General features: G+C 34.7%; 3 protein-coding genes across 4 annotated transcripts; 1 reads left to right on the top strand and 2 right to left on the bottom strand.

Annotated features, from left to right (window-relative positions):
* The first annotated feature begins 11,120 nt into the window (after positions 1–11,120).
* LOC132632977 (polygalacturonate 4-alpha-galacturonosyltransferase-like) lies at positions 11,121–18,996 on the top strand. The gene is made up of 8 exons (XM_060349143.1): positions 11,121–11,446; positions 11,543–11,639; positions 15,943–15,977; positions 16,060–16,146; positions 16,368–16,702; positions 16,803–17,160; positions 17,467–18,054; positions 18,318–18,996. The coding sequence occupies exons 2-8, from the start codon at positions 11,546–11,548 to the stop codon at positions 18,591–18,593; spliced, it is 1,773 nt and encodes a 590-aa protein (XP_060205126.1). The 5' UTR covers positions 11,121–11,446; positions 11,543–11,545; the 3' UTR covers positions 18,594–18,996.
* Positions 18,997–45,440: 26,444 nt separating this feature from the next.
* Positions 45,441–53,397, bottom strand: LOC132632957 (calcium-dependent lipid-binding protein-like). The gene is made up of 11 exons (XM_060349114.1): positions 52,602–53,397; positions 50,691–50,792; positions 50,369–50,419; positions 49,570–49,690; positions 49,221–49,339; positions 49,019–49,117; positions 48,357–48,437; positions 48,182–48,267; positions 46,971–47,196; positions 46,704–46,868; positions 45,441–46,169 (listed from the first exon to the last, which is right to left on the bottom strand). Exons 1-11 carry the CDS (start codon positions 52,704–52,706, stop codon positions 45,855–45,857), a joined length of 1,470 nt encoding a protein of 489 aa, XP_060205097.1. The 5' UTR covers positions 52,707–53,397; the 3' UTR covers positions 45,441–45,854.
* Positions 53,398–53,549: 152 nt separating this feature from the next.
* On the bottom strand, positions 53,550–64,594 carry LOC132632963 (digalactosyldiacylglycerol synthase 2, chloroplastic-like). 2 transcript variants are annotated; one of them, XM_060349131.1, is made up of 6 exons: positions 64,419–64,594; positions 64,017–64,092; positions 61,823–62,195; positions 60,638–60,901; positions 59,909–60,258; positions 53,550–54,275 (listed from the first exon to the last, which is right to left on the bottom strand). In XM_060349131.1, the coding sequence occupies exons 3-6, from the start codon at positions 62,102–62,104 to the stop codon at positions 53,786–53,788; spliced, it is 1,386 nt and encodes a 461-aa protein (XP_060205114.1). In that variant the 5' UTR covers positions 62,105–62,195; positions 64,017–64,092; positions 64,419–64,594; the 3' UTR covers positions 53,550–53,785. The 2 variants fall into 2 exon arrangements, with proteins under 2 accessions (XP_060205114.1, XP_060205107.1); XM_060349124.1 differs by lacking the exon at positions 64,017–64,092.
* Between the last annotated feature and the right edge of the window lie 7,495 nt (positions 64,595–72,089).

Genomic DNA, 72,089 nt, shown 5'->3' with positions numbered 1-72,089 from the left:
ACCAAACGGGTCGTTACATATTCCCCATAGCAAGATTTTGCTCAAAACAGCCTAACAATCATTGCTCAAGTACAACTCAAATAAAATCAAGTTCATGTTTGAACTTTTCCTCCAATTTCTTTCTCTCAAACCTTAACATAACTATGACATAAACTCATAAACATAGAAATAAGATGAAATCTTACCTTAAGAACTCAATAACACTTCAATTCCAATATCACTTCACCTTGAAGTATCCTCCAAACCTCCTACAAGAAGAAGAGACAAGCTTTAACAAGATTTTGAAAACCCTCGGCACTTGATTCTCACTTTGATCCTTGATTTTTTCTTGGGGAAGTCATTGAATATGATGGAAGAAGTTTTTAGAGCTTATATGAACTTGGGGTTGTGTTAAAATGACTTAAAAATGAAGGGAGGTCGTAATATATAAAATCAGCAAAGTCCACCGCCATAAAGATACGGTCCGTGCTCAAAATCTGCATTCTCTATCAAATTTTTAGATTCTTAAATACGGCCAGTATTTCAAGATACGGTCCGTATCCTAAAAATATGGTCCGTATAAAATAATTTCAGAACAAAACTTGCCAAAACGTATTCTCTTCAATTCACTTATTCTCTAATTCTTCCATAACTTACCAAACATTAACTAAACCCTTATAAACATAACATAGGCATGTCCAACCTCGAATAACCTCAGAGACAGCCCAGTGTCCAAGACTAGGGCAACTAACATATGACGGTTCTTAACATATCAAACTACGAGGTGTAATAAGCAGGATTGTTGAAAATATGATTGAAAATTGTCTCCACATGTAGTACTTCAGATATCTTTTTTTTTTTGGATAAAAATCTTCATTATCGTCAAGTTGGTTGCAGTTTGAACTGATTCACCTTGAATTTGTCTTCAACCTCGTTGAACCATTGGCGCTGATACCACTTGTTGGGATCAAAATTACAAGGCGTTATGCGGAAGCTAATAATTGCAAACCTTAAATGGTAAATCAAAAACAAAAGAGACTATGCTAAAATATGCATAATAAATTTAATATGATTTTGACCAATTGGCCTACACATGAGAATACTACTAAAAAAGCATAAAAAATATTACGAGAAAATCTCCCCCTAAACAAGACTCTTTAACTCTAAAGGACTACATTGTGGTTGCTATTGTATTGTTGAATGAGAAGAATATATCTCTATTTATAGAAGTGTAAAACTTCTCCTCCAAGAAAAGGATACATATAGAAGAGTTCCTTTTTACCAAGAAAACATGTTCGGAGCAAAATACAACTATCGAAGAATCCAAATAAGGTTGGAAATTCAGGGAAAACCTTAACATTTTCTGCTGCCAGGATATGATGTTTCTGCGTATGCTTTTCTATTTCAATATTTTACTCCATATGTTCCTAATTAAATAAAATAAAAAGTTAATTAAGATCTTCCATAAAAAGTATTTAAAATCATTTATCTGATTGAATAATAATAATTTTAAAATAAATTATAGTATGGTCTTTTTCGTAATTTGACATTCAAAAGTATTTTTAGGCATTGGCCAAACATACTTTCTTTTTAAAATACTTAAAAAAGAACTTATTAAGTGAATATAAATGAATTGCTTTTCTTCAAACATAATCCCTCCAATATTTTAATATAAATGAATTTCTGGCACTTCTTTTATGGTTTAATGAATTTTTCAAAATTCAAAGATATATTATTATTATTATTCTTTTCAAAATTAGTCTTCTCTTTCATGGGTCTTCCAAAAATACTCTCTTGTTTTGAGAAAAGTTTGAGAAGAACGAAAAAGGTTATATTGACAAAATACTCTTTAATTAATATCTTTTTAATTTTCATGAGGGGTGTGTATTTTAAAGAAAACTTTTGTGGTGTTAAACTAACGATGTATATAATATATCAAAATGTCCTATGAATTTTATTATCTTAAAAATGTCATGTAGGGTATTAGACGCAAAGAGTTAACTCCCTCCGTCCCCGTTTATGTGATTTAAAAAAGAAATTAAAATTTTTATTACATAGGGGGTAGGGGAAATGGGGGAGGGGATTACAACGTGGGGATTCGAACCCTTGCCAACAGGGTTAAAATTGAGGTAGCCAACCAACTGAGCTACTAGATCCTTACGCTATTTATGTGATATAGTTTGACTAGATATAAAATTTAGAAAAGAAAGTAAGACCTTTGAAACTTCTGGTCTAAAACAAGTCATAGATATTTGTGTGGTTGTAAATCATTTCATTAAAGGTAAAGGGAGATTTTAAGTTAAATTATTTCTAACTATATAAATGTATCATTCTTTTTAAGGAGAGTGTATCACATAAATTAGGATAAAAAAAATATTATTTTCTCTAATACATTCTACCAAACGATCCCTAGAGTTACACGGAAAAAGTTGGTTAGGATTATATGTGGACCAATCTTACATAGTTATTAAAGGATTGTTAGTACACCATGTAATACATAAAGGACTGAAATGAGTCAAAACCCAAACTTAAGGGACTATTTTAGGCTTTTTCTCGGCATTTTCCTTTCGCTCCTAGTACTTCACGTGATTATGAGCAATTACTAGTCGTCCAATAAATGACGCCGTATATCTTTCACAGTACTTCTTTACAAAAAAAAAAAAAAAAAAAAAAGAGAAAAAAGAAAATTGAAAAAAAAAACTCTATTTTCTCTCGCTCAAATTCTCAGATTTATTGTAAATATTGTATGTGTATCCTTTAGTATAACTTGGGGACCAAGTTGACTATTTAGTCTTGGCCACCAAGTTAGTACCTTGGCCAACACGTTATAAACTTAGCCAATACGTTGGCTTCTCACTATAAATATGAGGCCATATGTTTTGTAACAGATAACATAAGCAATACAATCTTATCTCTCTCTATCTATTTCTTCTGTGTATTTACTTTATAGTTTTATTTCATAACACGTTATCAACACGACACTCTGCCATCTCGAGCAAGTACTTTGAAAGCCTCGAAGGTATTGACTTTCTTTTTCTTAATTAATGGAAAATCTTTCTAAACGTGAATTTGTTGCCTTAGATATATCTGGAAAAAGCTACCTGTCTTGGGTTCTTGATGCCAAAATTCATCTTGATGCAATGGGTCTGGCAGACACCATCAAAGATAAAAATCAGGCATCGAATCAAGACCGTGCCAAGGCAATGATATTCCTCCTCCATCACCTTGATGAGAGCTTGAAAATGGAATATCTCATTGTTAAAGATCCTCTTATGCTGATAATTTGAAAGATAGATATGACCACCCGAAGATGGTTGTGCTTCCATAAGCACGCTTTAATTGGATCCATTTGAGGCTGCAAGATTTTAAATCTATCTGTGCGTATAATTCCGTCATGTTTAAAATTATTTCTCAGTTAAAATTATGTAGTGAAAATATCACTGATCATGATATATTGGAGAAAATGTTCTCCACTTTTCTTGCCTCGAGTATGCTCCTGCAGCAACAATACCGAGAGATGAGGTTTAAGAAATATTCTGAACTAATCTCTCATCTTCTAGTGACTGAACAACATAATGAATTATTAATGAAAAATCATGAAAGCCGAGCTACTGGTACTATCCCATTCCTTGAAGTGAATGAGGCAAATTTTCACCATTCTAGGTTTAGAAGAGGTCGTTGCCCCAGTCGTGGTCATGGCCATGGTCGAGGAAGAAATTTTAATCATGATTCTCGTCTTGCACCAAATAATACCCTTCACCACCAGCAGTGTAAAAAGAAGGATGAAAAGCATGAAGCTGTGCAAAAGAAAAATTCAGAAAATAAATGCTTCCGGTGTGGAGGAAAGGGGCACTGGTCACGTACCTGTCGTATGCCAAAGCACCTAGCTGAGTTGTATCAAGCCTCCCTCAAAAAGGCAGAAAAGAATGTCGAAGAAAATTTCATTTTTGAAGATAATGTTGAGCTCATACATCTAGATGTGGCAGATTTTTTTGAACTCCCTGAAGGAAAAATAGATCATCTGATCGGTGATGGATCTGTAATAGTTTAGATATTTCCATCCATGTTGTTACTATTAGCTATAATAGTTATGTTTCCATAGTTACGTAAATAAAGTTTGTGTAATGCTTGTTTAATAATAATATCTACTTTAATATTCACTTTGTCTATTCTTTCATTTTGAAGAATATATGGAAATTCCTCAAATTTTATTTGGATCAATGACCAATCATGAAGATATTTGTGTGATTGATAGTGAAACAACGCATGCCATATTCAAAGATCAGAAATGCTTTTCGCACTTGCTTAGAAAAAGGGGAAATGTTAGTACAATTTCTGGCAATTCGAAATTGATTGAAGGCTTCGGAAGAGCTAATATATTTCTGCCTAAGGGGACGAAACTTGTTATAAAAGATGCATTATTCTCTTCTAAATCCCCAAGAAACTTGTTAAGTTTCAAAGATATCCGCCATAATGGGTATCACGTTGAGACATTAAATGAAATAAATGATGAATATCTTGTCATTACAAAGAATATCTCCGGGCAGAAATGTGTTTTGGAGAAATTACCAACTTTGTCTTTTGGCCTGTATTGTGCAGAAATTAGTATAATTGAAGCACACTCGATCGTAAACCAGAAGTTTAATGACTCAAGTACTTTTGTGCTTTGGCATGACCGAATAGGTCACCCTGGATCAATAACGATGAGACGAATTATTGAAAATTCAAATGGGCATCCTCTTAAGAACCTGAAGATTCTTGAAAGTGGTGAATTTTCATGTGCCGCTTGTTATCAGGGTAAATTGATAGCTAAGCCATCACCAATGAAAGTTGACATTGAATCCCCTACCTTTCTAGAGCGTATACATGGGAATATATGTGGACCTATTTATCCATCTTGTGGGTCATTCAGATATTTTATAGTCCTAATAGACGCATCTTCAAGATGGTCTCATGTGTACCTCCTATCATCTCGCAACCTGGCGTTTGCGAAATTATTGGCACAAATAATACGCTTAAGGGCACAGTTTTTCAATTATCCCATTAAGGCTATACGCCTCGATAATGCCGGAGAATTTACGTCTTAATCTTTTGATGATTATTGTTTGTCAATTGGGATAAAAGTTGAACATCCTGTAGCTTATGTTCATACCCAAAATGGCCTTGCTGAGCCAGTTATTAAACGACTAAAATTGATAGCAAGACCACTACTTATAAAAATACGGTTGCCCACTACCGTTTGGGGTCATGCTATCTTAATGCAGCATCTTTTATTCGTCTTAGACTGACTCATTATAATAAATACTCCCCGTCACAATTTGTATTTGGTCATGAACCAAATATTGCTCATCTCCGGATCTTTGGTTGTACTGTGTATGTGCCGGTAGCACACCACAGCTGTAACACCTCGTAGCTTCGGGTGAAAGTTTGACTCATAAGATGATAATATAATGGAACCAATATGAGGGTTATAGGAAGTGTTTTGAAAACCAATTAAGTCATAAGAAATGTCTTTGGGCAAAGAAAAGTTGGAAGCCACTCTACGGGGCATGTTTGCAAGTTAGTTTATAGAAGGTCTTACTTCCAACGACCATAACCCCTTTATTAATTTGGAATTTGGGAAAACTTCCTTGATAAAAGTTGTAGCCATTTGAAATAGCTTTCCAACGGTATATTATGGGTCTTGAACAGAGATATGTACAAAACGTTATGCCCGTTTTACTAAACAGTGTTCTGTCAGTTTACGGTGGAAACATACGGACCGTAAAAATTATACGGTGGAACATACGGACCGTAAAAATTATACGGGCCGTATATTCCAGCCGTATAATTGGTCCAGAATGTCCAAATCACTGGAATGATTATACAGAATGATATACGGTCCGTACAAATTGTACGGGACGTAAAAATGGGCGTAGAATTGCCCGACGGATCAGATTTTAAGATGTTAATAAGAGACCCAAGCTCATTTTTTTTCATTCCTATTTCTCCTCCACGACTCAAGGGTTCTCTAGAGCCATCCAAACACTTCATATGCAAGAATCCAAATGAAACTAAAGATCCACTTCATCAATCCACAAAACTAAGTGTGAGAAACACATCAAATCCATTCAAGTCAAGAAATTCCATGGAAGGTGGAATTAGGGTTTTGTTCAAGTGAAGTATTTCAACTCAAGGCTTATTCCTACAATAACTAAGGTAAGTTTTATGATGTTTCATGATGATTAAAGTGTTGATAAGTTCTTGGGAGAATATTAAATGAGTTTGATAAAGAGAATTATATGAACTATGCTAGGGTTTTTGGATTGTTGACTTGGGATTGTTGTATTCATATGGGTGATGAAGAATGATGTTAATTACATCTAATTAAGATTGTAGGATCACCTAGAATTAATAGAATGGGAATTGGGTGAAGAAATCACCATTAATGGAGACTGTGGAGCTTCATGCCCACTAAGTGTTTGATAAAATGCTTAGATGACCAAAACATGAATATTATTGCTAATATAGAATCCCTTTGACTTGTATTGATATAGATCAAAGTTGAAAGGGGTGACGAACATTGTATTACACTCAAAGGCTGGAAGTAAGGTATGTGAGGCTAACTATCTACGTTAGGGAATGTTCATGATTCTCCCTACGCCTCATTCTTCATACTTGTTAGCAATTTGACTCAGAATATAGTTAGCTCTAGTTTCATGATATGATATAGAACTGTTATCTTCTAGGGTTGCAGTTACAGAATTCGTTCATGGTTGTCACTTTGAACATCATGAACTCAGCACGTAATCTTTATAGACTTATGTATTGTTACCACATGAGTCTCAGTCTAGAAATCCAGTATGCTCAGAAACAGTCAGTGTTTTCAATTCATTCCAGCATGTCTATTTCAGTTCAGCATTGTTCATTGTTGTTATGGTCTCAGTCCTTATTAATTAACCATAATTATACATATGTGATTTTGCCCGAGGGCACAACACAGTCTTGTGTATACGTATACATGGCCGAGGCCATTGACTGACGCACTACTAGGCCGAGGCCATAGCGTGCATTTATTATTGGGCCGAGGCCCCACATATATAAACACAGATAATACAGATGATTCAGATACAGTGCAGGGAGTATTCATATCTCTACTTCCTTGCTATTACAGTTACAGTTATCAGTTTCAGTATTTTATTGCTTCAGTTGCTTTACATACCAGTACAATTCAAATGTGCTGATGTCCCTTTTTATTGCTTGGGGGCCTGCATCGCAACGATATACAGGTTGACGACTCAGCTATTTAGGAGTGCACGTATCAGCTACTGGTGAGCCCCAAATTCCTTCGGGGCGTTGTCAGCTATCTAGTTAATTCAGTTTATAGACAATTTTATTATTCAGTACTCTTAGAGGCTTCATAGACACAGTTCAGACAGTCAGATATTTGTTATGTTAGCCTTGTAGACAGTTATACTCAGTCGTTAAGTTGTTTTGGTTTAGCCATGTTGGCTACTTTCAGATATATTTCAGATTGTCTAAGTATTTCCGCATTATGATTTCAGTCAGACCTTTAGTATATCAGCATGTGTTTAATTGTTTCCACATTCAGTTATGTTTTGATATCACATGTTGATTCAGTCAGCCAGTTGGTTCACTCGGTCACATGCAGTCAGGCACCGGGTGCCGTGTTACGTCCAGGCCCAGGTTCGGGGCGTGACAACAACGCACTAAGATGAGCCCCCAAAGCAAGTTAGGAATATATGTTGGGTTTGAATCACCCTCTATTATTCGCTATCTTGAGCCATTAACTGGAGATTTATTTACTGCTCGATTTGCAGATTGTCGATTTGATAAAACAAACTTCCCACAATTAGGGGGAGACAGCAAAGAAATTAAAAGAGAAATTGCGTGGAAAGTTTCATCACTATCTCATTTTGATCCACGTGCCCCTATATGTGAACAGGAGATCCAGACGATCATTCACTTGCAAAAAATAGCAAATCAAATGCCAGACGCATTTACTGATTTGAAAAGAATAACTAAGTTACATATCCCTACAGAGAATGTGCCTATCCGAATTGATGTCCCAAAGGGACAATCTACTAGTGTCATAGCCTCTGAATCTCCTACACGCCTGAAGTGTGGTAGGCCATTGGGTTCTAAGGATAAAAATCCTAGAAAAAGTAACACGAAAAATGATCAGAATGACACTATGAAAAAATATCATGAAGATATTCAAGATCTGGTTAATTCTGATACTCCTGAAGATATTAGGGAGCCCGAGACTCAAGTGAGTAAAGAACTATTATTGAGTTCTTCTAGGGATAGGATAGATTTGAATCGATCGAAGATTATGGTGGATAATGTTTTTGCATATAATGTTGCACTGAATATTATGAAAGACATTGAGGATCAGAAACCTCAATCTGTTGAAGAATGTCGACGAAGATATGATTGGACAAAATGGCAAGAGGCAGTTCAATCAGAATTGAATTCACTTGCCAAACATGAGGTTTTTGGACCGGTAGTCCAAACGCCTAATGGTGTAAAATCAGTGGGCCACAAATGGGTCTTTGTGCGGAAAAGCAATGAGAGAAATGAAATTGTGAGATACAAGGTCGTGCCTTGTTGCACAAGGATTCTCTCAAAGACTCGATATCAATTATGAAGAAGCATATTCACCCGTTATGGATGGCATAACATTTCGATATCTCATCAGTTTAGCTGTACATGAAAACCTTGAAATACATCTGATGGATGTGGTTATAGCTTACCTTTATGGCTCACTTGATAATGAAATCTATATGAAAATTCCTGAAGGATTTAAAATGCCTGAAGAAATTAGTTCAAAGTTTCGGGAGATATATTCAATCAGATTACAAAGATCATTATATGGTTTAAAAGAATCAGGGCACATGTGGTATAATCGCCTAAGTGAGTACTTGATAAATGAAGGATATATAAATGATGCCATTTGTCCATGTGTTTTTATTAAGAAAACAAAATCAGGGTTCGTTATACTTGTTGTTTATATTGATGACATAAACCTAATTGGAACTCCAGAAGAGCTCCAAAAGACAATTGAGTATTTAAAGAACGAATTTGAGATGAAAAATCTCGGAAAAACAAAACTTTGTCTTGGTTTGCAAGTTGAACATTTAGCAGACGGGATCTTTATCCATCAATTTACTTATATCGAAAAAGTTTTAAAACGATTTTACATGGACAATGTGCATCCGTTAAGTACTCCAATGGTTGTTCGCTCACTTGAAGTGAGTAAAGATCTGTTCCGACCTTAGGAAGAAAATAAAAAGCTTCTTGGTCCTGAAGTACCATATCTTAGTGCAATTGGTGAACTTATGTATCTTGCTAACGCTACAAGACCTGACATAGCGTTCTCTGTTAATTTGCTAGCAAGATATAACTCTTCTCCTACACAAAGACATTGGAATAAAGTTAAGCATATATTGCGATATCTGAAGGGAACTAGCGATATGGGTCTGATTTATACTAACAAAGGTAGTACAGATCTTGTTGCTAATGCAGATGCAGGTTATTTATCTGATCCACATAAAGCTCGATCTCAAACAGGCTATTTGTTTACATGCGGAGGTATTGCTATATCATGGCGATCTACAAAGCAGTCCATTGTTGCTACTTCTTCGAATCATGCTGAGATAATAGCTATTCATGAAGCAAGTAGAGAATGTGTGTGGTTGAGATCAACGATATATTTCATCAGAGAAAGATGTGGCTTGAAGTGTGATACAAAAATACCCACAGTATTATATGAAGATAATGCTGCATGCATAGCTCAATTAAAATGAGGCTTCATAAAAGGAGATAGAACGAAACACATTTCACCAAAGTTATTCTCCACACATGATCTCCAGAAGAATGGTGATATTGATGTGCAACAAATCCGTTCAAGTGACAATCCTGCAGATTTGTTCACCGAATCTTTGCCAACTTCAACTCTTGAGAAGATGATATTCAAGATTGGAATGCGAAGACTCCGACATTTGAATTTTGGTCTTCGTCCGGGGGAGTGAAATACGTGTTGTACTCTTTTTTCCTTAACCAAGGTTTTGTCCCATTGGGTTTTCTTGGTAATGTTTTTAATGAGGCAGCTTTCAAAGCGTATTACTAGATATGTGTACTCTTTTTCCTTCATTAGGGCTTTTTCCCACAGGGATTTTTTCTAATAAGGTTTTAACGAGGCACATCATCTATTAATATCTAAGGGAGAGTATTATAAATATTAAATGTATATCCTTTAGTATAACTTGGGGACCAAGTTGACTATTTAGTTTGGCCACCAAGTTAGTACCTTGGCCAACACGTTCTAAACTTAGCCAATGTTGGCTTCTCACTATAAATATGAGGCCATATGTTTTGTAACAGATAACATAAGCAATACTCAAGCTTATTTCTCTCTAAATATTTCTTCCGTGTACTTACTTTATAGTCTTTATTTTATAACAAGATTCACTTTAATCTCCATTTTCTCCTTTTTCCCTTGTTGTTCAATCCCTTCATCCCTAGGCCACTATTTTATATTGCTAATGCTGTAGTTTGCAATGTATAAAAATAGTACTGAATAAGGTGTATGACTAGGTTGAAAAATACTACCAAACAAATGATTAATAATATCAAAGTTAATACATGTATTATTTTCTCTAACACATCCTACCATACGACTCCTAGAGTTACACGGAAAAAGTTGGTTAGGATTACATGTGTACCAAGTTTACACAATTATTAAGCGTCTGTTTGGATGGTCGTTACCCATGGTTTCATAATGATGTACTAGCCTATTTGGTCAAGCTTTTGGGAAAAAATAAGTACTTTTAGGGAGTAGCATAAGTAGTTTTTCAGAAGCTAAAAAAAATAGTTTATCCCCAGAAGCACTTTTTTGAAAAGCACTTTTGAGAAAAATACACTTAAAGCACTTTTTAAAAGTTTGGCCAAACGCTAATTGCTGCTAAAAAGTAATTTTTAAATTAATTAGTCAAACACAAACTATTTCTCACAAAAAATACTTTCCAGAATAAACTGAAGCTTGGCCAAACAAGCTAGTAATATGATATTGTTTTGTATTAATGAATACAATACAACATCTGGATGAATTGTGTCATTTCGATCCTAATATTTCACGTGATTATGAGCAATTCCTAGTCGTCGTACAATACTTCTATAACCAGAAAAAAAAAAAAAAGAGAGAATTTTTTTTTATAAAAAATAATAATCTATTTTCTCTTACCCAAATTCTCATTTCTCAGATTCACTTTCCATTTTCATTTCTCCTTTTTCCCTTAACTTCCTTTTTCTGGTTCTTCAAATCACTATTTATAGTATTACATTCTCATTTAACACACACAATTTCGATTTTCATTTCAAATTCCTTTCATTTTTCTATTTTTTTTGGGCAAATGAAATTCTCGTAGCAGGAGAACTAACTCTCTGGAACATTCCTAATTCCTATGTATAATATTTCTCCAAAAATTCACTTTATTTGTGTATAATCTAATCTAGGTCATGTTTTGTGAGTGAGATTTGTTGTTGATTTTTTGCTGAACAGGAAATGGCATTGAAAAGGGGATTATTAGTGTTGTGTTCATTCTTTGCTTCGTTGATTTTCTTTGTGGGCCATGGCTTGTACAGCTCTACTTCAATTGGTTAGTGTTTTATTTTCTGCATTGTTGGGTTTGTGGTTTAAATTAGTGAATCTAAATTTGAGGATGGTTTATCTTCAATTTTGTTAGTGATCTTAGTACTTACTCAACATTTTGTTTGATTCAAATTTGAATTTGGTGCGATTAACTAAAAGGTCGTTTTGTAGGGTGTAGAAGAATAGTACTGAATAGGGTGTATTTTATTAATGCTGGGATTAGTTATGCAGACATTTTTGTTGACTGTTTGGTTGTATTAAATAACACGCACGGCATAATTTCTAAATAGTGTTGAATAGGGTGTATAAGTATTAGAATAGTACTGGTATTGTTAATGTCATGGTTTACAATAGTATTGAATAGGGTGTATTAGTAATGCCGGAATTAGTTATGCTGGCATTAGTTTTTTGTCGACTGTTTGGTTTGTTGTATTAAAGAACATGCATTGCATAATTTCTAAATAGTACTGAATAGTGTGTATAAGTATTAGAATAGTACTGGTGTTGTTAATGCCATGGTTTATTATGTATAACAATAGTATTAAATAGGATGTATAAGTAATACTGATATTAGTTGTACCAGACTTAAATTTGCAACCAAACATTGTACTACTAAAATTTTGTACAAGCATTATTTTTTTTTGAAATTGGTATACCAGCATTATTCTGGTACACCCTTCCAAACGACCCCTAATTTCTTTACTTTTAGTTGGATAATGTATGGAGTAGAGCTAAAGGCGGAGAACGAGTCTATATAGTTCTTCGGAGTGACACTCCTTGATTCGTTAATTGAAGAATGTTAGTATATACCAAAAACGCACTGTTGCTCAAGTATGCAAATTATTTGTACATTTTCCTAACTATTATGTCTAAGATGTTAAAACTGTGGAAGTGACTATGTCACATTAAGATTTTGTCTTCGCACCTTTTCTTTTACAGCTGATGGATGTTCTGGGAGAATTTGATTTCACTAATTTTACTGCCTCTCTGATTTCTTGACTTCATAGAGTTGGGTAGTACTAATACATACTTGCTTATGCTGAGGTTTAGGGAAAAAAAGAAAAGAAAAATTACATCTGTATATCAAAAGCTTTCTTTAGCTCTCCATATGGATTAGCTGATATGTCCTTTTTTGGGATAAGTGAACATTTATTGAAATAAAGTAGCACAGAGACTATACTGTTAGAATTTAGCTGATATGCGATCTTGAGCAGTGCATGACTTATGGTTTTCAGTTTGGTTTTAGATTCATAGGAAAAGCCTGTATAATGCTTTGAGTTCTCGGATAAGTTGAAGTAGACATACACATACTGTTAACATTACAAGTTTAACCCCTATAAGAAGAGTGATATTGAAGTGAGATTAGATGGGGTTGTGGTATATGTAAATGTAGACAATTTTAATCTCTTAGAAGAATAGCATAATATATAAAGATGTAAGACATCGAATTAAAATAGGATAGCGTAAGCGATACCTGAGTGGTAGGTGATAGGAAGATAATTTGCAAAAGAAAGATAAGTTCTATGGAATGATTGTGAGATCAACAAATATCATATAAGATTAAATGTTGGGACAAAGTCCTTTTCACAAGACAAGTGTTGTAGAAACATGAATGTGGGATGGATGTGCAATCATATAAGATTAGAGTATATTAGGAATTACCACATGTGGTAGAGAGTGCAAGTAACACACGATCGATTACTCAATCAAGTCTCAATTCCAAACTAGTTGGGGTCAGTTATTGAATTATATAGTATTATATTGGAAAAACATTGAACAATGTTGGGAAATGCTATCCTCTTAGAAATGCTGAAATAAGTTTTGGACAAATCCCATTTTTCTTATTGTTTTAAAAGAAAAAACTACTTTAGGATAGAGAGTCTGAATGCTTTAGTTTGATAATAATTAATAAGTGGAACACACTAGAGAATCGGATAGGATTTCTTTTTAGCTCTTTATGAATAGAGGCATCATCTCCTTGTCTCCAAATCTAAATACATATCGCTGATGATTTGAACAATATAGAAAGATGGGAAATGCTCTTTTAACTGTCTGTCACAACAACAACATACCCAGTGAAATCCCACAATGTGGGGTCTGGGGAGAGTAAAGTGTACGCAGACCTTACCCCTACCTCGGAAGGTAGGGAGGCTGTTTCCGAAAGACCCTCAGCTCAAGAGAAAGCATGGAAAAGGTCTAAAAAGGACAAACAATTCAAAAGCAGTATGGAAATGAAATAACGAAAGCGAAAAATCATGATAAGCAGTCTGAAATAATGAGTAGTAGCTACCACATATGAATAAAATAATCGAAGTACAAGAAACAATAGATTGTAGCATAAACCAAAGGACAAGAAACTATAGGGCAAAACTGCGACTACTAGTACAAAAGGGTAAGCGGGACTACCTACTAACCTTCTACCCTAATCTGCGTCCTCCATAACCTCCTATCTAAGTTGACTTTTAACTGTCTGTCACAGTTGCTAAAAAATCAAATAAAAGGCCTATTTTTTATGTTTCCAGTACAATGAATTAGAAGCACACTCATCTCTTCTTCTACATACCTCAAACTCTGAGAAAAACCAAAATAATCAGTTATATCTTAATCTCAAATTGGTTGGGATTTCTTTAAAATGAACTCTGTATCCATTTCACGTTATTAAAATCCATATCAATAGTCCTTCACACTTGGGTTGTGATATTATGGAACTAGCTCATTTAACAAGCACCTGGGTGTTGATATAGTGGGTCTACATAGGCACGTCCCGACAATCAATACTTGGTAGATTCCTGAAAGTTAGACTACGACTATCACCTTACCGCAACACTCCTTTGTCGTAGTTCAGGACTGGCTTGTACGATTACCATATGAGAAAATGATTTCAAAGATAAATTATTTTCAAGGGATTCTAATGTTTGTGGAATAACATTCTCCTCTATGTCAAATGCACTCAAAATACTAATAATATATAAAATTAATTCTTTGGGTAGCAGAGATTAGGTAACTTGTAGTTTCGGAATGGAACCGGTGGCTAGGTTGGATGTTTGATCAGTATTATTAAAAGCCATCGCTGCATCGCTTGAAGCGATGTGCTTTGAGAAATATGTGCTTCTAAGTTCAAAGAATGACGCGCAAGGTGATTCCAACAAGAAGCAGTTGGTTCTCTGAATCTCAACTTTTGAGCGGTCATTTGGTTTGAAGACAACTTATACAGGGATTATTATACAGAGATCAGTAATGTAGGAACAATTAATACATGGATTATTTCTTGTTGGGTGTTTGGTTGATCACTTGATTGTACTAAAATTGGATATACATATTATGTAAAATATTTGTTTATTTTTTAAACTTACAGACAATTTACAATTATATCCTTGGATGCTTGAATTTTATTGGCTTCTTGGAAAAAGATAAGGGTAGTTTTGTCCTTTTGGTGTTTTATCCATGGATAAATTATACAATGGATAAGTTATTCGTTCCATGTTGTTAGTGGTATAAGATAATTAACCAATTGGCGTATTAAGTTATTCCAGGATCAGTTATACATGATTCAAAATACAAATTAAACCTTGAATTTTTTTATTCCAGGATTGTTTCATCCATCCTTCAAACCAAATGATCCCTGAGGAGTCGATTAATTCGGCGTTATTGTATATAGGATGCTGGAATTAGTTATTTTTTAATAATAGTTTGATTATTATAGTACTAAACTCATATATGTTTGGGCACTTTTAATTTTTCGTAAATTGTGCACTTCAAAGAAGCGTATGCTTCATTTAGTGCTTTTTGCTTTAAGCTTAGGGACCTTGTCAATAATTTGCACTTTTAGCTTTTAAAAAACATTGTTTTTGAGGTAATTGGCACCACTTTGATTGTTGTCAGAGCTCATCTCATAGTGAGAAAGGTAGTGGCTCCTTTGGTGGTGGTTCAAGGTGGGTATTGAATAGAATCTTTGCCAAGACACTTAATGATGTACTCCCTCCGTTTCAATTTATGTGAGCTCATTTGACTGGACACGGAGTTTAAGAAAGTAGAGAAGACTTCTAAACTTGTGGTGTTAAATGAATCACATATATTTGTGTGGCCATAAATCATTGCATAAAGGTAAATTGTTTCCAAATATGGGTCATTCTTTTGGCACGGACTAATAAGGAAATAGGTTCACATAAATTGAAACAGACGGAGTATTTGTTTTGTTTTTTTTTTTTTTTTTTTTGAGAATGCATAAATTGTATTTAACTGTCTCACTTGTACTGTCCTCCCTAAGCTTGCATAATTTGTTGTAACCCAACTTTATGTTCCTTGTACAGATTATAATGATTTTTCAACTACTCCAAGTAAACAGGTATCTAGATTTGTAATGTATCAACTATGTATTAGAATTCCAATATGCTGATTTTATGACGAAGAAAATTATCCTGGTGCAGGATTTGGATTGGAGCGAGAGGCTTACTTTGTTCCAAGCAGATGATCATTCCCAGTTTTTGGATACACCTGCTATTTTGGCCAGAAGGGTACTATAATTATCAGCCACTTTGTGCTTGCATTTACTTTTGTTGCACTTCTGATATCAACAAAGAGAAGGAGAGAGAGAGAGAGAGAGAGAGATTTGTTGATTTGAAGCGCTCAGATTCACTCACTCACTCTCTCTCTCTCTCTCTCTCTTTCCTACCCTCCCCCTACCTTTGTCTACCTTAGCTGTTTGTGTTATTATAGCTTTTGAAGTGCTATGCAGCAATTGAGAGAGAGGAAACGTGAAAAGCGTGCTGCTACTTTAGTGAAACAGGATGATGATGTGACTGTGAACCTTGAAAATGCTGCCCTTGAGCGCTCCAATTCAGTTGACTCTGCTGTGCTGGGGAAATATAGCATATGGAGGAAAGAGAATGAAAATGAGAATACTGATTCAAAGGTACGCTTGATGCGAGACCAAATGATTATGGCAAGGGTGTATATAAGCATTGCAACAATGAAGGAAAAGCGTAGCTTGGCTCACGAGTTACAGAAACAGCTTAAAGAAAGTCGGCGTGCTCTAGGTGAAGCAATATCTGATGCTGATCTATCTCGCAGGTACCAGATTCTTTTTGACCTTTGGATACTTGATCGTTGTTTATTTGTCCCTGTTTCGCATCGGAAAGATTAAATTATTCATGTTCCTATGTTCAAATAGTGCACATGAGAAGATTAAATCAATGGGCCAAGTGCTTTCCAAAGCCAAAGAGCAACTCTATGACTGCAAGCTTGTCACGGAAAAGCTTAGAGCAATACTGCAGACTGCAGATGAGCAAGTTAGAAGTTTAAAGAGGCAGAGCACATTTTTGAGCCAATTAGCTGCAAAGACCATTCCAAATGGCATCCACTGCTTATCCATGCGTCTGGCTATTGATTATTACCTCCTCCCTCCTGAAAAAAGAAAGTTCCCTAGAAGTGAGAATCTGGAAAATCCTAGCCTTTTCCATTATGCCCTGTTCTCTGACAATGTTTTGGCTGCTTCAGTTGTTGTCAACTCAACTATCTTGAATGCTAAGGTGAGGAATTCTTTCTGTCATTGTCCAGACCATTATCCACATCTGTCTTTTATCTTTACTATGGAATTATGGATGCGTGATAGACTTTCTATATTCTTCTGTATCACTTGATGATGTCCCTAATCCTTGATAACAATCACAAACCTTATATTAATGCATGATAAATTGGTGATAAAATGGTATACGCTTTGATATATCTAAATGTCTTGCATGGCTCTGATAGTTACTTCACCAGAAAGATGTTGTCTACATTTTAGAAGCTAATTTCGGATGGGCTATTTTAAAATTCCACCTATTGATTTGCAGGAACCAGAAAAACATGTATTTCATCTTGTCACTGATAAGTTGAACTTTGGAGCTATGAATATGTGGTTCTTATTGAACCCTCCTGGAAAAGCTACAATCCATGTTGAAAATGTCGACGAGTTCAAGTGGCTTAATTCTTCATACTGTCCTGTCCTGCGGCAGCTAGAGTCTGCTGCTATGAAGGAGTACTATTTCAAGGGTTCACATTTCACCTCAGTATCAGCTGGTTCTTCTAATTTGAAGTACCGGAACCCCAAATATCTTTCAATGCTAAATCACCTTAGATTTTATCTCCCTCAGATTTATCCCAAATTGGATAAAATCCTTTTTCTTGATGATGATATTGTTGTTCAGAAAGACTTGACAGGTCTGTGGTCGGTAAATCTTCACGAAAAAGTGAATGGTGCTGTTGAAACATGTGGTCAGAGTTTTCACCGTTTTGACAAGTATCTAAATTTCTCAAATCCTCATATTGCCAAAAACTTCGATGCAAATGCTTGTGGGTGGGCATATGGGATGAACATTTTTGATCTTAAGGAGTGGAAGAAGCGAGACATAACTGGTATATATCACAAGTGGCAAAACATGGTGAGAAATCTTTTGCCTTTTCTTTACTGTTTTCGTCCCTCTACGCGGAGCTCCATTATGTGAACTTTACTTCTAGAAGTTTACTTTGACTGAGAATATTTGGAATATATCATATGTTACTTTACACCAAATAGTGATTTATTACATGTACTGAAACTTGGCATTCTGCTTTTCTCCTTATACCATACCAAATATATAGGAAAAATCTTAATTTCCCGGGGACCTTACTAACTGATTTGCTTCTTTTCTGCCTTTGCCATTAGAATGAAGACAGGGTCCTGTGGAAGCTAGGGACACTACCTCCAGGGCTAATGACATTCTATGGGCTTACACATCCATTGGATAAGTCGTGGCATGTTCTAGGTTTGGGTTACAGCCCAAGCATTGATAGGTCAGAAATAGAGAATGCCGCTGTGATACACTACAACGGGAACATGAAACCATGGCTAGAGTTGGCAATGGCAAAATACCAGTCATACTGGACCAAATATATTAAGTTTGATCATCCATACATTCGCAGCTGCAAACTAGGTGAATGAAGGAGTGATGAATTCTAAAGGTGCAGTTTGGTCTGCTCTGCATGTGCATAGTCACATTTTCGTCATCGGCTAATGACAAAAGAGCTTCCATATACAACTATTCTCTTGTCTCCGCTATGCAACATCCCGTGATTCGTTATTCTTCACTGTGTTCACTTGTATTCATCGTTCTGTTCTGATGACTGCTGCCTTTTTCCCCAGTAACCAACCTTTTCCGCATGAAGATGTATGACTAGGGTGAAGGAAAGTTTGTAATGTTCTGAATCACAGTATATTCTTTGAATAATAACTATCCTCTATTGTTTGAACTAAATTCAAGTGGTTCTTGCAAGACTAACCACTAAGATCTTGTATTTCGCCTTTCTGCAGTTGAAGGAATATAGTTTCTCCTTATGTTTCATGATCTTTAGGTGACATCCTCCATTATATTTGAGGTCCAACTTCTCAAACTATGCTAAATATATTGTCATGTTTGTTCTCAGTCTTACTGCCAGACAAATCATGTAATTTCTTTTAACATCTACGATAATATATCTGAGCATTTTATATTTGATAATTTCATACGCCATCTCGACTTATATGATTGGAAGTCCGTGTTATCTTTCAGCTTTGTCTAGGAAGAGTAAATGGTGCACAACTTCCTCAACTCAATTGCACTATCTTTTTGGAGGTGAATAAAATTTCAGTTAACTGAATTATTTGTTTGATAGTTTCACGTTATAAGTGCAAAAGTCTAGTTGATATTTATGAACAGTTGAGTGAAGATTGAAAACTGTATGTATATTGAATATCAAGCTGAGTTTAAATACATGTTTTCCTGAGAGTACTCCATGTATTAGGATACTTGCTCTAATCAGAACACTATCAAACTAAGAGATGACTAAAGTTAAAAGATAACAGTGCTGTCTGTACATGTATATCCAAAAAAACTAGTTAATACACCCTTGTTTTGCGCGATCGGACAAATCTTTTTATAAATTTACTCCCTTCATCCAGAAAAGATTGCCTTAATTATTATTTGGATAGTCAAAGGATATTTTGGTTGACCATAATTTTTTTAAATATTTTCTAAATATTTTGAATTGTTAGCTATTGTGACTTATAATACTTTTATGTAGGTTCTAAATATATAATTTTTATTTCAAAAAAATTAAAAATTATATGTCCTAATTCACACCGAACATTAGTACTCGTTTGATCCTCGTAATCCGAAACATGAATCTTTTTTGGACGGAGGGAGTAATTAATATAATAGATTAAAATGATTATTAAAAATAGAAATATAAATGTGTAAGATATACATATGGAAAAATTGAAGCTACTATTAAAAAAATACATATTAGAATAATCTATATTATTAGAAAAGCATGAATATAAAGTTGATTGACCAAAATATCCTTTAAATATTGAACGACTTTTATACCCTTTTACCGAGGGTCTTTCGGAAACAGCCGTCCTACCTTGGTAGGAGTCAGGTCTGCGTACACTCTACCCTCCCCAGACCCCACGATGTGGGATTTCACTGAGTTATTATTGTTGTTGTTGTTGTTGTTTTATACCCTTTTAGTCTAGTTTTATGAGATTTCTATGACTATTTTGGTAAATATAAAAAATGTCATAGTTAAAAATAGAGTTTAAAGCAAATACGACTTCTAATTTTCGGTTTCAAATCAAATTAGTTAAAGAGTTGCTATCACATTTAGATTAGGAAGCATCAAATTAGTTAAAGAGTTGCTATCACATTCAGCTTAGGAAGCATCAAACCAATGTCCTAATTTCCTGGGAAGTGCAAGTTGAAATGTTTAGTCTAACAAAGAAAATGATTAGGTAATTATTTGACCATAATTTGATAGGCTTAGGTATTTTTAGATTACTTTATATGTTTGGTCTTAAAAGATAGAATAAGAGTCATTAAACTAAAGTAAAGTATTAATTTCAAGACAATGGACTTTTATAACCTTTTCGTCTAATTCTACTAGATTTCTATGACTATTTTTGTAAACATAAAAAATGTCAAAGTTAAAAATACGGTGTTTAAAGCAGATACTACTTCTTCGGTTTCGAATCAAATTAGTTAAAGAGTTGCTATCACATTCAGATTAGGAAGCATCAAACGAATGTCCTTATTTTCCTTGGAGGTGCACGTTGTAATTTTAAGTCTAACAAAGAAAATGATTAGGTAATTATTAGACCGTAATTTGATAGGCTTAGGTATTTTTACATTACTTTATATGTTTGGTCTCAAAAGATAGAATAAGAGTCATTAAACTAAATTAAAATATTAATTTCAAGACAATGACTAGAGTAATGTTGTATAAAATTATAATCTTAAAGATATGCAATATCTAGGACTTTGAATTCCTTATTAACTAATAATAAAATATCACAAATAATAAAATTTCATGTTGAAAGAAAAATAAATAGTTGAAATTATTTCTTCGTATAAATATTTCATCATGAAAACTAATATGGCGACGGGAGGATTTGCATTTTTCTTTTTTTGGTTAAATAGTGTATCTTACTTTTGTGATCAACTTAAATTTGTTTGAAATAAATAATTAAATATTCTTAAAACTGAAATATGTTCTTATACTTTAATTTTGTTTAGTAACGAATTTCAACACTTTTATATTTATAAATGATAATCAATAGATATATGGTCACTTAATCCCTAATATTGAATTATCTTAGTCGTAGCATATTTCTTGCGTGGGGAAAAGAAGAAAAGTATATATACCAATAACATCATTTTCAAAGAAATATTAAGTGGATATAATCTTATACTATAATAATATTTTTGTACTTCATAAATAAATGTGTGAAATTATAAATAATAACCGAATATTTTTTTTTGATGATTGGAATTTCCATGAAATAACGTGCAAAGCGTATTATTAAATAATAAAAGCACCAATATTAAATCAATTTTCATAAATGATAAGTTTTACAATTGTTAAGGACAATGTATTTGAGTTGGAGTAGATATTGCACCTCCGACCCGATATTGTGCTTGAAGTTCCAGTACGTGAATAAGAGTCTTCAACTTGAAGATCCACCTAAAGACTTGGAGTTAGAGTTGAATATCTAGGAATCCGCGTCCGAGTCATATTTTATGCTAATTAATTCTTCAGTTTTCTAACTATAGGATTTTATACTACAAAAACCACTCTTTTCTTTTCTCTACTAATAAGAAACTTAGAAGAAAAAAAATATCTTACAAATTAATGATTGGCTAGCAGATTAGTTTTTGTTTGTTTAGTTATTTTACAAATTTGATAATTTGCATTGTGTAGGATGAGGTATGAGTTTCTTTTTCCTATATCTATTTCTTGTGATTTATTAATTACGTTAACTTATTTTTCATGAGGTGCTGATATATATATATATATATATATATATATATATATATATATATATATATATATATATATATATATATATATATATTTATGATTGTTTGGATGTATTTTTCATGTATTATTTAATTTTTAATAGAAATATTATTATATTTTATTTTTGTGATCAACTTAATTTTTTAAATAAATATCTAAATATTTTTAAAATTGATTGATATTCTTATAATGTAATTTGTTTAGTAACGATTTTTAGCACTTTTGTATTTGTAAATGACAACAAATAAATATATGGTCACTTAATCTCTAATATTGGATTATCTTAGTCGTGACATGTTTTCTATATGGGGAAAAAGAAGAAAAAAATAATTACCGAGGACATCAATTTCAAAGAAGTAAAAGTAGATACAATCCTATACTATAGTAACATTTTTGTAACTCATAAAATAAATTTATATAATTACAAATAATGTTATCTAATATTTGTTTTACTATGATTGAGATTGTTTGGGAGTAATGTGCAACTGCACGCTTATAGAGATTAGTAACATCAAAATGAAAGCATCACATACTTCTTGTATATTTACAATGGCAAAGTTCTCCTAAAAATTTATGTCTAACCTAATCAGTTCCTTTGTTTCTTCTTCATATTCGTAGAGTTTCCCATCATATATGCTCTATCTTTCCAATGCGATCATCCTTATTACTATATCCAATCACCTATTTGGCTAACATGCATGAATCAATGGCGAATTACAGGAACATTGGCTAACATAAATTACAATACGAAATGTTAGAATATAATACGATGTTGACATATTTCCTCCTTGTGCCATGCAGCTTTTGCGAGAAAGTTAACTTGGCACACAGGGTATATTGGACCCACCAATAACCTGTTTCAATTTGCACTCATATATACAATTCATATAGCAAGTTTAAATAATCTGAAATTGTAAGAGTCTTGCTCTAATGCTTTTATAAACTCTAGTACTCCTGCCTCTTATTAGACTCCTTAACATCAATTGTCTGCACTATTTCTCCAACAAAAGGCAAGTTAATTATAGGAAGTTCAAGATACATTTCAAGCTCTGTACTGCATATGAACATATTTAAGACAATGAATAACCATAGACATTAATATGCACTAATTAGCAGAGGCGGATTCAGGATTTGGAGGCTTCGAGTGCCATTTTTTTTAAATCCAAATAGAAAAATTTTTAGTCGATTACGTTGGTGTTCGGTTCGGGTTATAAGTTTTTTCCATTCATATTAGACAAAACGATAGAACAAAAATACATGATAATTACAACAACTTGGCCTAAAGAGTAGACCTTTGGATTAGAAAATTTATGATAATTTAACTTTTTATATTTAAACAAATAGCAAATAAGAAAGGGAAAAAGTCAAGAATTAATAAATATTAATTACTAAAAGCAAGTCACGAGGAATTAAGAAAATGAAAAAAGGAAAACAAAAAGGAAAGAGGCAACTGATATAAATGGATGGGTTCCTAAATTTGTGGAGTCAATTTGTAGAATTTACTGCATTTTGATGTGCTGTCTATAATGCAACAAGCCAAAAATGCAACTAAATGTGGTAAACAAGGCTCGAACCCTCATCACCAAGGGGCAATTATCGCCCTTTGCCACTGGCACCATGAGGCCACTTGTTACTCCGGGTGACAATCTATTTATTTATACGATTTCATATATATATATATACATATATACATAGCGTTTTCACCCAAGCTTGCGGGTGGCGTAGCATCCCCTCGGGCCTTAGTAGATCCGCCCCTGCTAATTATCCTATTTAACTACGGAATAAAAACAAATTGTTAGGCATATGAATAGAACCAAGAGAATATTATGAACTAAAAACACCGAATGATAATAATCTTAACATAAAGGTAATAAATATTAAGCATCTAGAAAAAATTGAAGGCATCTAAATGATATTTACCATTCGCCTATTCCTAATACCAAACTAATTTGTTGAAGTCAAAATGGGAAAAAAAGTTTGCAACTGAAGACCTAAAAGAATGCGAGTTATAGCCAACTAATTTAATGCAGGAAACTTGATCAACTAACATCTTTGCATCACAGAAAAAAAAAAAGGAAAAAGAAATACACGAAACAACAAATAATGAGAAGATTTCAAAACTTTAACTTTAGAGACAGACCATGTAAATTTGCAACTTTTCATCAAACGCACGCAAGGAGTCCCCAGTGAACAAAAGCTATCATAAATGTTCAACCCAGAGACTGTAAAAAATATACGGATAGTACGTGGCACTTGTAGGGGAGCAAGAATAGATTGACGAACAAATTGCACAATGGTATTGAAATGGATAGATATAGATCACATAAAAATCTTAATAGTAAGAATTTTCATATAAAGCTTACAATAGAGCTAGTCGTTACGTCTTTGCTATACCATTGTGGTCGTACTGCTACTATCAGGAACAGAGCACTGCACTCAAAACTGATACCAAAATAAGCATGTAAGAACATATAAAAAATTTACCATACACAGAGATAAATATTATGCTCCCAGTGAATATGACCAGAAACAGAGTTTACCTTCATGCTAGTGAAGAAACACAGAAACAACGAAAAAGATAATATCTGAAAGTAAGAGTGTTTAACCCGTGCACCTTAAGGGGTCGTTTGTTACGCGTACTAAATTATCCCGGGATTATAATCAGGAAACTAATTTATCCCATCTGGGAGATGGGTTGAAATAATCCCATGGTTAGTGGGATAAGATGGGATATCCCATCCTTAAGATTGTGCTTCATTTTATACTCTGTTTGGTAGAAGGTATAAATTTTTATCCCAGGATAAATTTATACCTTCTGCCAAACATGGTACAAAAAATTAATGCTAGGATATCCTAGCTTATACCATGCACCAAATGACCCCTTAAACATCATTAGTCAAAGAACAATATAATTAGCATAAAAAAAAAAAAAAAAAAACAAAGGCCTCGCTTCTTTCGCATGGTGCATTCACCGAATAGATATGAATCGTAAAAATTCCACTGAAGCATACGATTCAAAGTTTATTCTAACGAATTCAAAACCTTCTTAGTCCTAAAAAATGCATACAGTGAAGAAAAGTAAACACAACATATAAAATTGAAAGAGGAGAATTACTTAGTTATGTATAGAATTTCTTTTATCAGTTATAAACTAAAAAATGAAAAAGTTCTCTGAAAAAGATAAATACCAATGTTTATCTAGGAGAGTGACACATCACCGGAGGAGATTCGATATCGTCATATATCTCAAGAGCTCTAATGAATATTTCAATTGTCATACTTATTGATCTATGTAAAATAATCAAGCATCACTTTTTCTCTATTTTTGTGTGCACAAAAAGTATGTAATATTCAATTTCTGGCATACACTATATTTAATGTCAATGACTAAAGATATGTGGAGATCAAAGTTTTGTCGAGCCTGGCGGCTATGAGAACGTCTCCGCTTTTGAGCCTAGTGTATTGTCCTCCATGCAAAAGTAAATGTAAATTACTAAGAGATATATAATTTCATCTTATTTTTGCCCCCATTAACCACTTGTGATCCATTTCTCTGCACTTTGCTGGTAACACTGAAGGCGTAATTCAAACATGGGCTGGACTAAACAAATCAGAGTGTAAGTAATGTTAAAGCTAGTTAACGATTGAAGCTAGCTAAGTTGGTGTGAATGAGAAATGGAGGGAAAAGACAACAGAAGGAAAATAAATTTTAAAGCAAAGTTCCTTTGGAAAGGAGCTTTGTACCACATCGGTGGTAGAAAGGGAAAGTAATGTGCTTATATTAGAAAGCAATTCTTCTAGCTCTTAAAGGGTTGAGAAGAGAGACTCCCCTTGTGTCGTCATCGCTCGGCTTTGGCTTTGGATTTGGATATTTGGATTTGGTCAAATGATCTGATTGATTGATAATCTTTTTAGACCAAATTTATTTAAATTCAATTTTCATTTTTTGATATTAATTTTTTTTCTTTTCCACCGAAAATATTAATTGATAATTAATTTTCGCGGAATAAAAATAAATTCCCAACGTTCTTATTTTTTCGAAAAAGGCAAGGCCTTTCCAAATAGTCACTAACCTGTTCTGAACAGGTATTTTCGCGGCTATATAAACTGATTTCGCATTCTGCATTCTTTTCTAAATAAAAAAACTACTCAGTCTGTGTGTGATTTGTTGCCTAATTTGAGTTCGACGAAATCGTAGACGTTTGAGGTACCGCTACATCTGCGACAGGTATATCCATTTTATCCTGGGAGGAAGTAATCCATAACCTCGGGTACAGTGAGGGGATTAAATTCCTTAAGGACACACAATGAATTCTGTGGTCTCGAATATTTTTTTGTTTCTGTATTTTTTTGACTTTTCACAGTTTTTGGTTTTTCTATTTCTAAGTTTCTGAACACAAAATACTAACAAGATTAAGGAGTTTAATATTATTTCTGTGTTCATCTTTTTTGTTCAACGATTACAGAAGGTTAAAAGAAGAAGGAAAAAAAAAGTGTTTTTTAAGAAATAAAAGTGCTTTCCCGAAATAAAAAGGAACTTGTATGTTGTTTGGAGACTAAAATCTTCGGACTTTCTACTCCGGTTAAGATTAAAGTTTTCACAACTTTCTACACATTTGCTTACTTGATTTGAAAATATAAAAACTTCATCAAGTATACAATATACAATTTCCTGCATTCGGTTTGGAGTGTTTTTAATTTTGTTTGTGTAAAATTTATTCGGTTTGAAGAAATAAAATCTTCATCGTTGTGTATTAAATCTGTTTCTATCAAAGCTGATTCGGCTCGAAGATTTAAATGCTTCACCATTTATTAAATTTTTCAGTTTTTTTCATTTTGCTACAGAAATGGGAGACCTAACTCCAACTTTGAATGCTACGACTACTGTCACACCAACCCCTGCGGTTGGCTCTAGGAGCAATGTTGCTTCCTCCAGTCGTGCTGCACCAGCACCGGCTCCGACAGAGAAGCCTGAAAAATTCACCGGGATTAATTTCAAACAATGGCAACAAAAGATGTTCTTCTATTTAACTACTTTAAGCCTTCAAAAGTTTATCAAGGAGGGCGTTCTGGTTCAGCCAGAATCATCACCTGAGAATGAACGTTTTGTTGTAACTGAGGCTTGGAAGCACTCAGATTTTGTGTGCAAGAATTATATTCTTAGCGGACTAGAGGATGATCTTTACAACGTCTATAGTAATGTGGGAACTTCAAAAGAACTATGGGATGCGTTGGAAAAGAAATATAAAATTGAGGATGTCGGATTGAAGAATTTTATCGCTGCCAAATTCTTGGACTACAAAATGGTAGATGGAAAGTCTGTTGTTACTCATGTTCAAGAATTGCAGGTTATCATCCACGATCTCTTCGCTGAAGGTTTGGTGATTAGTGGCGCGTTTCAAGTTGCGGCAGAAATAGAGAAGTTGCCTCATTTATGGAAGGATTTCAAAAATTACTTGAAACACAAATGAAAGGAGATGACGCTGGAAGATCTCATCGTTCGGTTGAGAATCGAGGAAGATAACAAGGCAGCAGAGAAGAAGGCTAATGGGAGATCAGCCATAGGGGGAGCACATATTGTTGAAACTGCTCCAACGAATCTGAAAAAGAGAAAAAAAAGGCACCGGGACCAAGGAATTATCCCAACAGAATAAATTCAAGGGAAACTGCCACAATGGTGGGAAAATCAGACACAAAGCTGCAGATTGCCGTGCTAAGAAAAAGGAAAAGAAAAAGGGTCAGGCTAATATGATTGAAACAAATGAGAAAGTTGATGACTTGTGCGCTATGTTGTCTGAGTGCAACCTAGTGCGAAATCCTAAAGAGTGGTGGATTGACTCTGGCGCCACTCGCCACATTTGTGCTGTAGAGAAGCCCTTGCTTCATATGCTCCCGTCGGGCCCGACGAGACCATATTTATGGGAAATTTTGCAACAGCCAAGATTGAAGGTTATGGAAAGATATCGCTGAAGATGACTTCTGGCAAGTGGTGACTCTCAACAATGTCTGCCATGTTCCTGAAATTAGGAAAACTTTAGTGTCTACCGTACTTCTAGTGAAGAACGGTTTTAAGTGTGTTTATGTTTCAAACAAAGTTGTAATAAGTAAGAACGAGATGTACATTGAAAAAGGTTACCTTACAGAGGGCCTTTTCAAACTAAATGTAATGGTCGTTGACAATAATAAAATATCTGCTCGTCGTACTTGCTTGAGTCAAATGATTTATGGCATTCACATTTAGGACATGTCAATTATAGGACCTTGCGTAAAATGATTAGTTTGGAAGTATTGCCTAACTTTGAATGCAATCAATCAAAATGTCAAATCTGTGTTGAATCTAAGTATGTTAAATATCCTTATAAGTCAGCTGAAGGGAATTCAAGTCCTTTAGACTTAATCCATACAGATATTTGTGACATGAAGTCAATCCCATCTCACGGTGGAAAGATGTATTTCATAACTTTTATTGACGATAGTACGCGATATTGCTACGTTTATTTACTTAATAGTAAAGATGAAGCAATTTAAGCATTCAGACAATACAAAAGTGAAGTTGAGACTCAACTTAACAAAAAGATTAAAATGATAAGGAGTGATAGGGGTGGAGAATATAAGTCTCCTTTTGAACAAATATGTTTGGAATATGGCATTATTCATCAAACAACTGCCCCTTACTCGCCACAATCCAACGGAATTGCTGAAAGGAAAAATAGAACACTAAAAGAGATGATGAATGCCTTGTTAATAAGTTCTGGTTTATCCCAGAACTTGTGGGGGGAAGCTATTCTAACGGCTAGCCGAATACTCAATCGAGTGCCCCATAGTAAAACACAATTTATTCTATACGAAAAGTGGAAATGAAAAAAGCCCAATGTGAATTACTTCAAAGTGGGGGGGTGTTTGGCCAAGGTGCAAGTTCCTAAACCCAAAAAGGTAAAAATAACACCTAAAACCGTTGATTGTGTTTTCATAGGATATGCCACAAATAGTAAGGCATATCGATTTCTGGTTCACAAATCAAAAAATTCCGACATTCAGGTGAATAAGGCAATTGAATCAGATAATGCTGACTTCTTTGAAAACATATATCCTTATAAAAGGGAAAATGAGTCATTGTAACACCCCGTAAACTTGAACTAGGTGTGAATTTGTAAAAATCTAGTGTTAAGATGATATTATATCTATATGAAACCATTCATAATAAATTCGGGTGGAAGATGGTCGTTTTGAAGTCAAACCAACTAGTGAAGTTCTTAAGGCCTCTTAAATTCGCCTAAGTTTTGGTAGGTCTGTCTTCTGAGCGATTTTCATAAAACTGTGTTGGGAATTTGGAAACACTTCCTTGATTCAAGTTCTATATCTTTGAAATAGCTTTCCAACGGTAGGTCTCCCTGCCCAAGCAAAGCTACGTACAAGAAGTTATGTCCATGTTACCGAACACTGTGCAGAACCGACACCCGTCGCTTTTTCAGGCGCGTGGGGTCGCGTGCGATGGCCTCGCATCGAGGGCCAATCGCGCAAGTCTGATTATTGAGCTGCAGAACATTGCGCGATGTCCCCGCATCGCGGACCCATCGCGAATCAGGTCAGATTCGGGTCAAAAGTCGGGTTACGCGTTTTTAGTTATATCTAAGGTTTGGGGTTTAGTTCCCCAGCACCCCATTCACGAAAAATTACCCTAAAGTCAATAAGAACAAGTCCCAAGCCTCACGAACCATACAAGGTAAGTGTTATCATGATTCTAGGTTGAATTCAAGTTCCTAATCCCTTTCTAACATGATTTTATGACCAAAACCTAGGGTTTACAACATAATTCTTCCCAAAGTGATTCAAGCTAGGGTTTGGGTGTTCTTCATTAGAAAAATGATTTGTTAAACCTTGTTTAACAAATTAAGGTATGTCTCCCTTTTAAAAACCTTATTTTGAATGTATGTCTCTTTAAAAATAAAATCCTTTTTAACTATAAATGTGATTTGTATGTCTCTTTTGAACATACTGTTTCTATCGGTTTTTACGAACTCTTTGGTTGTGATTTGTATGTCTCTTTTAAAATCACTTTTGAAACCATTGTTGGAAGTATTAATTTTATTGAAGATTCTTTAATGAATGAAAGGAAAAGTAATTCTTCTCATGGTTCTTGAACTCCAATTCATGTCTAAATGGTGGTTAATGTGTGTGAGGGGACAAACCCACATTAAAACTAGATTGTAACAAACCCTATATATGTATATGATATTATGAATGCTTTCCTCTATAAGAGATTCTTAATAATGAAGGATAACGATTGGTAATGATATTGGAATTCTCTTGATGGATGATTGAACTAGTTACTTGAAAGGTTGTTGACCTATAAAAGTATGTTATTACGAATTGTGGAAATTGAAACTTGTTTAAAGAAGTGAAACGTTTTCAAGACATTCTTTGAAATGATTTATCTTTACGATATGGCATAACGAACCTTAATGATAAATGGTGATGTGACTACCTTGAGATGAATTGTAATTCGGCTTTTATGCTATGAACTCTGTTGATGTGATTTTACCTAGCCATTCGGGAGGATGAGTGGTCACCGAGGGTCTCATATTCCGGTGTGCTTATGCCTAGCCATTCGGGAGGATGAGTGGTCACCGAGGGTTTCATATTCCGGTGTGTTTATGCCTAGCCATTCGGGAGGATGAGTGGTCATCGAGGATTTCATATTCCGGTGTGTTTATGCCTAGCCATTCGGGAGGATGCTCGGTCACCGAGGATTTCATATTCCGGTGTGTTTATGCCTAGCCATTTGGGAGGATGAGTGGTCACCGAGGATTTTATAATCCGGTGTGGTGCGCTGTGACAAGGGAACCCTACGGTCATCCCCTCGATGTGATTGATTCTTGGGCCTGTATCGGCATGTGTGATATTCGTAATCTCTCATGGAACTGTTGTTGACAATCATGATCAATTTGAAAGGCATAATTGAAAGTTGTAACTTAACAAAAGACTTTATAATCGGTTTTGATAATTCTTATTGAGATACACATGCTGAATACTTGTTTTATATTGATTAATGGCTTTGTAAACTGCTTAACAAATGATATTGAGAATCACAAAGTGGAATGACTGTTTTTATGCCATCTTTTCAGAACTAATTTCTTTATGTATTATTATATTTTATTTTTATAATATTTGTTGTCCCCGAGACACTCACTGAGTACCCAGTACTCAGGCATACCATTGTTGTTTTTTATGGTATGTTAGGTATCATTGAGGAGCAGGTTTGTGATACGCCGACGACTTAAGAGAACTTTCTGCTTCGAGACTATTCGGTGAGCCCACATGATTGTTCGTGGGGCACCATTCTATCTTTACTCTTCGTCTTTTAGTTTCGGGTTGCGTCCCGATGATTTAGACATTGCTCATTATCTTAGAAGCTCCATAGTATACGTTCTTGTGGGTAGTTGTTGAGTTATTGATTAACTCTCGGGCACGTTATTACGTTTGACTAAGTATTTGGCGAATAAAGACTTCCGCTGATTTAATTCATATATTCATGATTTGTTACATTTAATTTATAAACTGTTTGAGGCGAATGTTGAACCTGGCGAGTTCAAGTGTTATTATTGTGTCGTTTAGGTTCTTCCGATGTTATTCATGACGTCGGATGCCGGTCACGTCTAGGGTGGATTTTGGGGCGTGACAGTCATCTAGCAAAGAATCTAAATGACCTCGAGAAGAAACAAAGGAAAATGTTCTTGATAAGGACAATCCAAGACATAGCAAACATCAAAGGACGTCTACTTCCTTTGGACCAGATTTTCTAACATTTTTGTTGGAAAATGAGCCTCAAACTTTCAACGAAGTCATGTCTTCATCAGAAGCTCAATTTTGGAAAGAGGTAATCAATAGTGAGATAGAATCCATATTGAACAACCATACTTGGGAATTGGTTGATCTTTCTCCAGGGAACAAACCTTTAGGTTCCAAATGGATTCTCAAACGAAAAATGAGAGCTGATGGAACTATTGATAAATATAAGGCAAGACTAGTTGTTAATGGGTTTAGACAACGAGAAGATCTTGATTACTTTGATACATACTCGCCAGTAATGAGGATTACATCTATTCGGGTGTTAGTAGCGTTAGCCACGGTGCACGGTCTTGAAATCCATCAAATAGATGTGAAAACAACCTTTTTAAATGGAGATTTGGAGGAAGAAATTTACATGGAACAACTCGAAGGGTTTCTAATTCCCGAGAAAGATAAGAAGGTGTGTTGACTTGTTAAGTCTCTTTACGGACTAAAATAAGCACCCAAACAGTGGCATGCAAAATTTGACTATACGATGCTGTCAAATGGATTCAAGATAAATGAGTGTGATAAATGTGTCTACATTAAGAACACTCCGAACCACGTCGTCATTGTTTGTTTGTACGTGGATGATATGTTGATAATGAGTAATGACGTTGTTAACATAAATGGTACTAAGCGTATGCTTGCTAGTAAGTTTGATATGAAAAACTTAGGAGTTGTCAATCTAATTTTGGGAATTAAAATCCATAAGAATCCTCAAGTCCTAGCATTGTCTCAATCTCATTATATTGAAAAGGTACTTGAAAAGTTCAAGTATTTGGACTTTAAAGTTGCAAAGACACCAATTGATGTGAACCTTGCTATTGCTAAGAATAAAGGTGAAAGTCATTCTCAATTGGATTATGCCAGAGTGTTGGGAAGCTTGATGTATATCATGAACTGTATGTGACCTAATATTGCATGTGCTATAAGTAAACTAAGTCGCTACACTAGTAATCCCGACCAAAATCATTGGCTGGCAATGAAACGAGTTTTGGGGCCGTGAAACATACTCAAAACTTTGCTTTGCATTGGAACAGGTACCCTGCAGTTGTTGAAGGATACAATGATACAAATTGGATCACCAGATCAATTGAAGCGAAATCCACAAGTGGATACGTTTTTACCATTGGTGGAGGAGCAATGTCTTAGAAGTCATCCAAACAGACATGCATCGCCCACTCTACAATGTAGTCTGAGTTCATAGCTTTAGACAAAGCTGGTGAAGTAGCTGAATGGCTCCGAAATTTCTTAGAAGACATTCCATTTTGGCCCAAACTGTTGGCTCCTATATGCATACACTGCGATAGCCAAGAGGCAATAGGAAGGTCCTGGAGCGTTATGTCTAACGAAAAGTCTCGTCACATACGACGAAGACATAATACCGTTAGACAACAACTCTCTAGTAGAATTATCACAATTGACTATGTTAAGTCAAGAGATAATGGTCGGATCCACTAACTAAAGGCCTAACTAGAGAGGTGGTTGAAAGATCATCGAGGGGAATGAGACTATGGCCGAGGATCGTGGCAGTAACTCTACTTAGAAGACTGGAAATCCCAAGATCTAGGTTCAAAGATATCAAACAAAGTCATTGATGACGGTTCAATATTGTCTAAATAACTTTTTTGGTCCATTCTCATGATGAGACAATGTTCAGTACCACGATAAAGCATTAATGCTTTTAATGGTTTCTAAGTTTGATACGGGGTATATCAAATAGTGTATCTGCGGGATATCACATTTAGGAATCGCCTATGTAAGTGTGAAGTATAAGACGCTTCAAGGAGAATTTTGTAAGGCCAATTGTCTACGCACTTATGAACCAGGCAGTGTTCATGGCTGAAACGAACAAAACAATGAGACCCAAATACGGTTAAAGGGTTAATTGTGTGACGTGTGGTTGTCTAGGTATATACCAAAACTCAATGGTTCAAACATATCAAATCTACCGATTGAATGAGTATATCCGACATATGTTCACTATGGAAAGTTCAAAGAGAAATCTACTTATCCAAATGCGATTAATCCTTGCTTACGAATCACATAGTTTTTTTCATGCATGCATGTTTTTCATCATATAGAGATTCCCCATTCATGTGGGGGATTGTTAAAGCTAGCTAATGGTTGAAGCTAGCTAAGTTGGTGTGAATGAGAAATGGAGGGAAAAGACAACAGAAGGAAAATGAAATTTAAAGCTAAGTTCCTTTGGAAAGGAGCTTTGTACCACATCGGTGGTAGAAAGGGAAAGTAATGTGCTTATATTAGAAAACAATTCTTCTAGCTCTTAAAGGGTTGAAAAGAGGGACTCCCCTCGCGCCGTCGTCGCTCGGCTCGGCTTCGGCTTTGGATTTGGATATTTAGATTTGGTCAAATGATCTGATTGATTGATAATCTTTTTAGACCAAATTTATTTAAATTCAATTTTCATTTTCTGATATTAATTTTTTTTTCTATTCCACCTAAAATATTAATTGATAATTAATTTTCGCGGAATAAAAATAAATTCCCAACGTTCTTATTTTTTCGGAAAAGGCAAGGCCTTTCCAAACAGTCACCCACCTGTTCTGAACAGGTATTTTCGCGGCTATATAAACTGATTTCGCATTCTGCATTCTTTTCTAAATAAAAAAACTACCGAGTTTGTGTGTGATTTGTTGCCTAATTTGAGTTCGACGAAGTCGTAGACGTTTGAGGTACCACTACATCTGCGACAGGTATATCCGTTTTATCCTGGGAGAAAGTAATCCATAACCTCAGGTACAGTGAGGGGATTAAATTCCTTAAGGACACACAATGAATTTTGTGGTCTCGAATATTTTTTTGTTTCTGTATTTTTTTTGACTTTTCACAGTTTTTGGTTTTACTGTTTCTAAGTTTCTGAACATAGAATACTAACAAGTAACTGGAAGACGCTAAATAAAAATGACAATAAGGAGAAAATATAGATTAGCAAAGGATCAAGAAACTGAACAAAGGTAATTAAGCAAAAAGACTGTAGATACAAGAAGATAGAGGAGGAAGAATACATTGAGAGAAGCGGTATTGCTTCGTATGCGGTGTTTTCTTCGTCTTTGAAGAGTTTTGGTTTTTGTATTCACCGTGAAAATTAGAGACCTAATATAAGGTGGCTTTTCACAATGTTTGGGAAGAGTGGCATTTGTTTATTGTGTCCAGATGGGAAGCGATGTTCTTATCTTTCAAAAATTAGAAAAAGGCAAATCTAAGAAAAAAGATAAATACTAATGCTGGCTTCAGAGAGCGCCACGTCACTGGGCTTATGTCCTACAATATATATATATATATACATATATAGATTGTTTGACTCTCGAAATACGAATACTGCCACTTTAAATTGGGATAGAGGGAGTGCAATAAAAATAGAAAAAAGGAAAAGATAAATATATATCAGTTATTTGATTTTCACCATAGTAGACTTGCACAGTATGCGGTTACTAGTGAATAAAGTCAAGATTAAACACCGCATAGCCGTGAGGCCCATGACCTTGTCCCTCATGTTTTAAATCTTTTGCTTACATTGAGAAAACATTTAAGACCATGATATGTTAACATTTGTATCTTAAACTGTCACATCTTATTTCTCGTGACGAATAGAAAAATATATTCGCCTCATACAAGTTGTGATATTGTGCTTATATGAATGAGACGGAATAACAAATAAAATTTAAATAAAAATGTAGCGCCAAATGTACTAGATTGGATTTTTTGCACGCACATACAGGTATATTCCTAAGCTTACAAGTGAGCGTATTGGTAAAAATATGTCGGAAGCGAAGACTATTTGACCAAACACGTGGCAAGTATAGAGAACTGGTTAATGCTGGACGAACCAAAGATTATTCCATACGGGAATCATCACCACGACATGCATCATTAGCATCATATAGTAAAAGCTCCAAACGATCAAAATGGGCCAATTCACAGTGTCCGGGCAAGGGATAACCCAGATAATGGCCAGGCCCAAGACACTTGAGATTCCATTTAATCTGTTTTAACACGCATAATACTAATCATGTAACGGTTGAAACAGGAGAGCATCACGGAAGCAGTTACCATTAACTATCCTATAAATTTTCCCACGTTCCCATGATTGTAATCATCTAATTTTCACTGGATTATACACGACTTTATGCTTACTTTCTGTCAATTTCACCATTCATCTGTAACAACTCGCTAGGTCGTTATGAGGGGGTGATTTAGACAACTAGATCCCTGTTGGGAATTTCGAGGCCTCGGGTGAGCCCGTAGCGCGTTTTTATATATACGTGCATGTTTTGTTTGTGTATGTAGGGCCTGGGATTGGTGTTGGGATTTTTGGGTGAAAAACTTATGGAAAAAACTGAGCTACAGGTCAAAATGGACCGCTGCAGCGGGTAGGGGACCGCTGGAGCAGGTCCGTCATAGCGGTGATAGGCTCACTGCCGCGGGGAGTTGGGGATTAATGAGGTCCGCCATAGCGAGAGGCTTCCCACTGCAGCAAGATAGCTGCAGCGAGACATCGACCGCTGCAGCGGTCGACGCGAGGCCGAATTCGTGTTTTATATCTTTATTCCGGACCCATTCACCACACAGCTCCAAAACTGTTTCCAAGAACTCCTGTGGCGAAATTCTAAGGCTAGGGATAAAACACTCTTGAGAGGTAAGTCTCAACCCTTCATCTTGTTCATTCCATCACAATGTTAGATTCCATGATCAATTAAAGGGTCTCTAATGGTGAATGAAAGGATAGAACCCTAGAAACTGCAAACCCTCGAAGAAATGAATGGGTCACTGATTTTATTGCCGTGTAATCATCTAGGAGCGTAGACTATCACTTCCTAGGATGAGAATTTGATTATTGCATGACGGGAATGATGTATTGAGACTTAGGGTTTTATAAAGATAGTAACTTTAGCATAAAAACGGCTTGTACAAGGGTTGAAACGATTAGAAAACCCATGAACGGATAGAATATGATTATTGGGATCAATACTAGTATGACTTCACGCTTGGTGATAGTTCACCCATTTAAAAAGGGTAGAATTAGTTGGGTTCTTTCCCCCAATTGTTGAATTGTTTGAGTAGATGATTCGAATACTCAGGTAGCGCTATATTTCTAGACTTTGAACGTTCGGAAGCTTTGCGAAAGGGGAAAGCTATCGCGGAGTGATTGCATTATCCCAGTTTTGCTTTGAGATAGGTTACGGTCTACTTGAGTTAGACTTTTATTAATTAATTGTATGTGTTATGAAATACATAGGAGAAGCATGATTAAGGCTTCAGACATAAAGTGTGGTTGGAAATTCCCTTATTTGATAATTGGTTGATCGATTATGTGATTAACTATTTTGATACGGTAAAGAAGGAGTTAATGAATACTCTTCTTGTTGACTTGAAGTAATCCCTTATTCATGGTATTGATGAATTGATTCTTGAGTCTTGATATGACTTGTGACATGGTGACTTGTGTTCCTTGATATTGACTTATTGATTGTTCATATTCCTTAATTGATTGTGGAACGGAAATACATTGTGATAAGAAAGATAATATAAATATGAAAAAGGCACATTTGACAGGAGGTGATGATGTGGCCTAGTTATAGGCTCGTGATCCGAGGTCAGTACCAGAGCGAGTGGTACATGGACACCATGGGTCCCCTGCAGGTCATGACTAATTGGAGAAAACAATACCATTTAGCATGTGTGTACACGGTTGAGATACTTCTATTATTTATTGCAATTGCATCGGCCCATGACTATCTGGGAAAACATTACCATTTAGCATGTGTGTACAGATACGTGACATAATTGAGATAATTCGTGAGATATAGCTGTGTTGGTGATTACATGATTTGAGTTACTCTTATTGATTTGGTTGTGTGGGCTTATCTTAATTCAGTGGGATGATTCTTGTTGATAATTTTTTGTGGTTATGTGTGTAACGGTTCGCTTTTTACACGGGTTAAGGCATAAAAGCTACTACGAACTCGTTGGTGCTCTTTCGGACTTTGTTTTGAAAAGAGTCGCCACCTAATTTTTAGGAAATTAGGAAAACTCAGGATGAAGGGTTTATTCAAATACCGTGAAAAATCTTTCGTAATCCAGAGTTCTAGGTAAGGGTTCTGATGATCCCCAGGGGAAGGTGTTAGGCACCCTAGTATTAATGATCCGTACTGTACGGTTGACCTTTGAATTCCAATGTATGAGTATTTTGCATGAACTGTTTATTTAGTATTTATTCTCGCAAAAAAATTGTCATTTGCATATCATTTTGAGAAAAGAATTTTGAATACGTTCCCTTTATATATAGGGTACATAGATTCAGATTTATAATATCCGGATAAAATAATTTCCCCCCTTTGTATATAGGGATGATGTATTTTGTTTGGGAAATGAGTATAAAGTAGTCATCTTTATACATATTATTTGAAAATATAAATTTGTTATGTTTTGAATGTATAATCTTGTCCATGCTTAACTCATAATTTATTTGGTTCGATCCGTTTAATACGTTTGGAAAGCTTTATCCAAGAACTTGTATATACGAATGTTTTGTTTTTAAAAAAACATACGTCATTTTATTATAAGTTATGAAATTGGTCCCGGATTGGGTTTTGTAGCCAACACTGTAATTCTCTCATTTTTTCGAAGAGGTCTGTCCGTTTTTGGCCCAAATGAGCTTTGTGTTTAAAGACTTGAGATGTCTATATCATCCCCATTTTTATCCGTGAATGGGCTTTGTGGCCCAAAAATCCCCTTTTTGTTTTGTGTCGAATTTGGCCAGTTCTGGCCTTATTATTTTTGCTAAAATCAGTGGGACTTTTGGCCCAATATTTACCAGATTTCGTCATTTAATTTCATCCAAAACACTTATCTTTAGCCTTAGTTTGAAAACCAAAAACCAAACTTGGTTTATTCTTTACAAAGAAAATATGCTTCAGCTTTGAAAACCAGTCCGTTTTTCTTTAACAATAATGCAACATTTGTGGTTTTGAAATGTTCTTTTTGTTCTTGTTTAAAATTAAACCGTGTCAAATAGTTTGGCTAATCATCTAGTTAAGTTTGTCAAAATCGTTACGCTAAATCCGGGTTTTGAAGAAATAGTTTTTGGGACTTAGAGTGAATCTAAACGGCATAAGTACTGTTAGCCTAAGACTACTAGTTCATACGATAAGGACTCCACTATGACATGAGTTTTTACAAGTTTTTTGTACAAATACACAAAAGCTCAAATTGAAGGAAAAACAAGAAACAAATAAAGGAAACGGAAAGACTAGGGGCGTACCAAGCCCCTAGCTGGCCATTTTCACCCATGGCTGGGCTTTCTTCGCAGACTCGATATCTTCGGAGAAAACAATTTTTCTTATTGGGCCTGAGGCCCAATAGCCAAGCTGATCCTGACCCGAGTGATCATGTGGTGAAGGAGAAAAGGAAAAGGGAACCAGTTAGTTTATAATTTTCTGAACTTATCACAATTATATTCACAAAAGAAGACATATATTAAATATGCATGTATGTATCAAGTAAATTTATAAGTCAATGAAGTAAAGCAATTATGCAGGTGTGTATATATATATATGTATACCACAAGGCACATTGGCAGGTATTTGGTAACAAAGGAGAAGGGAGAGTCGTTGCCCCCGTATTCTCGATGCCGCACAAGTTCCAAGGGGTTCCATGAACCCCTTGCACGGATGGTCACTGGGGGAAGGCTAAGACTAGACCCTACCCCAAATTACCTCATCCCGTACCAATGTACCCACAAGAACATAGGCAGATTCTAGAATAAGACATCACGTAACTGGCCAGGTTCACAACATAATGCAAATCCAGAACCAGAGGCAATCAAGTAAAATTTATGGACTTGAAGTAGCAAAAGTATGGCCAAACACACACTCATGAATAGAGGCCCAAAGCAAATTGAAAGGAATCAAAGAAGCAAAGACTAAAACACACAGTCATGGGGGACAACACAGTTGCAGCCTACCATTGTAACATAAATGAAACAAGGAACAAAGCAACATGATCATGAAGAGACAGCATAAGCTGTAATATGCAGATATGGGATGGCCAAGGATAGGAGGTCAAAACACATAACCATGGTAGAGCACACACAAACTGTGACACGTAGAGGAGGCAAGCCAATATTAAAATACACCACCATGAAATGAACTAAAACAGTTGACGTCTTATCAATGAGAATGCATAGAGAGTCAATCAAGGTGTGTGGACATGGCAGGAAAGAGGCAAGACTAAGGCCCTCCAATGTCTGAGTTTCGATGTACATTATCTGGTGTCACCTGGAGGCAATTTGTACATTCTAGGAATAGGTAAACAAAACAATGGTCAAGGCAGATTGGCATCCAGTTTCAACCTTACACTAATCCCTTCCCCTTGTATCTAACTTAAACACATGTGCACACTTATTATTCATTTGGTCAAGTCAACAAACACCCCTGTCAGTACACCTAACCCTAACCTGGGGGGTCTCATTAAGTCTAGGAGCAGAATATATGTCATTCCAAGGTTCTTGGCAATGAACACCCAATCCCACAGGCCATAGAAGTGCCATGGGGCCTCTTATCTAAAGGAAAAATGTCATGAGCCAGGCTGGGCCTGGTCTTCCTTTGCTCCTTTCCCCAAGGCCCCTTTAAAAGACTTTTCTTAGGTCATGTGGCCTTAGTTCACCTCCAGCCCCCTTGTGATCACATGGACGTTTGCATTCTTCAGTTACTCACAGCCCATAATTCAATCCAAAAGGGGTTTTAAAACATACATATTCAACTAAGCATACACAATCACCTTAGACTAAGGTCATGAAAATTCCTTAAACTTCCCAAAGCATAACTAAACTAATTCAAGTCATAGCATGGATCAGGTTCAACCACTACAAGTTATTCAGGTTCCCTTGGCTTCCTAGTCTCACCCCATGTGGGTTTATACTCCTCACAGGTCAAGACATGCCATAAGCCTCATTCAAACCAAACCCAAGGATACATACAACCAAATCAGCAAACAAATGATAGTTCAGGAAGCAGACAGAGCATTCTCACAAAGACCTGATGCCCAAGACAAGCAAGGAATGACACTAACTATGTAAGCAAGTCACTAGAACTCCAGATCAGAGATACAAAAGGGCCTAGGGAAGACACAGCAGGCAATTAAGACCTTAGACAGTAGATTAACCTACTTCAGATAAAGAAAACCTTGGTAGGGCATGTGACTTAGAGCACACATTTAAGCTTAGTAGTTTTAAACTCAACTCCCCTTTTACAAGCCTAAACATGTAACAAACATGTTAGCTAATTAGGATTATTGTTATTTCACACCTAGAAGTACAATTAAGACCTTTAATAAAGGAAAGTGATCTTACGGAGCATGTTATGTGAGCAGTTAGTCAAAACAGTCCTAAAACAATTTTAGTCCTTAATAATAGCCCTCCAACTACTTAATCCAATCAGAATTTTTTTCACAGGAAACAAGAAGAAAGAAAGAAAGAAAGAGGAATAGGCTTATAGCATGATCACGTTCTGGTAAGCAAAACAAGATTCAACCATCACCACAAGCGAGACAGGTTACAACAACAAACAACAAACAAAAGGGGACAGATCCCCAGGTGCAAGCCATGGATGAACCAGTTAAGGAAAATTAGAAAGTACATGATCACAAATAGAAGCGAATGGCAAACAACAAGGTTGGTATTCAGTTTCCTGTGATATGGGCTTAGACGACTACCAATACAATTACCAGTCCCACCTCCTTACAAACATCTAGTTCTAACAGCAAAACTCAGACAGACAAATTCCCTAGATTTAAAAACCTTTTAAGAGACATAGTGAAAGCAAACAGGACTTAGATTTTACAAATACTAACAACAGATCATTTAACTCTAGGTGTACCCCCTTTCCCCCTTAAATATAGTTAGGTCCTCCTAATCCACCTGAGACCTTTGTGTGTCCCAGGACCATGAGGAGAAGGTCACAAGAATGAGAAAACACTCTCAGGGTCATGAAAGGGAAACAAGACAGGGTGGGGTCATCACCTCCCCATCTCTTTTTTCCTGAGTCTCCTTTCAGTAAAAAAGGATCCTGGGTTCCACTGGTCACTACCTCCAATTCATTCCCAGGCTCACCTTTTACTCTCCCAAGACCCTTCACCCATCCCATGGCCTCATCCTTATACCCAAGTGACAATACTAAGGAGCATAGGAAGGTTTAGCACCACATAACACTATCACAAAACTATCACAGTTGACTCACTAAACTCTATCCAAACTTTAAAGATTTTTGTGGTCAAGTTACAAGCAGGATCATCAAGACAGACCCATCATAAATATTTCAATGGCAATGACACGGATTAATATTCACAGGCAATCTCAACCCAAAATCTAACTATGGAATGACTTTATCCTTTTATACCGCACAGCATCTCAGAGCATATATGTCCTTCTTTGAGGACCAAATCACATATGATAGACAAGACAGACTCAAATACCAAAATCATTTTTAACTTTACAGACCCTAAAGATCACCATCAATCCTCTTCTTGACCCTGCACTACTTGTTCATTTAAAGGAATTCAATCCACAACATCCCAAAAAGACAGTACCAAGCAACTTCACAAAGACAACCTAAACAGACTCCTCCCAGGTTTTCCCACTATTCCCCTTTTCTGCTTATCTTTTCTTAACTGTCAAATGTTATGTGATTCAGTCTTGGAAAGATGATTAAACCAAGCACATTACCAAATAGAATAACCAGAATCAGACTAAGCACAATACTTAATAAACCTTCAACCTTTGAACCAACCTTTAAACCAAGCACATTACCAAATAGAATAAGCAGAATCAGACTAAGCATAACACTTAATAAACCTTCAACCTTTGAACCAACCTTTAAGTCAAGCACATTACCAAGTAGAATAATCATGGCCTCACTTAATAGACCTTTAACACTTGAACTAACCTTTAAGCTAAGCATACTACTAAATAGCACAGACAAGAATTTAAGCCAAGCACATTACTTTAATAAACCTGTAACCTTTAGACCAACCTATAAACCAAGCATACTATTAAGTGGAATAAACAGAATTAAACCAAGCATAATACCTAATGGACCCTTAATCATAATTCAAAACACAGAAATCATTGTTCACACATGAAATAAGCATACCAGTACTAAGCTACATTCTAAACTACACATAGAACACTTAATCAAACAAACAATCATTAACATAGATAGGAATTTAGATGAAAGCAGCCAAACTAATAAGTGGTTACCTTTTTTGAGTGCAATGGGGACAAGAATGGACTTGGATGCCTTCTTGTGATTCCAACACTAAACTCAGCCACCAAATACCAAGCGACAAAATAAAAATAGAAAATTTTAGAACTACGAAAAGCTTAAACTTTTCAATTAAAGTTTAATAACAACTAATGAAACTCAAATATTGAACAAAACTCAAAGTTCGACCTTTTTTAAAAGTGTTGCATGCCTTCTTTTTCAGTGAGAATGGGGTTCTATTTATAGAAGCCCCAGAACTTATCTCAAAACCAACAACAACGATGTGGGACTTGTGGATTTTCCTTAGGTCTTCACTTGATATCAACATAAATGGTCCAGATTTAAAGAAAATTAAAAATCAACGGTTCTTTTCACTCTTATACCACTGTAATCGATGGAAAACATAAAAAAAAATGCAAGTTTGTACCTTAAGGGGTCGTTTGGCCGGATTTCATGGAGAAAGGGAATGCTTGGTCCTCTCCTCTGATTATCCCACGTTATACGCTTCAAATAGTGATGGGACACGACGAGAACAGGCGAGGGTGGGGTGTAGTGGTGGAGGCGGCTAGGGGCATTTTTTCCTCTTTTGCACACAAGACCCCTAGGGTCTGAATAAATGAAATGGGGGAGGGGAATATATTTCCCTCTTCAAACAGTTGATGGATCGGGTCTGGTCCATTAAGGACTGGGCCTGGTCCTTTTTTGAAAAAAAAAATGTATGAGCCTTTAGACATATACATATATATATATGCAAAATGTATATTTGTATATATATATATGTATGGGGGGTTGAGGATAAATGTCCTAAACTAACAAAAAGCCAATTATTAACCAATTAGGACTTAGTTAATTTAAAACACGATTTGTTAAAACCAGTTTGCAGATATGGCCCCAGTAATTAACCAAATTAATTATCAAGATAATTTATTAATTAAACAACTATGCAAACACACAGAATCGGAGTTTGAGGGGTAAAATGGCCAATTCTTTTAATTACTTAAATTACCTTGGACAATAAATAGAATAAATTACTCATTAATCTGATTTTCCTAATTAATCAAGTAAATAATTATTCAAATTTTTTTTGCTTTTGATTAATTCCAATACAATATTCCCTAAATGTCATAAAACCTCAATTGATTTTCGCATAATTTATAATGTCCTGAAAATCTCTTCATCAATTAAAAGTGGTGGAATATTGTCTTGAATAATTTTATAAAAAAAATTATTTAGACCCTTTAGGGTGCACAACTTATTTTATTTATTGTCCAAGGACTCCCTGTACTTAAAATAAATTACGGGAGGTCAAAAATTAGGTGTCAACAATGTGCTATTGTGCCTATCTGTCTATTTTATTGATTTCGTGATTTTATGCATGATACTAACTATCTTAGTCGGCCTATGATATCTACCGATACATAGTGTTTGTACTGATACTACCTTGTTGCATTCTTTTGAGTGCAGATTGTGATCCAAAGACGTCTACCACACCTCATATTTAGCGTGATGCCAGTTACCGACAAATTCGAGGGTGAGCTCCTCTTCATGCCAGGCCGCCTGAAGATCTTTCTCATTTTGGATGTCTATTTCATGTCAGACATTTATGTTTAGTTCAGACAGTTGTTCATTCTTTAGACATTTATGTTTTAGAGTCCTTGATGACTTTCGGATTTTGGGGTTGTAATAGTTAGACCTCCACATTTGTTAATCATTTATGGCATGACTAGATGTTTGGATGATTATTACTTTGTTTATATTCTTGATATGTCCAAAAAATGGCTAGGTAATTGGTAATCGTTGGATGGTTGGTTAAGGGGATTGGTTCGCCCACTAGGTGAATTAGTGTGGGTGCCACTCACGGCTATTTGAGTCGTGACAACATCACTGATCTTCAGAGATTGTTCATCATCTGAGCTAGGAGAGAATTATAAAAATCTCTCTTCATTTTACTTTGGCAACTATTTCCCTTTAGTTATCTAAGTGGTTATTCATATTATATAACTCTTGCTACATTCACATTGTCATAGGATTTACACAGTTTGGATTATACGTTGTTTGTGGCCTCATTATAAATAAACTGACTGATTTACCTAATAAACGAATTTGAGGCTAAACAATCGGTGTTTTGGGAATTTAGCAATATTAAATGGGTATACAAAATGAGATGAAACACAAATATGTTTAGAAGTAAGGATTCATGTTAGCCAGTCTCAACTAGCTTGGGTTGAGAAGTTGTCGTTTGCATGGTTTTTCACTGCATGAACGCAGCTTAATTTCCATCTTTAGAAATAAGCATCATTGTCACACTGAATCAACATATGGTATCACATTGTAAACCTCGGTTCAAACCACTACGATCTAACTCAAAACTACAAATCATTACAGAAAATCCATACTGCAAAAAGAGAGTACTGCTGTATATACAAAATATTAGTAGTATTAATGTTGAACAACATTTCCTGTATACAGCAGTCTCTTTTGATATGGATCGAATCCCCTTCTAAGCAGGAGAAAGGTCCAAACCATAGCCGGGAGCTACAGGATCTAGAAATGAAAGTGAAATTGGGATTTTTACACTGTATTTGCATGAATAGCTTAATTTCCATCTTTAGAAATAAGCTTCATTGTCACATTGAATCAACATACGGTACGAGATTTTGTAAACCTCAGTCCAATCACTAAGATCTAACTCAAAATCACTAATCATTACAAAAAATCCATACTGCAAAAAGAGAGTACTGCTGTACAGAATATTATTAATCTTGAACAACATTTCCTGTCGGAGAGGAACCAGAACCACTTTTCTTGTGATTATTTGATTGTGCAGTGAAGGTTCTTCCCATGAACTTTTTGGTTTTGTTTAGTCCACTTTTTACTACCTTTACACCAGCACCTAGCTTACTGCCCGCCGCACCGGCACCTGATGCAGCTAATGCTGCTGCACCATCAAGTGCTTCCATTGAGCTTCCAATTACACCTTCTGCTTTTAGTTGCTTCCTTTCTTCTATGATCCTCTTCTCTTCCTCCAGTGCTGCTAATTGCTCTTCCTTGCTGAACTCATGGTACAGTATCTGCATTTTTTGGCACCATAATGTGTGATAACAAATTGATTCGTTTAATCTTTAAAGTTCCTAACACTGAACTTATTGTATTTTCGAAATTTGGGCTATATATGTAAGGTAGGGCGCTATTCGATGAAGAAAATAGACTGTAGGAAAGTGGTTCAGGTAGCTCCGCTCTTTCGAGCATAGGACTGAAAATCCTTGTGTTAGTGGTTCGAATCCACCTCTAAGTAGGCGAGCAGGATTTATAAATGAAAGTGAAATATGTGTGTGTGTGTGTGTGTGTGTGTATGTGTATTTGATCCATGTCGAATATACTAGGGTTCAATTGAACCCATTATTCAAAAGCTTTATTCTATGCTTTGGGGTGGAAACCAAGTATAGATAGAGCTAGATATACATTGCAAAACTACTTTCGTAACTCAGACTCATAGCATCTACATTCTAGATCAGTAATTGTCTTAAAGGCGGAGAAAACCAAAGTAAACAAATAGGACAGTTAAAACGGAGGATCATGACAAAAACTATGATTTTGTTGTGTACCTTGATGGTAATAGTTCCTCTATCCTTCTTATCTTTGACTTTGAGCATATCAAATTTTGGCAGCAACCTTAATTCTATTTCTTTTGGAGTTTCGGCTTCAAGTTCATTCAGAGGCAACTTCGTGACACCCATTCGATCATCTTCTCCAATGTCTTCATCAAAGACCTGTTCAAAGTCACGAATGTAACAAGAAAAACAGAATGAGAAGGCTAAATTTATCACACTTCAGGAACAAAATAAAAAGAGAGATGGATGTTGTAATTAAACCTCTAGGAAGAGAGACTGAGTCTCCTTGTCTTCTGCAATCAACTCAAATGTCTCATCCCAAACAGGATTTAGGTTGTTATCAATGGTTTTTGTCTTAAACTTAAACAGTGGACGAATATACACGACCACATATGGGTCAGATTTTCCAATCATTTCTTGGTTCTTTAAGTTTGTAGCCCTCATTACAGTTACTGTTAGTTTCCCCTGTGGCTTAAGCTCCAAATCGCTGCATGGACACAGAAACAACAATTAAAATCAGTTTGATGACCTAGCATTTACGTTCCATATTCAGAAGAACATGACAGATTTGGGAAGGCCTTGAAATACAGGCAATGGACTCCAGCCCCAGGGAAATGCAGTACACAAAAGACAGAACAATAGTTCAGCAGGCCTGGATACGGGTTCGCCAAACCAATAGTTTTTGTTCAAATAGTATTTGTATTATGAAATTCATTAAATAAGTACAAATATTCAGTGACGGAGCTAAAAATTTCATTAAGGGGATTCAACTTTTATAAAAATCGATTATATCAAGCTTCTATTTCAAGTCAATGGAATTCAACCCTTGTATTTATCAAGCATTTTATTATTTTTGGATTGTAATATACATGTATAATAAGTAAAAAAATTGAGCAATGTGGCTCCGCAACTGCAAATATTAAGTTTACAACACATTTATTAACACTTGAAATCATCGTTCTTAAATTCAAAACTCATAAAGTTGAAATCCCGCTCAGCCTTTGCGCACCTTGTCAATAGATTGGCAAAAGACAACTTACTTACAGCACCATGTCAAACAAATTGATGAAAATAAACCAAATTAAATAAGAAGAGTTGGGAAAATAAATAAATATTGTGGATGTGCACACACAGAGAAGAAAGCAAAAGGAAGCACCCAACTTCTGCCTATTATTTCAGTATTATGAAGATTGAAAAAATAAAGAGATCATTACAGTCCAATGCGTTTGGCGATCTAATTTACAAAATAACAAGCAAATGTATAGGTTTCCTATTTAAGTATAAATATATATATTGTATACATATAATATACATATATATACATATAGTATACATAATCAGTGTATATCTTTCGTATAATTTGGCTAGCGCATGTAATTAATTTTAGCCAACGGGAAAAAAATTTAAAAAGCCCAAAGATAAACCGCATGATAATTAGCCTGTGGACAAGAAAATTGGGAAATTGAAGATACCTGATATCCACAGGTAAGCCTCCAATTGGTACAACAATTCTGTGAGGCCATTCTAGCATATCTGTTACAATTGAATCTACAGTGTCCTTTCAGTGAGAAACAACACCAGTGTTAGGCTGAGGGGGAAGATTTGAAATATGAAATGTATTGCTAGAGGCACATTGTTAACACTTACTTCTATCATGTCAGAAAGTCCAGGAAGAGCTGTTAAACTTCCACCAACAGCTTTTAAAGTATAATCAATTCTTGGCTTTGGCTGGTTGGATAAACAAGGTATCAATCATTCAAATGTCTATCAGGAATAAGTTTCTCATAAATCCAGCTGAAAGGGGCTATACTTTTGCCACTTAAAACAGAACCGTAAACCAATCAAGATAATTTAACAAGATGAAGCATCCAGAGTCATGCGACAAAGTGCTAGTTGGCACTTCTATACTTGTTCTAGAAGAATTTTGAGTTTAGTCTATCTTGGCACAAGTCCAATATACATGATTTGCCAACTAACCAGAAAGGACGAATTGAAATTTGTGTCCATGGTTAAAGTTCATGACTTAATATTCATTTTCTTGTAATGATCTGATTTTTTATTCTTGAATCAAGTTCAGTTAACATGTCGTACTATCAAATTATAAAAAACATTAAGGCTTCATACATCGACAGACCCTTAAACTTGTCTGTAAATTGCATTGTCTCTCGAACTACTGCTTAGTCTCTCGACAGACACTTCAGATCAAATTTTGAATAAACTTCGGCGCATGTTCTCATGGAGTCTATATTAGAAACAACACAAATTGAAGAATAAAAGAAGCAAATTTGCTCATATAATCTATGTTATACCTCAGAAAGTAAAGCAACAACAACTGCAGAAATGCAGGGAATTTCCTCAGCTAGTTGGAATATGACACGAATAACAGTGAAGACTTGAAGATCTTTCAACTGAAACCAATTTGGTTAAGGTCAGTACAACTGCTTGCTAGAAAACTCAGTAATCAGTAAAATTGTCCTCAGCAAATTAGACAGAAGAGTTGAGGCACCAAACCTGAATAGGTATAGAAGCAACCACTGCATCAACTTCTATAACAATATTGGGATCACCACCCCATCGGAGGTCAATATCCATAATAATTTGACCTTTTTTAAGGCTTTGAACTCGAATACCTGTATTAATTAGGTATTACACATGAATAACATTTAATGGTGGAGGTAAACTTAAACAACTAAACATCATCTTTACCAAAGAAACGTTCGGTATAGATAAATTAATTTAATTGCACTGGAGTATGAATTAATAAACAATGGAGAAATCACTAAGTATGTGGTTATAGATTCTTCAGTAGAATGTCTAATAAGACAGAACATAACAATAGAGGATAGGTTTATGTTGCTACCTTCAATTTTAGGAGCCACAGTTCCCAAGGACAGTTTGCTGAACTTCATTGAAGAAATTCCAGGAGGTCGATAATCTTCTAAAATAGGTTCAACAGAGTCTTTTATGATAGCTTCTCCTGCCTGCACAGTGACATATTTCAGAGATTATTAGATTTATGGTGTCACAAAATCGAGGTTGAATAGTACAAAACAAATATTTCTAGAAAAGTTTTAACATTTAAATTATCCATCCAGAGTGCTAACCATCATAATGGATGAGGTACATAAAGCAAATTTCCAGTCTCAGTGCACACAGGAGTCAACTAAGATACTGTACACAAAACAAAAGTTCCATCTGCTCAAGTTTATGAAAAAGAGATTCTATGCCTACTGCATCTCAACCTATCTCCCAAACTTAAATTCAACTTCGATACCGTTTCTTCCACATAAAACATTAATAGGGCTCTGCCAAGTCTGTAAACAACTTCGATATGTCGTACCAGAAGCATTAGCATCAAATACCAACACATGAAAACTTAAAATTCTTATAGATTATGTTAAGGATCAGCATCATAAATGTCTTGTGGAAGTTCCCTAATCCTCAAGAGAAGTAGAATACTAAGACATGGTGACATTATTGAAAGATATATTCTCTAGAGAGGAGAAAAGACTTGGGGATCATCAGAAGAGACATTTTATATGCTGATAATCAAAGAGAATCTCCAACGTAATCACAATTAATATTACTATTGAAGTTACAAAACCTGACTTACAAAGAAAAAATTGCACAGGATACCAAAGATAGGTGTAAAAGCTTACATCAGCAACAAATGGCCACAGTTTGCTCAATTGTTTGTTCAACCATTTGACCTGCCAGCGTGAAACAAATATGAGAAAATTAATTTTAATAATGCCACCATAAGGCTCTTCTATCAAGGTGTTAAAAACATCTATTCACAATGAAATAGATTTCTAGTCTTAAATATGGCATCAAACTGTTAATGAGACATTATAGTGTTAAATTAGTCAGTATGGTGGTTAAAAGTTATATTAAAAGATGGCAGAATAAAAGATTCTCAGAGCTATGAACTTCAAAGATCATATGCAGGAGAAACCGGAAAAAGTAAAGCCAATATCCAACCTGTTCAAAAACTGGGAATGATATCCATTCAGGGAACTTATCGCCACATATTTTCTTTAGATCATCCCTGTTTAGGGAGCCCATTAGTTTTACATCCACTGCCTGTTAAAGCATTAAAACAAAATGAAGAGATCAAATACCAGTCTTTCAGAAAGGAAAGCAACATGCATATCTGTAATTTAAATTCTATGTTCAACAAGCATGATGAGGAGCACCAAATAAATTTTGCAATCACAGTGGCTAGTTCTTACTCTTGTAGGAAAAGCACATGGGGAGAAACTGAACTATCAATACATATGGAGCAAATAAGAGAATCAAGCATCAAAACTATCAATAAATTAAGCCCAAGCAACAGCAGAGTGAATAACAATTCAATTAAAGAAATTTTCACTACAGCCTAGCTACATTATAATAAAACGGATCGATGGCATTTTTTGGCGGTCAATACTTTGCTTTTCTTTGATATTTTCATCATATCTTTTTTTATAATCTTGTATTCTTCAAACCTGTTTTGAAAAAAGTTTTTCTTGAGCCGAGGGTCTATGGAAACAACCTCTCTACCTCACAAAGGTAGGGGTAAGGTCTGCGTACACCCCACCCTCCCCAGACCCCACTTGTGGAATCACACTGGATATGTTGTTGTTGTTGTAAAACGGATCGATGCCATGGGCAAAGTCTGAGAAATTTATCCATTTTATGTTTAATTTTGACCAGCAACTTTAGATAGTACATGGCTTCTTAAAGGCCCTCAATATACTCATTGCTGACAATCCTAACTTCAAGCCAGAAATTTCATCTCCATTAATCCATGTTTTATTAGGTACCAAAGGCTTCATATTTGTATCCTTTTATGATAGCAGTGTGTATTTTCTTTTAGCAATGCACTAGTCCATCATGGGAGTAACGGTAAAGTTATCTCTGTGTGACCTATAGGTCACAGATTCGAGCCGTGGAAGCAGCCACTAATGCTTGCGTTAGCGTAGATTGTTTACATAACAACCCTAGAGCCGCACCCCGAACCCTGCTAACGCAGGATGCTTTGTGCACCAAGCTGCCAATGCAACTTGAACTTAATTAATTCCAAATCACTCTCAAAATTATTACTCCCTCCGTCCCAATTTGTTTGACACTTTTCGCTTTTCGAGAGTCAAACGAGTTGTTCTTTGACCATTATTTTTTCATACTCCCTCCGTCCCAAAAAGATTGTCCTCTTTTGACTTTGCACAAAGTTTAAGAAATAAAAGAAGACTTTTGAAATGTGTGGTCCAAAACAAGCCATAGATATTTGTGTGGCTGTAAATCATCTAATAAAGTTAAATTGTTTCTAAATATAGAAAGGGAACAGTCTTTTTGGGACAGACTAAAATGAAAAGGAGGACAATCTTTTTGGGACAGAGGGAGTATGTCTTTTAAATTATTAATTATGGTGACTTATAATACTATTTACGTAGTTTCCAAATATGAAAATTTTATTTTGAAAATTGTAGAGATTCTGTGTTCAAACACACAATCAAAATTAAGAAGTTTGATTCTCGGAAAGCGAAAAGTGTCAAACAAATTGGGACAGAGGGAGTACCTATTTCAGTAAAAAAAATTAAAAAAAATTAGGCTTCCCAACTCCAAAGTTAGACAAATTATTTTGAGCTATGTCTTACTATCAATGCACTATCCCATCAGAAGCACCAACTTGAACTTAATTCAAAAACACTCCCCCAAAATCATTACCTATTTCAGACACAAAAAAAAAAAAAAAAAAAAAAAAAAAAAGAACCTTCAGAGCTCTTAAGTTTGACAAATTCCAGAGATGAAAATTACTCCTCATAATATTTTTGACGAGAAAATTAAAACATAACTCGACATTACAACATGCCAATCGAAACACAATATAACAGAAATTGTTGACAAAGTTACCTTGGCGATTCGCTTGCGGCTACGATACCTCATCATATATTGCCAACCGAACATTATACCGATCCCGCATATCATCCCCATTAATATCCCCGATATCAATCCCATTTTTATATTTTACTATAAAAACGAAAAATCTTCAAAGATTGGTGAAATGCAGAATCAGATATGATTCCAAATTGACGCGTGGAAAACTAACAGACTTTGTAATTCAACCGTACGAGCTGACAAAAGAATATTTGGTTTGATTTCTTGGAAATAAAATATTATTGTCTTTGGATTAGGAGGAGCTGAGAAAATGGATTAGGAAGCCACGAGCCAAAAATTTGAAAGGTGGTTGAAGGAGTTAGTTATGTCAGGGGTAAATTTGTCTGTTTGCATGGGGAGTCCCCTTAGTTTTATATTTTGTTACGTAATAGTAACTGACTTTGAGATTTTTTTTTTTTTTAATTACTCTGAGAATTTGGGTTAGCTGGAAATTCTGCTACAATAAAAGCATATATGTGTCTGCCTCTTGTTTCATTTTTTTTTTTTCCTCTTTGGAACTGCATTTGCATAGGAGTTGTTCTTTCTCAATGCCTTATGACTTATGTGATATTCTTGCAGTAATATATTTCAGAAAGAATAGTAGTAATACGGTATTTGAAAACTTTTTGACTCGATAAAAACTTTTCATTTCACCTTTAGTGGTCATTCAGTTGTTGGTTATGGAGAGAATTATTCATGTATTAAAATTGCCATAGCTAATATGATATTTGGTAGCTTTTTAGTAGTGGACTTTGTATAAATTTCAAACATACCAAGTACGGTATTTGATTCCGTTTTACAATCCTACCTAAATAAATCAGGTATAAGTTATGTGTCAATGAGTTTTGTTTTTATGTAGGGTAGAAGATGAAATAATGTATACGTGGATTCCTGAACTTTATATAACTAATCCCTGCATAACTCTAACCAACAATCAAACGAGCCATTAATGTCATGTTTTTATAACAACCAAAGAATCTTATTCAACAACAAATTGAATGATTGTTAATTCTAAACAGCAAATCCTTCACTTCAACAGAAAAGACTACATTGTTGGCTGTCCAAAAAAAAAAAAAAAAAAAAAAGAAAGAGAAATATTAACACTAATGACAAACAATTTGCATCATGCTTTCAAGATACCAGCCTGCAGACTATGCCTCTCATATCCATCTTCCAGAAGAAAATCCCTTTTTCTTTGAAGGAATGGCTAATCCCAGCTCTTTACATTGCTCTTCATCCGGTTGTGAACTCAGAAATCCAGTCCCCATGAAATGTACCGACGCTGATGCATCCTCGAGTTTTTTCTTCAAACTTAACGATGTGGAGAGGAAAGATTTCGAACCAGTCTTTGCTATTTTCTTTATTGGCACGACGTCCAGCTGTGCTGAATTCATAAATCGATCAGTTGCTGCTTCCCAGGAAAGTTCATGCCTCTGTTTATCAGCCAGAGGAGCAGGCTCATCAGCCAATGCCTCGAGTGTAGCTTTAACAAAACCTTCACCATTATCATAAGTTCTGCAATTTGGAAACTGCATGAAGAATTCATTCGATGGATGATTGGCGCATACAACTATTTTGCCCGTAGCTAGTGCTTCAGCTGTAGTTGTACAAACAACATCCGTCGTGCTTGGATTAAGAAGCACTTTATAGCTGAAACCAAACAAAAGAACCCAAAAAAAAAAAATCCATTGTTAATGATATGAGGAAGAAAAACCAACACCTGTAAAGTGAAATGTTAAAACTAACACATATTGTCAATGTAGCTAGTACATGTAAAGAAAGAACAAGATAAAATAATCTGTTGTCACAGCATTGATTGTCCCATGAACATGTTGTTTTAAAAGAGAATCCCTTAGAAAGTCATAAAATATGCCATTTTCCTCAGAAAGAAAAAAAAAAGATATCCTGGATGTCTTTCATTTAAATATTGAAATATTCAATGAGACATAAAGCCATTCAAGACAAATTATATTCTTCATTATACCAAAGAGTAACCATGGATTCATTTCTCGTTTGTTTGTTTGGAACTGTCACAGAAATTGGGATCCGCTGAATCTCTTAACATATATTCATTTCAAATGTGCATCTCTCTCCATAAAAGTGGACTTTAGCACCTACAAGTGAATCAATATAAAAAGAGCTAATAACATCGACAAAAGCCAAATCAAGAACTGTTACACCTAGTAAATTTCCACGTCATCGTAAGCAAACTAACGTGAGTCCAGAGAGGCTATGATACCCCTATAAGGTTAAGGAAGACTTTTAACAAGTGTTACACAAGTATTTAAAGGTTTCGGGATCAAGCGAAGCGAAGAAAATAAGTTTGTTGAAAATTTGGGAAAACTTGGCAGAATTTTGGACAGGATTTTTGGTCCAACTTGAGAGAGACATATATCCTAGAATATGAGGAGCTACGGAATCCATAACCTATGTAAATTGAAGTTCGGCGAGTTTTCTTTCCAATGCAACTAACAGATCGCAATTCTGAGAAGTATAGGATGAAGTACGACCCATACAAAAATGTACGTCCCGTACATTTTGGACGTACCTTACCTGAAATTTCCAAAAAGTTAAAAAAAAATAAAAAATTACCTCCAATGTACGGGATGAACAGTAACCCGTACTTCAAAGTACGGGATGAACGGTAACCCATACTTTTCCCGAAATTTCCAGAAATTGGAAGTCGGTAGAATTTTTTTCCTAAGCCTATAAATAGATATTTCCACGACCTAGGCTTCATTTTTCACCCAAAATAAATCCCTAATGTCTCTCTAAGCTTCCCTTAACATCCATAAACACTCCAAATCATTCCAAATCAAATCAAGAGAAGATCAACCTTGAAAACCAAAGTTAATTTATGAAAGTTGGAGGTTCTTGCTTTCACTTGGAGTTGTGGGGATTAAGTCTTGGAGCAAATTGTGTGAGTTAAAATTCTTCAAATAGAAGGTATGTTCTTCATCTTATCTCTTATGTTAAGTTGATTTGAAGGTTTAGCAAGCCTTAGAAAGTGAAAAGAGTTATGGGGAAAAGTTCAAATATGAATTGATGATATTTTGAGTTGTAAATTAATTTGAACTATAATTGTTAGCATGTTATGAGTATAATCTTGTTACGAGGGATAATAATGATGTTAAGCAATTGCAGTATACAATTATGAGTATAATCTTGTATTGAAGTTGATGTTATGGATTGTTCATGAAAAGAAGTTTGGGATTGGATTGAGTATGATGGGAATGTAATCTTTTGTTTATGGAATTGTTGGTGTTTTTATTGTGGTTTTGGGAGTTGTTTTTGAGTTGGAGGAAATAGAAGATATAAGGGGAAATGCTGCCCAATTTTCGTTAGCTCATTTATTAATTTAGTTTGACCACAACTTACCCGAAGTGTGAATCATCTTGAATGTAGATTTACGAGCTCGGGAGGATAGGCTTTGAGTAGTTAAAGAGACGACGAGGTATGTTAAGGTTAACCCTTTCTTTCTAAAGGCATGATTCCCTTATTGTGAACCCATACATGATATCCATAATGTCCTATTTCCATGAATTGCTAGAAACTCATAATTCTCAAAGTTCCTATGGTATTGTTGACAAAAGTTCCCTATGATGATAATGATTCCATTTCTAAAAATATCAAAGCTTATAGTTCGTAATGTTTTCATGATATTATTGAGCTTGTTCTATGATTATTGATTTTATTCATTATTGTTAATCTCACCTTATGGTAATTGTTCTTTCAAGGTGAGATATAGCATTGGTGATGATTCCATAATGATAATCGGAGGTTACCGACCTTACATCACTCCGATAGACTTATAGCTTTTATTGGGATCTCATGCATGCTTTATATATATGTATGTATTTTCTCACACCGCGCCGCGCTATAGTCGGTCGGGCATGCACGTAGATGTGCACACCACTGCAGTGGGCAGGTTATGATGTTAACCCGGACGCGGGATGCCACAGACGTGGGATGATATGATATTTTGGATCGGCTGCATGTTCCGCAACAATATATATATATATGAAAAATGTTTTTTTAAAAAAGCTAAGCATGCATGACATCCGCCTCAAGAAGCAATCAGATGTACAGTTTATCTCTCTTACCTTATGTTTCTACATATTTTTATTGTGTTGTTATTCATGCCTTACATACTCAGTACATTTTTCGTACTGACGTCCTTTTCCTTGGGGACGCTGCGTTCATGCTCGCAGGTAGGCAGGGAGACGGATCAGATCCATAGGTGCTTCATCAGCGATTTCTCAGGAGCGCTCCACTTGCTTCGGAGCTGCAGTCTAGTGGTATTATTCTTTTGTGTACATATTTAGGCACAGTGCGGTCCTGTCCCGTCTTTATGATTTCATGCACTCTATGTAGAGGCTCATAGACAGATGTATATAGTTAGATGTTCTATAACCTCATCGGTTCATATTTTTGTGTATCATTTTTGGCAGTCTTATTGGCTTGTGCATATGGGCTTAGTTGAGGATGATTATGTAGATGTGCATTTATCTTTTAGACTCATGCCCTTACAGATTATGATAGTTATGAGTTATCTTTGTGGTCCACCTAGATATGATTATGAGATGTATGAGAAGAGGTGTTCGGGAGGTTAGCTCCTGTTGCCCGTCATGGCCCTCTGGCTGGGTCGTGACAAGATCAGAAAAAATTCAAAACCAGTTAGGTTCATGAAACAACCTCTTGAGACCCATCGAATCTCTTAAAATATATTCATTTCAAATGTGCATAGAACAGCAACACATCTCTCATTCTCTATCTCTCTCTCCCCATAAAGTGCACTTAACACCTAAATAGAATCAATACCAATAATGGCAAAAGTCAAATCCAGAACAGTAAAAGTTCAGAACCCCCTTGGGTTCGTGAAAAGACCTCTTGGATCCATAAACTATGCACACCAACTACTTTGTTAGGTTCCTACTTGCTACCGTGCTACTTTATGCACACTGAGGATGGTTGGGGCACTTTGGTAATCCTTAAAAGTGGAAGTGATTTAAATTGGGAACTTTCATGGGTCTACTTGTGGTGTTAAATATTCTGCAGCTTTCAGCATTTATAGCTCTGTGTAGCGTAAGACCTAGTGCGTTCTAGAACCGATCCCCAGTTCCCCACAAGTTATCTCTTTTGGTTAAATTGCTACGTTTTCAAGTCAATAAATGTTGCATCTTCTGTTATGCGTTTGCTAATTTATGAATGCAACCGATTTGTTCCATCAACACTATGGCACAAAAGAAGCCAAAAAGGACAAAATTCAAACTGATCAACTAACCAGAATAAATGCCCCAGACCCCACTTTGTGGGATTACTCTGGGTATGTTGTTGTTGTTGTTATCTGTCCTAAATGATTTTGACTTGTTTTTCAAACCCCCAATTCACTCTCACTCGCCTCTAGTATCTGTGTCTTGGTTTCCTTTGGTTACTAAGATGTTTCAATTTGCTAAGTTTCACCGGTCCAAGGAGCACGAACTAGCCTTGGAGCTTGGATACAGTTTCAATCCGATTTATGCACACCCTTGAGCTTTGTTTTCCTTTCCTTCAACAATTCTCCATTCTTGTCCTTTCTTGCTTTTTCATTTTGTATGTGCAGGGTGGGGGTAATGGCAGAGGCTGGGTACTTAGGAACGTCGCACTTGGAAAGCGGATTACAGACTCCAGGGAAGAAGTAAATTTCCCATTCTATCAATGCAAGTTTCTAATTACTTAACTGGCATTGAGCTGAGAACACTTTTACAGTAACACGCTACCTTAAGAGGCAACTCAGACACCTGAAATTGATTAAACCAGTCAAAGCGTGTTTCTTGCAGAATGTAAAACCAGCTGCCGCATTTTTCGAATACAGTGTCCATCCCATATTTGAATGTCCATCTCAGTCTGGAGTTGACACCATTATTAAGATGAGAATCCAAAATGCATTCCTTACAGATAACTGATGGGACACCAGGAGGACAATTTGAGTTTTTTTTTTTTTTTTTTTTTTGAGACTCTAAAGGAAATCTCTATCTCCCACCAACACAGGTACCAGGTAATTCTAAAGACAATTTGAGTTTCTAGAATCGAACAAGAAAATTGTTCTAATAAAAAGTAAAACTGGACGCCCTGCAACTATTTTGTTTTATAGTACATGGATAACCTTACTTTGGTGAAATATCACGGAATAAAATCGAACAGAGATGCGCCAACTGTGCAACAAAAGAGATGTCTTTATAGAACATAAGGAAAACAACTTTAAGGAAACTCAAGTTTTTAAAAACTTGTTCTACTTCACTTGCCTTCTGAAATTGAGTTATTTTGACCTATTCCAGAGTGTTAGCACTGTCTGATACCACAACTAAGAGTTGGATAAGGCGGGCCAAGAGTGGACCACAGTAACTGCCATTTTTACAATTGCTATAGTGAAGCCAAAGCATAAGAAAGTACTAAGATAAATTTACATCTCATAAATATCTTAAAAATCATGTAGATAAATTCTATTATTCTATTGAGTGTTGAAAACGTAGGGAAGAGACATTAAAGGATGATAGGATACTGGGAAAGCATAACCACAAACAAGCCTAAAGCCCTTAACCTGTGTACATAATTTTTTTTTAATATATTATATTTATTCATTATTACCACATAAAATGGCATCAAAAGTATTTACAAAGTGAATGAGTGGTTCAACAAAATCTTTTATCCAAGTCGTCCCGATCTTCCATTCATAATGGTATCCTCCCTTTACACCAAAAAGACTAAGGGTGTTTACACCAAAAAGACTAAGGGTGTGTTTTGGGATTTCCAAGTTTCCCATGTTTGGTTGATCAAAATTTTTGAAAAACATTTTCTCCAGGAAAACAAGTTCTTTAAAAATGAGGAAAATGACTTTCCTAATGGAAGTAGGGCAAACAGGTTCCATAAGTGACATTCCAAGTTCATTGTCTCCTCCCCGCCCACCCAACGCCCCCCACTCCCACCATCCCACCCCACTCCCACCCCACCCCACTCTCAAAGTGTTTTGCTAGATTTCATATAAATGCTCTTGGAATAATATTTTTTTCTTACTTACCAAATACTAGAAAACTAGTAAGAAACCCACTTATTTTCCAACAAAACATTTTCTAGGAGAAGATTTTCCTTCATACCAAACAAACCCTAAGTGAAACACAAAAGACGTTTGAATAGATACAGTAGATGCACACCCAGTCACCCACAATGGGAGAAATACCTCACAGATATATAACAGGAGTGAAGGAGAAGTTTGATAGTAGTAGTTAGCATTTGGAGGAACTTACTTGTGAAATATAGGATCAGCATGATCACGCGCTGGATGGACCTTAACTGTAAATTCCAACTTCTTAAAAGCCACCTCAATTTGAGCAGAATCCTCACCGCTACCGTATAAATCTATTTCTAATCCAGCAAGTTCCTTTTGATGATCACGTAAGAGTCTAAGTAGTTCCTTGTATCCTTTACTCCACAACATCTTACCAATGTAGTAGGCACCTTTGCTGAAAGCTTGCTTATCATTTTGCTGCTTCTCTATGGTTTTCATCCCAATCTGAAGGAACTTTGGATTGACTCCGTGCACGTTACAGACCAGGGATCTTGGGAGATCCTGGGTGGCAGCAGATAACCTGATGACCTGTCAGAACAAGAAATTGTAACTATTTGAGTCATTTCATATCAAGTACGAGAAAACCACAATCGAAGTTATAACCACAAGTAAGGCCGTTAAGTCTCACGGAGTAATTTCAGAATCGTAAAGAAGTCTAAAATTTATATATCAAGGTAAAACCATTATCTTTGCCACTGTGCTATACCATTTACTGGTGGAAGAGCATTCGTTTCTCAAGTCCATCAGAAAGAGAATTAAACAGTCCCACATTAAAGTGATCTCAAATACTTACATTTCACCTAATTAGCTTAAAACATGTACCAGTTCGTGCCCTCCCCCTTCCCACACAGAATCTAGATCATCATAACCAACAAATTACATAAACTAAAATGAACTAGCATCATACCTTGTGGCAATAAAGATCGACAACCCAAGTATTTATCTGTTTCAAGAAAAAAGCCTCCACAGCATTCCTTTCTCTTCTAACATATTCCAAGTAATTGGTGTGAACAATTCCTAAAACCAAACGAAATTTCTTTTTCCATCTCTTTCCGTGATGAAACCACGTAAGATGCTCAGGCTCCTCAAGGACTGCAACATCTGCTTCATCATCTGGGATAATTACAGTTATATCCCCTAAAGCAAGAATGCTCCTTTTCTCCAGAGAGAACTTCAGTGCCAGAAATTATCATTGCAAAATTACAAATACTGATAAATGAAAACAAATTGAATAGAATAATTTGCAATATGAAATGATCTTCCAGAACTTCATATCAAAATGTTATCATTGATTAAATAGAACTAATTCTAGAAAAAAATGAAAATAGGAGGTTGGAAGAAGATAACAAAATTATCACGGTGCATACTTTCAAGAACCAAATGATTTTAAAGCTAAAAAACCTATATTCCCGCATGGAACTCCCACCTTTTTTCGCAAGTTTAAGGACCCTAAATTTCTAGCAGCAGTCTAGATTTAGTTGTGTTCATACTGTAGAGACATCATTAAATTCCAAGAAATAAACAGAAGAGAAAAAGATGAAATAAATACTAAACAAAATTAAAAAAAGAAAAGACTTCCTTAAGTTACAAGTTTCAATTTCTCCGTTCCCCTAAGTACAGGAAAGAAAAACAATCAAAGATCATAAGCTGAGAGCTTGAAGCACTAGGATGTTTTCTAAGAACTAACTTGCGGCAAATTGTCACTCTGACAGGCTTAAAATTTCTGAAGGGGAAAATATAACATATTGAACGCTTTTAGAGCAGCTTCCCTTGCTCCCAATCTAAATCTTCTGCATATGAGGAGAAGAAAAAGAAAAGCCAATAAAACAGAAGAAAGAAAAAGGGGCATGTAAAACAATTTTGGTTGACATCTACAAATATGTCGAATTGAACATCAGTGCGATCATCATTGAATAAATCCAAGCTGTAATTCCTAGTGCTAGATAGTAAGATATAGACACACATATACCTAGGAGCTCGGTGTTTTTGGTATTATAAGCTACATTCTTACTCAATCGTATTTAAGAATTTAGAAAAGAAATGAGATGAATTCTTTTTTTTTTTCGATAAGTTGAAATAATTCTGGATTTACCTTTCCAGGGTAAAAACGTATGCTAAAATTTGATGCAAATCCAGTCCTCTCTTCCACCCACTGGCGGACACACTTTTCCTGCTCCAAATGTGAATTAAATTTGACACCACTGGGAAAAACATGTTCCTGATCTTTCAATGGCAGCCAAGGAACAACCAAGGCGACCTTTTGCTCGCCATCTTTTGCAAGATAGGCAGCACGAAAGAGAGGATTGACGGAAGTCCCAGTTAGCCAAGGAATACTTGCAGTAGTATATATGGCGATGTGATGTTTTTTGTCCATTTATGGAGGTAGATCGAGTCAGATTATTTCTGGCTTCTTCACATGCCACTTAGAGTCAGGAAAGGGCAGTTTCACAGACTGACCTGTACAGCTGAATTTGAAGCTATTAATCAGTACTTTATCAAATACATAAAGACTCATAACATGTTTTAAATGAAGGACAAGTGGAAGATATTGAAGAAAAACAGGGAAGTTTAGGAAAAGTTTGATTGAAATGAAGAAATACACTACAAAATTTATATCAAATGCCAAAGGGTTAAAAACATTATGAATAATGATTGTTTAAGAATAAAAAGAAGATGATGCTAAAGAAACTTGGGTACAGAGGAGATTCAAGTCAAATATATTTGGTACCAAGCAGAGTTGTTCTATCACCACTGACTTACAAACAGAAATTGTGGTCGAGTTTTAAGAAAAACACGTAGTCTCACCTCAGGTACATCATTCAATACTGCATGCTTTAGGTGAAAAGAACTAAGAGCAAAGGCGGATCCAAGATTTAATTTTGATCAGTTCAACCTTTAAATTAGCACTGAACTCATTGTACTTTTGAATATGATTTTTAACCCGAGAAATCCCCGAGGCCCAGTGGCGTACGGTTTGAAACTCGGTGTATAGCGGGCCGCCCTTTACCCTTTTCCCTTCTTAAATACCAGGCTTTTATCTGCAACAGGGTTTGAACCCATGATTTGCCACTAACCCCACATCAAGTGTTACACCCTTACCACTAACCCATGGCGTACTCTCGAAATTATGGGTTTCGAATTTAATATTTGCTGAAATTTCAGTCATTTTTCACATGTATATCTATATTCCATGTCAAAATTAATGCGTCAGTTTAAACCATTGCATAAGCCTTCCATCCACCTCTCACTAAGAGAACGAAAAATACAAGCTCTAAACTTCCATTTCCATTTCCTCCTTCCTTGTAAGTACTTTTTTTTTTCTAACATACTAAGCAATTTCAAATACGTGGCTGTAAAGATGGTCTGCGCCTAAGTTGCTCGAACTCTCCAAAAATGTTGCCACACCCGTGTCGGATCCTACAAAAATACACTACTTTTGGAGGATCTGACACGAACCCGTCGATATTTTTGAAGAGTCCGAGCAACATCGTGCCCTTTCATAAGCTTCAATAAGAAACATCTTGAATGCTAACACTAATTTTTTGTACTTGCCATATTGAAGAAAAGTAAGATTCATAGTTTAATAGAATTGAAGAAAGTTCAGAACTCCCCATAGAAATTTGTCATATTATGCGCAAGATAAAGCATGATATGCACGAACACCCATTTAAATAAAGAAGGGACAATCACAGCCCAATACCTTTGGGTGATCTAGTTTACAAAATAGCCAGAAAAAATATAGGATTTGTATATTTATCCGTAAATATGCATATAATATACATAAATATACTATAATATACTATAATATACATACACTATACATATAATATACGTTTCAGTGTATAAGTAAGTTTTGTATATTTGGGCTATTGCCGGTAATTAAGTTTGGCTGAAGGGATATAAACGAAAGAATCCCTTTAAAGAAACTGAACACTCTCTTTCCGCTAAGACAAAATACAAAGCTATTACTTCCCATATTGAAGAAAAGCAAGCACAAAAGAATTGATGAAACCTCAAAAACTTCAGTCAGAAAATGCATATTAATACCAAAAACAAAACCAATATATGCAAAAAACCCATTACAGAAGAAAACAAAAGGTTTGACTCATTTCTGCAAAGTCAGAATTCTTGAACCAATATAAAAGAAAGGGACAGGAAATAAAACATAAGAAAACAAACGTAGCCAACATAGGATTATTGATTATTGCATTAAAGGTTGATGTTACCTGAAACAAACAACACAAACAAAGATTTCAGAGAAAGAATAATCTAAAACATGTTTTTACCTGAATTGTCTCCCAACACCAAGGGGTTGAAGTGAAGAAGCCATGGCAAAATACTAAAGAAGGCATGACAAAGTAACTACAGCAAAATAATACGATAATCAAAGCACACGAAACAAAACTTCAGTCAGAAATGCATCATAATACCAAAAACAAAACCGATATACACAAAAAACCATTACAGAATAAAACAAAAGGTTGTTGCCAATATACACAAAAACTCATTTCTGCAAAGTCAAAATTCAAAACTTGAACCAACAGAAAAGAAAGGGGCATGCAATAAAACATAAGAAAACAGACGTAGCCAACATAATATTATTCGTTATTATTCCATTAAAAGGTTGCTTATACCTGAAACAACACAAAACAAAGATTTCAAAGAAAGAATCTACAACATGTTTTTACCTGAATTATCTCCAACACCTATGGGGGTTGAAGAATTCGCAGGTCACGGAAATTTTTCTTCGACAAGAACTAGGTGGTGGGGAACAATAAATTAATTGAGATGTATTATACAATGGAAATAATAGAGACATTATTATTATTAATGATTTGAGAGCAAAGATGCGAATAATTAGGAGGAATATAGGAAGGGGCAATCAATAGTTGTATTGTAGGAATAAAAAGAAATTGACAAGAGGGGAATTAGAGGCACGCGCTTGGCACGTGGAATAGGAAGTTGCGTTAGTTTTATGTCCGTTGTCAAATAAAGAGACAAGTAAAGGGAGACGGAAGAATATAACCTTGTCTCGGAGCTCGCTCCAGAAAATTAAAAGAAAGTCCTTGAGGCTCACCGCTCACGTGTGGGCAGGGGTGGTCCCATGTGGTTTCAAGTGGTTCATATGAACCCACTTTATTGAAAAATAACTCTATATATACATATAAATTTAATTTGTTTTTTTTTAAAAAAAAATATGTATATATACAGTGTTATTTATATATTTCTTATATATTGAACCCACTTGATAAAAATTCTAGGTCCACCACTGCGTGTGAGTCTTAGTTATGTGAGACTTACGTCCTTGCCTGATTGTGTGTTCTATACACGCCTAACGCCCAACGCTCTAGGCTTACCTAATAGTTCTCACACAAATTATGTGTTAAATTTCTTAATTAACACTATTGACCCTCATTATTCTTTAATAAATGAATGATACTTAATACTTTTTTCATGTATAGAATTAAGAAGATTCAGAGTAACTCAAATAACAAGTCATAGTATTGCATATTTACTATTTGAGGACACCGTGGGTGAATATCTCTTAACTTTAAAAAAAAAATAGTCGAATCTTAGATCTTCATTTGCCATTGGTCTTTATGTTTTTGTCTTATGTCTCAAAATATCTTCTTCTTTTTTTAAAGTAATTATGTTTTCTTTTAAGAAGGCAAATTGCATAGTATGATAGTAATATATTGTAAGAATTATGATTCTTTTACTATATGAAAGTTAAGATGTTAGAGTTGATTTGCATCTCATAAGCTTTTATATCACTACATTATTCATACTTGTAAAATCATGTTAGAAGTTTTGTTTTCTATGAATTTCTTTAATTTCTTAAAACTATTAATGTATTTTTTTTTAAAAAATTGTGTTAGTATTCTATTTTACTACCTTATAAAGTAAAAATATGAATTTAAAGATCCATGGAGTTTACTCTCCCGGTCGTGGTAAGTAAATCGCCTAGTCTCACACCCTTTCCTTTTAAAACACTACGAGATTGTTTGGTTGGAAGCAAGTTATTCCATGATAACTTATCCTAGATTAGTTATTCTATCCTCCCACAAGGATAAAATAATATTATAATTTCGGGATAACTAATCCTGAGATTAGTGATACCGCCATTTTATCCCAATCAAAATATGGGATAAATTCATCTCAAATATAATTTCGAAATTATTTATCTTTATCCGTTATACCAAACGAGCCTAGTACAAACACCGTTCGATTGGTTAGTTGATCTGATGAGGAAAGGGTCCTACGTCCAAGCTATTACCAGCGCAGAACATCAGGTTGTAGCATGACCCACTAAGGTGCTGGATTTGTTTCTTGATGGATACATAGGAGTTGGGAGTATTAAATTTAGATGCAGAATCTAAGTTGGCGGCTGTCAATTAGACACCTACATTAACCTTATGACCAGTTACACATCTCAGTTAGACAAGATTTAGATCTGACATGAAAAAATATGCGCGTCTTCAACTCATTTTAGCGCGTAAATTAACTAATACTCCTTCTATCCCAATTTAAGTGTCTTAATTTAACTAGACATAGAGTTTAAGAAATGAAGAGAATTTTTATGACAAACTTACAGGAATAACTACCTTAAAGGTAGAACTTACCAACCATAACTACCTTTTCTAATTTAGAAGGCGTAGCAAACATACACGCATAAGATGTGAATTTTCGCGTGTATTTTATGTATTTGCGCGTATTTGAGCGAGGCTCTCCCCTTGCCGGCCAAACACATACATTCAATACACACATACATATGAACAAATACACAGTTCTATCACTGCTTCTAATACACATAAACATACATAATACACAAAATAGATATGACGAAAATACACTCAAAATACAAGGAGAAGAAGCTAGGAAAAATATGTAAGAAAAGTAATGTTGTTAGGGGGGTTCAAACCTGGGCTGGCAGGGGGAGAGCCTCGCCCAATACCACTTCAGGCACTCCAACTTATGTATTTGGGTGTAGCTATGAATGGTAATTTACAAAATCACTGTAGCTACTAATTATAATTAAATGAAAGGGTAGTTATTCTTAATAATTAGGTCTTAAAAGAAGCTACAACAAGCAAAAATTCTAATTTTTATATCATGTGTTCTTAAATTAAAAATGTGTATAGTTTTTAAAATCTTGTGGTCTTACTAAGAGGTTATTTGGATTGGTTTATTTTAAGTATTTATTGGCTTTTAAGCTCTTTTTTACTTTGGTAATGTTTAGAAAAAATAAAGTGTTTTTAAGTACTCACTTTTAGGCAAAAAAAAAGCACAAACATAAGCCAAAGTTAAAAGTTAAGTATTCCAACTTATGATTTTGGATTTTAGCTTAGAAGCTATTTTTAAAAAGTCAATTCAAACGCCCTCTAAATATAGAAAAATATACTCTTTTTGGACAGACCAAAAAAGATAGTAAAACACTTAAATTGGAGCAGAGAGATTAGTATGTTTTATGGTAGTTATTAAAGTTTTTTCACTCCCCTCACACACCTTCCATCTTATAACAATTGAAATTTGCGAAAAAATCAAGTGACGAGAAATCAAAGTCGCAGTCCGCGTTAGAGTGCTTGTTGGTCGGTTCAGTTCGATTTTGTTTATCATCAATTCAGTTTATCAATTATCGGTTTGCAAATATGCTTAATCGATGATAGAACCGATAAGCTCGGTTAGTCAGTCCCTAGATATAACTAGGCAGGGCGGAGTAGGGCAAGCTTTAACCCGCTAAATTTTGACCCGCTCTACCCTACCTAATTTAACATTTTTTCAATAGTTTGCCCCGTTCTGCCTCGTCCCTTTAAGTTTCCTTTTCTAATTTTAAGATGTTCTGTTGTTTTCAAATTGTGCCTCCAAATTCAAGACATAGTTTGTTCAGTTTGATATAGAAAGGACAAAGATAAAACAATGTCCAAGCTTAAGAGACTATTTATTCAAGAAAAATGCTTCGACTTAACTTTAAAATTTTGTTCAAATGTTACAACAACAACAACGTGCCCAGTGAAATCTCACAATGTGAGGTTTGGGAAAGCTAAAGTGTACGCAGACATTACCCCTACAATGTAGGGAGGTTATTTCCGAAAGACCCTCGGCTCAAGAGAAAGCATAGCAAAAAAGGTCAGATAAGGACAAGTAATTCAAAGTAGTATGAAAATGCAATAGAGCAAGATCGAAGACCATGATAAACAATCTAAAAAAAAATAGATAAATAAAATACTCGAAGTACAAGAAATAACAGATAGTAGCAGAAAATCAAGGACAAGAAACTATAGGGCAAAACTGAGAATACTAAGTAGAATGACAAAAACAATACTTAACCTACTACTTTCTAACTATTTAGAAGCACGAGTTGGGGCCATTTTGGTCGTCTGCTTCGTGCTTCGTTGTCAACAAACCAAAAAAAAAAAAAGTGTGAGCCCCACCTAAACATCAACCAATATTAAAAAAAAGTGTGGGCCCCAACTAAATCAAGCATTATTAAAAAAATGAATCCCATATTAAAAAAACAAACAATGTCAAAAAAAAAAGTGCATCTCATATTAAAAAAACAAACAATATTTATGTAATTTTCAAAGTATCTCATTAAATCAATAATGATGGATTCATTGCCACATGCGTATCAATCCATTAGTGGGAGCAAATGAAATTATTGTACAACAACACACTTAAAATACTTATATATTAAAATAAGATAGAATTTAATTACTTTTTCATTTTTATCCTTACTGTAATAAATGTGAAAAGAGATTAATATCAAATGGAGATCAAATAATGAATAAGGTAAATTAGTCAAATTATAATTCTGATTCACGTTTCCTTAAAAAACCATGCAAAACACAACATGACAAGTAAAATGAACTAAACCGAGAATATTTACCAAAAATTAAAAAATAGCATTTCTTCGTTTAAATAGAAAATCAATTTCTACTTTGTTTCGTTTCAAACATGTAAAATTAATTTAATAATTTGAATTAGAATTATTCAAATCAAAATTTGACAAAAAATAATAAGTATTTTAAACCTTTAAATTAATCGAATTAAAATTGAAAGTATCAATTGATGCTTAAATATTGCTATTGTTTTATCTCAAAGAGAGGAAAATAGTTTTCTTTTAAACAAGTCTTCTTTTTTAAAAAATATTAATAAATTTTCGTAGCAAACACGAATGTAATAAAGTTTTAGATACAGAGCACAAAACCCATGCTTCGTGTATATATATATATATATATATATATATATCCAAATACAAATACAACTACATATACATAGATACACTATAATCTAAAGTGTTGGGCCTGTGCGCAGCACGGGCATAGACCACCCATGCTTCGTCGTCCGCTTCCACTGGAAAAAAAAGTGTGGGCCCCACCTAAACATCAACCACTATTAAAAAAAGTGTGGGCCCCAACTAAATACCAACCAATATTAAAAAAAAAAAAAGTGGAACCGCCATCTCCAAACTCACGGAAAAAAAAGTGGACCCCATATTAACAAAATCAAGCAATATTAAAAAAAATGAATCCCATATTAAAAAAAAAAAAAAAAAGTGCATCCCATATTAAAAAAATCAAACAATATTTATGTAATTTCTAAAGTATCTCATTAAATCAATAATGATGGATTAAAAAAGTGGACCCCATATTAACAAAATCAAGCAACATTAAAAAAATGAATCCCATATTAAAAAAATAAACAATTAATTTCTAAAGTATCTCATTAAATCAATAATGATGGATTAAAAACGTGGACCCCATATTAACAAAATCAAGCAACATTAAAAAAATGAATCCCATATTAAAAAAACAAACAATTAATTTCTAAAGTATCTCATTAAATCAATAATTATGGATTAAAAAAGTGGACCCCATATTAACAAAATCAAGCAATATTAAAAAATTGAATCCCATATTAAAAAAACAAACAATGTAAAAAAAAAAGTGCATCTCATATTAAAAAATCAAACAATATTTATGTAATTTCCAAAGTATCTCATTAAATCAATAATGATGGATTCATTGCCACATGCGTATCAATCCATTAGTGGGAGCAAATGAAATTATTGTACAGCAACATACTTAAAATACTTATATAATAAAATAAGATAGAATTAATTACTTTCATAAATGTGAAAAGAGATTAATGTCATAAAATAAAAAATAATATTAAATAGAGATCAAATAATTAATCAGGTAAATTAGTGAAATTATAATTCTAATTGACGTTTCCTTAAAAAACGGTGCAAAAGAAAACATGACAAGTAAAATGAGTTAAACCAAAAATATTTACCAAAAATTAAAAAATAGTAGTTCTTCATTTAAATAGAAAATCAAATTTCTATTTTGTTTCACTTTAAACATGTAAAATTAATATAATAATTTGAATTAGAATTATCAAAATCTAAATTTGATAAAAAATAATAGGTATTGTTTAGGCCCAATCTACATACATTAACAATAGAATATTTTACACTTTTAAATTAATCGCATTAAAATTCAAAGTATTAACGGTTTCCTTTTGAATAAGTCTATTAGTAAATTTTTGCCAACTTTGTATTCGTAGCAAACACTAATATAATAAAGTTTTGGATACGAAGCACAAACTACAATGTTATATTAATCGTGTTTTGAACAATATATATATTACTTTACTACTATATAGAAGAGCCAGTTTATAAGCAAGATCGTCGTCCGTCCTTTGGTCCCACTTTTTTATTTAAGGGCAAAACAATTCTTTGTGGTCCCACCCACTTTTTTATTAAGGCCAAAAAAATGACATTTTATACTTTATATTACTAACTCTTTTAAAAAGTATATAGAAATACTTTATTATATTTCTATTTTTCTACTATATAGAAGCATCGGTTTACCCATGCTTTGTCGTCAGTCACTCTTAAAAAAAATGCTTCTATAAAAAAAGTGCTTCTATATAGTTAAAAAAAAAAAATGAAACCCCACCCTCTCCAAACTCATTAAAAAAAAGATTGATCCCGCCCTCTCCAAACTCATAAAAAAAGTGAATCCCATATTAAAAAAAAAAAACAATGTCAAAAATAAATAAATACGTGCACCCCATATATTAAAAAATCAAACAATATTCATGTAATTCCCAAAGCATCCCCGTCAAGTCAATAATAGTGGATTCATTGCTACATGCGTATTAACCCATTAATGGGAGCAAATGAAATTATTACACAGCAAAAAACATGGACCCCATATTATTGTTTTTCTTCAAAAGGTTTAGTAGGCAAATACATACAATTTTCTTTCTTTTCTTATATTAGCCTGAGATCTAATCTAGATATATAATTGTTGTATTTGCTATTCCGCCATGTCATTTATTTGTTATAATTACTAAAATAAATATACTTAAAATATTTATATTTTAAAATAAGATAGAATTTAATTACTTTTTCATTTTTATTCTTACTCTAATAAATGTGAAAAGAGATTAATATCAAATGGAGATCAAATAATGAATAAGGTAAATTAGTCAAACTATAATTCTAATTCACGTTTCCTTAAAAAACCATGCAAAAGACAACATGACAAATAAAATAAACTAAACCGAGAATATTTACCAAAAATTAAAAAATAACATTTCTTCGTTTAAATAGAAAATCAATTTCTACTTTGTTTCATTTCAAACATGTAAAATTAATTTAATAATTTGAATTAGAATTATCCAAATCAAAATTTGATAAAAAATAATAAGTATTTTACATTAATCAAATTAAAATTGAAAGTATTAATTGATGCTTAAATATTGCTATTGTTTTATCTCAAAGAGAAGAAAATAGTTTTCTTTTAAACAAGTCTTCTCTTTTAAAAAGTATTAATAAATTTTCGTAGTAAACACGAATATAATAACGTTTTAGATACGGAGCACAAAACCCATGCTTCGTGTATATATATATAATCACTATCCAAATACAACTACATATACATAGATATACTATAATCTAAAGTGTTGGGCCCTTGCTCAACACGGGCATAGACCATCTAGTTTATCTAATAAAGTGGCTATTTCTCAAGCTGATTTCTACTTAGTAATGTACTCTCTCTTAGATGTTGTTAACCTTAAAGGGTTATACAAAAGACAATTCACAGTACTTAGATTTTTTGTAACTCATACCAACCGACTAATCTAATTAATACAAAGGTAAAATGGAAAAAAATGATAAGAGTTACATATTAAAGAAAATAATTTTACTTTATATTACTTTTAAATATTTATTGACGCTTGAATTAACAAATAAAATTAATTACTTTTAATCTTTAACTCCTCTCTCGTTGCAGTTTTTATAAACATAACCTTAAAACAAATCTCAATAACTCATTTGTATACCCTAC

Source organism: Lycium barbarum, chromosome 1, assembly GCF_019175385.1.
Source record: "Lycium barbarum isolate Lr01 chromosome 1, ASM1917538v2, whole genome shotgun sequence".
Classification (NCBI taxonomy): Eukaryota; Viridiplantae; Streptophyta; class Magnoliopsida; order Solanales; family Solanaceae; genus Lycium; species Lycium barbarum.
This window is presented reverse-complemented; position numbering and strand designations above follow the sequence as displayed.

Bases quoted from the DNA above. Each gene is read 5' to 3' on its own strand.
- LOC132632977 (XM_060349143.1), top strand. From the start codon at position 11,546: ATGGCATTGAAAAGGGGATTATTAGTGTTGTGTTCATTCTTTGCTTCG. The intron at 16,703-16,802 runs GTACCAGATTCT...ATGTTCAAATAG, and splicing joins GATGCTGATCTATCTCGCAG to TGCACATGAGAAGATTAAAT. The intron at 17,161-17,466 runs GTGAGGAATTCT...ATTGATTTGCAG, and splicing joins CAACTATCTTGAATGCTAAG to GAACCAGAAAAACATGTATT.
- LOC132632957 (XM_060349114.1), bottom strand. From the start codon at position 52,706: ATGGGATTGATATCGGGGATATTAATGGGGATGATATGCGGGATCGGT. The intron at 49,340-49,569 runs GTAGCAACATAA...TAATTAATACAG, and splicing joins TGTGGCTCCTAAAATTGAAG to GTATTCGAGTTCAAAGCCTT. The intron at 47,197-48,181 runs GTATCTTCAATT...GTGTCCATGCAG, and splicing joins GGCTTACCTGTGGATATCAG to CGATTTGGAGCTTAAGCCAC.
- LOC132632963 (XM_060349131.1), bottom strand. From the start codon at position 62,104: ATGGACAAAAAACATCACATCGCCATATATACTACTGCAAGTATTCCT. The intron at 60,259-60,637 runs GTATGATGCTAG...TTGTTCTGACAG, and splicing joins TCGATCTTTATTGCCACAAG to GTCATCAGGTTATCTGCTGC. The intron at 54,276-59,908 runs GTAAGTTCCTCC...GTTTGGTTTCAG, and splicing joins GCTGATCCTATATTTCACAA to CTATAAAGTGCTTCTTAATC.